This window comes from Rhododendron vialii, chromosome 1a (genome assembly GCF_030253575.1).
Source record: "Rhododendron vialii isolate Sample 1 chromosome 1a, ASM3025357v1".
NCBI classification, from domain to species: domain Eukaryota; kingdom Viridiplantae; phylum Streptophyta; class Magnoliopsida; order Ericales; family Ericaceae; genus Rhododendron; species Rhododendron vialii.
In genome coordinates this window covers 22,389,867-22,461,955 of record NC_080557.1, presented here as the reverse complement: position 1 = coordinate 22,461,955, position 72,089 = coordinate 22,389,867, and the positions used below count along the sequence as shown (strand labels likewise).

The window sequence follows — 72,089 nt, the reverse complement described above, 5'->3', positions numbered from 1 at the left end:
TCGTTGGATCTAGTACGCAAGATTCGATCCACCACAAATCTAGGCAACATCGATTCGGGAAAACAAGCACGTTCCGAATCTATAACATATATTTTAATCCGTATCTCAAACCAAAAGGAACCACTTTTTTACTATTTCGTTACCTCAAAAGCATAGTTTTAGAGTTCTTCTCACTTAGTGATCAGTAGTCTTTACATCTACTTGGAATCACTATTCTCTCTTCACATGACTAATAGTCTAAACATCAACTAACCGTCACGTGTTTCAATATTTTTTATTCACATTACTAGTAGTCTGAACACCTACGAACCGTCATATTTTTCTCATGACCAGCAGTCATACCCTAGTAGAATGTAGGAACAACTTCTTTATTTCCATCCCATCAATTAAACAAGTTTAATTTATTTCCAACCGAAGCAACACAAAAATTTCTAGATTAACAAAATTGCCCAACTTTTGAATTTAAGGCAACACTGATTAAAGGCAGCAAAATTCATTGGATCTAGTACGAAAGATTGGATCCACAACAGCTCCAAGAAACACAATTCGGGGAAACAAGCACGTTCCGAATCTAGAACATACACTTTAATCCGTAACTAAAACCTAAAGGAACCACTTTTTTTCTATTTCGTTACCTCAAAAATGCACACTTTCAGAGTCTTTATCACTTAGTGATCAGTAGTCTTTACATCTACTTGGAATCACCATATTCTTTTCACATGACTAGTAGTCTAAGCACCTACTAAATATCACGTGTTTCAGTATTTTTTATTCACATGACTGGTTGTCCAAACACCTACTAACCGTCATGTATTTTTCTCATGGCCAACAGTCATACTCTAGTAGAATGTAGGAACCACTTCTTTATTTCCTTCCCATCAATTAAACAAGTTTCTTTTGTTTCCAACCGAAGCAACACGCAAGTTTCTAGATATATAAAATTGACCAACTCTTGAATTTAGGGCGACATTGATTCGAGACAACAAAGATTCGTTTGATCTAGTACTAAAGATTTAATCCACAAAAGATCTAGGCAACATCGATTCGGGGAAAGAAGCACGTTCCGAATCTATAACATACACTTTAATCCGTATCTCAAATCAAAAGGAAACACTTTTTTTCAATTTCGTTACCTCAAATGCACACTTTAAGAGTTCTTATCACTTACTGATCAGTCGTCTTTACATCTACTTGGAGTTACTATACTCTTCTCACAGGACTGGTAGTCTCAACATCTACTAACCGTTACGTGTTTAGTATTTTTTTTATTCACATGCCTAGTAGTCTGAACACTTACTAACCGTCATGTATTTTTTAATGGCCAACAGTCATACCCTATTAGAATGTAGGAAGCATTTCTTTATTTTTATCCCATCAAGAAAACAAGATTCTTTTATTTCCAACCGAAGCAACACGCAAATTTATAGATTAAAAAATTTACCAAATTTTGAATTTAAGGCGACATTGAATAAAGGCAAAAAATACGAAAGATTCGATCCATAAAAGATCCAGACAACAATGATTCGAAAAAATAAGCACGTTCCGAATCTATAACACACACTTTAATTCGTATCTCAACCCAATAGGAACCACTTTTTTTTCGACTGTTCGCAACCACAAATGCAGACCTTCAGAGATCTTATCACTTAGTGATCAGTAATCTTTACATCTACTTGGAATCAGTATACTCTTTTCACATGACTAATAGTCTAAACACCTACTAACCGTCACATGTTTCAGTATTTTTTATTCACATGACTAGTAGTCTGAACACCTACTAACCGTCATGTATTTTTCTCATGGCCAACAGTCATACCCTAGTAGAATGTAGGAACCATTGCTTTATTTCCATCCCATAAAGATAAAAAGCTTCTTTTATTTCTAACCGAAGCAGCACGCAAGTTTCTAGATTTATAAAATTGATCAACTCTTGAATTCAGGGCGATATTGATTCCAGGCATCAAAAATTCGTTGGATATAGTACGAAATATTCGATCCACGAAAGATCTAGGCAACAACGATTCGGGAAAACAAGCACGTTACGAATCTATAACATACACTTTAATCCGTGTCTCACACCAAAAGGAACCACTTTTTTTCGATTTCATTAACTCAAATGCACACTTTCAGAGTTCTTTTTTCACTTCGTGATCAGTAGTCTTTATATCTACTAGGAATCACTATTCTCTATTCACATGACTTGTAGTCTAAACACTTACTGTCACATGTTTCAGTATTTTTTATTAACATGACTAGGAGTCGGAACACCTATTAACCGTTATGTATTTTTCTCAAGGCCAACAGTCATACCGTAGTAGAATGTAGGAACCATTACTTTATTTCCATCCCATCCAGAAAAAAGCTTCTTTTATTTCCAACCGAAGCAACATGCAAGTTTCTAGATTTATAAAATTGATCAACTCTTGAATTTAGGGCGACATTCATTCCAGGCAACAAAAATTCGTTGGATATAGTACGAAAGATTCGATCCATAACAGATTCAGGCAACAACGATTTGAAGAAACAAGCACGTTATGAATCTATAACATACACTTTAATCCGTATCTCAAACCAAAAGGAACCACTTTTTTTCAATTTCGATACCTCTAATGCATGGTTTTAAAGTTCTCATCACTTAGTGATCAATAGTTTTTAGATCTACTTGGAATCACTGTTCTCTTCACATGACTAGTAGTCTAAATACCTACTAACCGTCAAGTTTCTAGATTAATAAAATTGACCAACTTTTGAATTTTGGGCAACATTGAGTCGAGGCAACAAAAATTTGTTGGATTTAGTACGATGTGTTTCAATATTCTTTATTCACATGACTAGTAGTCCGAACAACTACTAACCGTCATGTATGTTACTCATGGCCAATAGCCATACCCTAGTAGAATGTTGGAACCATTTCTTTATTTCCATCCCATCAAGAAATCATGCTTCTTTTATTTCCAACCGAACCAACACGCAAGTTTCTAGATTAAAAAAATTGACCAACTTTTCAATTTTGGGTGACATTGATTCGAGGCAATAAAAATTCGTTGGATTTAGTATGACGTGTTTCAGTATTTTTTATTCCCATGACTAGTAGTCCGAATACCTAATATTGTATGTTTCTCATGGCGAATAGCCATACCCTAGTAGAATGTAGGAACCATTTCTTTATTTCCATCCCATAAAGAAATCAAGTTTCTTTTATTTCCAACTGCACCATCACGCAAGTTTCTAGATTAATAAAACTGACCAACTCTTGAATTTTGGGCAACATTGATTCGAGGCATTAAAAATTCGTTGGATTTAGTACGACGTGTTCCAGTATTTTTTATTCACATGACTAGTAGTCCGAACACCTACTAACCGTCATGTATGTTTCTCATGGCCAATAGCCATACCCTAGTAGAATGTAGGAACCATTACTTTATTTCCATCCCATCAAAAAATCAAGTTTCTTTTATTTCCAACCGCACCAACACGCAAGTTTCTAGATTAATAAAATTGACCAACTCTTGAATTTAGGGCGACATTGATTCGAGGCAACAAAAATTCTTTGGATATAGTAGGAAAGATTCAATCCACAACAGATCCAGGCAACATCGATTCGAGGAAACAAGCACGTTCGAAATCTACAACATGCACTTTAATCCGTATCACAAACCAAAAGGAACCATTTTTTTTCGATTTCATTACCTCAAATGCATGCTTTCAGAGTTCTCAACACTTAGTGATCCGTAGTCTTTACATCTAAATGGAATCACTATTCTCTTCACTTGACTAGTAGTCTAAACACCTACTAACCATTACACGTGTTTCAGTATTTTTTATTCACATGACTAGTAGTCCGAACACCCACCAACCGTCATGTATGTTTCTCATGGCCAACAGTCATACCCTAGTAGAATTTAGGAACCATTTCTTTATTTCCATCCCATTAAGAAATCAAGCTTCTTTTATTTGCAACCGAAGCAACACGCAAGTTTCTAGAATAATAAAATTGACTAGCTCTTGAATTTTGGGCGACATTGATTCGAGGCAACAAAAATTCCTTGGATCTAGTACGACATGTTTTAGTATTTTTTATTCGCATGACTAGTAGTCCGAACACCTACTAACCGTCACGTATGTTTCTCATGGCCAACAGTCATACCCTAGTAGAACAAAGGAACCATTTCTTTATTTCCATCCCATCAAGAAATCATGCTTCTTTTATTTCCAACCAAAGCAACACGTAAGTTTCTAGATTAATAAAATTGACAAACTCTTGAATTTAGGGCGACAATGATTGGAGGCAACGAAAATTCGTTGGATCTAGTACGAAAGATTCGATCCACAACAGATCCAAGAAACATCGGTTCCAGGAAACAAGCACATTCCAAATCTATAACAAACACTTGAATCCGTATCTCAAACCAAAAAGAACAACTTTTTTTCGATTTCGTGACCTCAAATGCACGCTTTCAGAGTTCTCATCACATAGTGATCAGTAATCTTTACATCTACTTGGAATCACTATTCTCTTCGCATGACTAGTAGCCTAAACACCTACGAACCGTCACGTGTTTCAGTATTTTTTATTCACATGATTAGTAGTCCGAACACCTACTAACCGTCATGTATTTTTCTCTTGGCCACAAGTCATACACTAGTAGAACGTAGGAACCATTTCTTTATTTCCATCCCATCAAGAAATTAAGCTTCTATTATTTCTAACCGAAGCAACACGCAAGTTTCTAGATTAAAAAATTTGACCAACATCTTAATTTTGGGCGACATTGATTCGAGTCAAAAAAAATTCTTGGGGTCTAGTTCATGTTTCAGTATTTTTTATTCACATGACTAGTAGTCCGAACATCTACTAACCGTCATGTATGTTTCTCATGGCCAAAAGTCATACCCTAGTAGAATGTTGAAACAATTTCTTTATTTCCATCCCAACAAGAAATCAAGCTTCTTTTATTTCCAACCGAAGCAACACGCAAGTTTCTGGATTAATAAAATTGACAAACTCCTGAATTTAGGACGACATTGATTCGAGGCAACAAAAAATCATTAGATCTAGTACGAAAATTCAATCCGCAACAGATCCAGGCAACAACGATTTGAAGAGACAAGCACATTCCGAATCTATAACATACACCTTAATCCGTATCTCAAACCGAAAGGAACCACTTTTTTTCGAATTCGTTACCACAAATGCACCCTTTTAGATTTCTCATCAATTAGTGATCAGTAGTCTTTACATCTACATGGAATCACTATTCTTTTTGCACATGACTAGTAGTCTAAACACCTACTAACCGTCACGTGTTTCAATATTTTTTATTCACATGACTAATAGTTCGAACAAATACTAACCATCATGTATGTTTCTCATGGTCAACAGTCATACCCTAGTAGAACGTAGGAACCATTTCTTTATTTCCATCCCATCAAGAAATCAAGCTTCTTTTATTTCCAACCGAAGCAACACGCAAATTTCTAGATTAAAAAAAATTTACCAACTGTTGAATTTAGGGCAACATTGATTCGAGGCAACAAAAATTCGTTGGATCTAGTACGACGTGTTTCAGTATTTTTTATTCGCATGACTAGTAGTTCGAATACTTACTAACCGTCATGTATGTTTCTCATGGGCAACAGTCATACCCTAGTAGAATGTTGGAACCACTTCTTTATTTTCATCCCATCAAGAAATCAAGCTTCTCTTATTTCCAACCGAAACAACACGCAAGTTTCTAGATTAATAAAATTGACCAACACTTGAATTTAGGGCGACATTGATTCGAGGCAACAAAAATTCGTTGGATCTAGTACGAAAGATTCGATCCACAACAGATCCAGGCAACATTGATTTGAGGAGACAAGCACGTTCCAAATCTATAACATAAGCTTTAATCCGTATCTCAAACCAAAAGGAACCACTTTTTTTCTATTTTATTACCTCAAATGCATGCTTTTAGAATTCTCATCACTTAGTGATCAGTAAGCTTTACATCTAATTGGAATCACTGTTCTCTTCACATGACTAGTAGCCTAAACACCTACTAACCGTCACGTTTTTCAATATTTTTTATTCACATGACTAGTAGTCCGAACATCCACTAACCGTCTTGTATGTTTCTCATGGCCAACAGTCATACCCTAGTAGAACGTAGGAACCATTGTTTTATTTCCATCCCATCAAGAAATCAAGCTTCTTTTATTTCCAACCGAAGCAACACGCAAATTTCTAGATTAAAAAAATTGACCAACTGTTGAATTTAGGGCAACAATGATTCGAGGCAACAAAAATTCGTTGGATCTAGTACGACGTGTTTCAGTATTTTTTATTCGCATGACTAGTAGTTCGAATACTTACTAACCGTCATGTATGTTTCTCATGGGCAACAGTCATACCCTAGTCGAATGTTGGAACCACTTCTTTATTTTCATCCCATCAAGAAATCAAGCTTCTCATATTTCCAACCGAAACAACACGCAAGTTTCTAGATTAATAAAATTGACCAACACTTGAATTTAGGGCGACATTGATTTGAGGCAACAAAAATTCGTTGGATCTAGTACGAAAGATTCGATCCACGACAGATCCAGGCAACATTAAGGTATGAGTTGGGCTCAGGTTGGGCTCGAGTTTGATTCGACCCTTAACAACTTGGCTCGAGTTCGGCTCATTAAAATTTTTCAAGGATCGGGTTCGGCTCGGTTGGGTTCGTTAAGATATTAGTCTGGCTCGAGTTCACCTCGAGTTAGGCTCAGATTCGGCTCGGGTTCGATTCGAACTTGAACATATTGGCTCGAGTTTGGCTCGTTAAACTCAAATGAATCGAGCCGAGCCGAATCTAAGCTCGAATTGAGCTCGTCAAGACTCAGGTTTGATTCGGCTCAGCTCATTAAACTCATGCGAACACAAACTCTCTCATTGATCGTATAAAATTTGGGGAAAAAATAAGTATTGAATTATATATACAACCTTAAACTTTTTTACATTTACAAATAGACCCCTATTGAATTATTAATTAATATTAAGTATAAGTTCGCAAACATAACTAAGCCGAATACCGTTAGGCTCAGGTTCGGCTCATTTACGGAACGAGCCAAGAATTGAGGTTCAGGTTCAATTCCTTTAGCAGACGAATGGAACTCAAACGATCTCTTACCTTACCGAACCGAGCCTCGAACAGTTCGTGAATGGCTCCGTTCATTTACAGCCCTACACATGACTAGTAGCTCAAACACCTACTAACCGTCACGTGTTTCAGTATTTTTTAATCACATGACTAGTAGTCCGATCACCTACTAACCGTCATGTATTTTTCACATGGCCACCAATCATACACTAGTAGAATGTAGGAATCATTTCTTTATTTCCACCCCATCAAGAAATTAAGCTTCTTTTATTTCCAACCAAAGCAACACCCAAGTTCCTAGATAAATAAAATTGACCAACTCTTAAATTTTGGGCGACATTGATTCGAGGCAACAAAAATTCCTTGGTTCTAGGGCGACGTGTTTCAGTATTTTTTATTCGTATGACTAGTAGACCGAACACCTAATAACCGTCATGTATGTTTCTCATGGCCAACAGTCATATCCTAGTAGAATGTAGGAACCTTTTCTTTATTTCAATCCCATCAAGAAATCAAGCTTCTTTTATTTCCAACCAAACCAACACGCAAGTTTTTAGATTAATAAAATTGACCAACTCTTCAATTTAGGGCGACATTGATTCGAGGCAACAAAAATTCGTTGGATCTAATACGAAAGATTCGATCCACAACAGATCCAGGCAACATCGATTCGCGAAAACAAGCACATTCTGAATCTATAACATACAATTTAATCCGTATCACAAACAAAAAGGAACCTCTTTTTTTTTGCGATTTTGTTACCTCAAATGCACGCTTTCAGAGTTCTCATCACTTAGTGATCAGTAGTCTTTACATCTACTTTGAATCACTATTCTCTTCACATGACTAGTAGTCTAAACACCTACTAACCGTCACACGTGTTTCAGTATTTTTTATTCACATACTGTCCGAACACCTACCAACCGTCATGTATGTTTCTCATGGCAAACACTCATACCCTAGTCTAATGTAGAAACCATTTCTTTATTTCCATCCCATCAAGAAATCAAGCCTCATTTATTTCGAACCGAAGCAACACTCAAGTTTCTATATTAATAAAATTGACCAACTCTTAAATTTTGGGCGACATTGATTCGAGGCAACAAAAATTCGTTGCATCTTGTACGATGTGTTTCAGTATTTTTTATTCGCATGACAAGTAGTCCGAACACCTACTAACCGTCATGTATGTTTCTCATGGCCAACAGTCATACCTTATTAGAACGTAGGAACCATTCCTTTGTTTCCATCGCATCAAGATATCAAGCTTCTATTATTTCCAACCGAAGCAACACGCAAGTTTCAAGATTAATAAAATTGACAAACTCTTGAATTTAGGGCAACATTGATTCGAGGCAACAAAAATTCGTTGGATTTCGTACGAAAGATTCGATCCACAAGGGATCCATGCAACATCAATTCGAGGAGACAAGCTCGTTCTGAATCTATTACATACATTTTAATCCGTATCTCAAACCACAAGGAACCTGTTTTTTTCGATTTCAATACCTCAAATGCTCACTTTCAAAGTTCTCATCACTTAGTGATCAGTAGTCTTTACATCCACTTAGAATCACTATTCTCTTTTCACATTACTAGTAGTCTAAACACCTATTAACCGTCACACGTGTTTCAGTATTTTTTATACACATGACTAGTAGTCCGAACACCGACCAACCATCATGTATGTTTTTCATGGCCAATAGTCATACCCTAGTCGAATGTAGGAACCATTTCTTTATTTCCATCCCATCAAGAATTCAAACCTCTTTTATTTCCAACAGAAGCAAAACGCAAGTTTCTACAATAATAAAATTGACCAACTCTTGAATTTTGGGAGACATTGATTCGAGGCAACAAAAATTCGTCGCATCTAGTCTGACGTGTTTCAGTATTTTTTATTCACATGGCTAGTAGTCCGAACAACTACTAACTGTCATGAATATTTCTCATGGCCAACACTCATACCCTAGTAGAATGTAGGAACCATTTCTTTATTTCCATCCCATCAAAAAATCAAGCTTATTTTATTTCTACTTGAAGCACCACGCAAGTTTCTAGATTAATAAAATTGACCAAATCTAGAACTTAGGGCAACATTGATTCGAGGCAACTAAAATTCGTTGGATCTAGTACGAAATATTCGATCCAAAATAGATCCAGGCAACATCGATTCGAGGAGAAGAGCTCGTTCCGAATCTATAACATACACTTTAATCCGTATCTGAAACCAAACTGAACCACTTTTTTTCAACTTCGTTACTTCAAATGCACGCTTTCAGAGTTCTCATCACTTAGTGATCATTAGTCTTTACATCTACTTGGAATTACTATTCTCTTTTCACATGACTAGTAGCTTAAACACCTGCTAACCGTCATGTGTTTCAGTATTTTTTATTCACTTGACTAGTAGTCTGAAGACCTACTAACCGTCATGTATGTTTCACTTGGCCAACAGTCATACCCTAGTAGATTGTAAGAACCATTTCTTTATTTTCATCCCATCAAGAAATCAAGCTTCTTTTATTTCCAACAGAAGCAACACGCAAGTTTCTAGATTAATAAAATTGACCAACTCTTGAATTTATGGCGACATTGATTCGAGGCAACAAAAATTCGTTGGATCTAGTACGAAAGATTCGATCCACAACATATCCAGGCAACAACGATTCAGGTAGGCAATCACGTTCCGAATTTATAACATACACTTTAATCCGTATCTGAAACAAAAACGAACCACTTTTTTTCGATTTCACTACCTCAAATGCATATTTTAAGAGTTCTTATCACTTAGTGATCAGTTGTTTTTACATCTACTTGGAATCACTATTCTCTTTTCACATGACTAATAGTCTAAACACCTACAAACTGTCACGTGTTTCAGTATTTTTTATTCACATGACTAGTAGTCCGACCACCTACTAACTGTCATGTATGTTTCTCATGGCCAACAGTCAAACACTAGTAGAATGTAGGAACCAATTCTTTATTTCCATCCCTTAAAGAAATCAAGCTTCTTCTATTTCCAACCGAAGCAACATGCAAGTTTCTAGATTAACAAAATTGACCAACTCTTGAATTTAGGTCGACATTGATTCGAGGCAACAAAAATTCGTTGGGTCTAGTAAGAACGATTCAATCCACAACAGATCCATGCAACATCGATTCGAGTAAACAAGCACGTTCCGAATCTATAACATACACTTTAATCCGTATCTCAAACCACGAGGAACCTGTTTTTTTCGATTTCGTTACCTCAAATGCTCACTTTCAGAGTTCTCATCACTTAGCGATCAGTAGTCTTTACATCTACTTATAATCACTATTCTCTTTTCACATTACTAATAGTCTAAACACCTACTAACCGTCACACGTGTTTCAGTATTTTTTATACACATGACTAGTAGTCCGAACACCTACCAACCGTCATGTATGTTTCGCATGGCCAATAGTCATACCCTACTTGAATGTAGGAACCATTTCTTTATTTCCATCCCATCAAGAATTCAAGCCTCTTTTATTTCCAACGTAAGCAAAACGCAAGTTTCTAGAATAATAAAATTGACCAACTCTTGAATTTTGGGAGACATTGATTCGAGGCAACAAAAATTCGTCACATCTAGTACGACGTGTTTCAGTATTTTTTATTCGCATGGCTAGTAGTCCAAACAACTACTAACCGTCATGAATATTTCTCATGGCCAACCGTCATACCCTAGTAGAATATAGGAACCATTTGTTTATTTCCATCCCATCAAGAAATCAAGCTTCTTTTATTTCCAATCGCAGCAACACGCAAGTTTCAAGATAAATAAAATTGACAAACTCTTTAATTTTGGGCGACATTGATTCGAGGGAACAAAAATTCGTTGGATCAAGTACGAATGATTCAATCCACAACAGATCTAGGCAACATCGATTCAAGTAAACAAGCACGTTCCGAATCCATAACATACACTTTAATCCGTATCTCAATCCAAAATAAACCAGTTTTTTTTTAATTTCGTTACCTCAAAAGCATAATTTCAGAGTTCTTATCACTTAGTGATCAATAGTCTTTACATCTACTAACCGTAACGTGTTTCAGTATTTTTTATTCACATGACTAGTAGTCCGAACACCTACTAACCATCATGTATTTTTCTCAAGGTCAACAGTCATACCCTAGTTGAATGTAGGAATCATTTCTTTATTTTCATCCCATCACGAAATCAAGCTTCTTTTATTTCCAACAGAAGCAACACGCAAGTTTCTAGATTAATAAAATTGACCAACACTTGAATTTAGGGCGACATTGATTCGAGGCAACAAAAATTCGTTGGATCTAATACGAAAGATTTAATTCACAACAGATCCAGGCAACATCGATTCAGGTAAACTATCACGTTCTGAACCTATAACATACACTTTAATACGTATCTCAAACCAAAAGGAACCACTTTTTTTCAATTTCGCTACTTCAAATGCACACTTTCAAAGTTCTTATCACTTAATGATCAGTAGTCATTACATCTACTTAGAATCACTATTCTCTTTTCACATGACAAGTAGTCTAAACACCTACAAACCGTCACGTGTTTCAGTATTCTTTATTCACATGACTAGTAGTATGAACGCCTACTAACCGTCATTTATGTTTCTCATGGCCAACAGTCATACCCCGGTAGAATGTAGGAACCATTTCTTTATTTCCATCCCATCAGGAAATCAAGCTTCTTTTATTTTCAACCGAAGCAACATGCAAGTCTCCAGATTAATAAAATTGACCTACTCTTGAATTTAGGGAATCATTGATTCAAGGCAACATAAATTCGTTGGGTCCAGTATTAAAGATTCGAACCACAATAGATCCAGGCAACATTGATTCGAGGAAACAAGCGCATTCCGAATCTGTAACATACACTTTAATCCGTATCTCAAACCAAAAGGAACCACTTTTTTTCGATTTCGTTACCTCAAAGGCACGCTTTCAGAGTTCTCATCACCTAGTGAACAATAGTTTTTACAGCAACTAAGAATCACTATTCTCTTTTCACATGACTAGTAGTCTAAACACCTACTAAACGTCACGTGTTTCAGTATTTTTTATTCGCATGACTAGTAGTCCGAACACTGACTAACCATCAAGTATTTTTCTCATGGCTACAAGTCATACACTAGTAGAATGTAGGAACAATTTCTTTATTTGCATCCCATCAAGAAATCAAGCTTCTTTTATTTCCAACCGAAGCAACACGCAAGTTTCTGGATAAATAAAATTGATCAACTCTTGAAATTAGCGCGACATTGATTCGAGACAACAAAAATTCGTTGGATTTAATACGATGTGTTTCAATATTTTTTATTCACAACTAGTAGTCCGACCACCTACTAACTGTCATGTATGTTTCTCATGGCCAACAATCATACCCTAGTAGAATGTAGGAACCATTTCTTTAAATCCATCCCATCAAGAAATCAAGCTTCTTTTATTTCCAACCGAAGCAACATGCAAGTTTCTAGATTAAAAAAATTGACTAACTCTTGAATTTAGGGCGACATTGATTCGAGGACACAAAAATTCGTTGGATCTAGTACGAAAGATTCGATCCACAACAGATCCAAGCAACAACGATTCGAGTAAACAAACACGTTTCGAATCTATAACATACACTTTAATCCGTATCTCAAACCAAAAGGAACCACTTTTTTTCGATTTCGTTACCTCAAATGACCGCTTTCAGAATTCTCATCACTTAGTGATTAATAGTCTTTACATCTACTTGGAATCACTATTCTCTTTTCACATAAATAGTAATCTAAACACCAACCAACCATCATGTGTTTCAGTATTTTTAATTCACATGGCTAGTAGTCCGATCACCTACTAACCGTCATGTATTTTTCTCATGGCCACCAATCATACAACAGTAGAATGTAGGAAACAATTTCTTTAATTTGATGCCATCAAGAAATCAAGATTCTTTATTTCCAACCGAAGCAACACGCAAGTTTCTAGATTAATAAAATTGACCAATTCTTGAATTTAGGGCGACATTGATTCGAGAAAACAAAAATTCGTTGGGTCTATTACGAATCACTATTCTGTTTTCATATGGCTAGTTGTCTAAACACCTACAAACCGTCACGTGTTTCAGTATTTTTTATTCGCATGACTAGTATTTCGAACACCTACTAACCGTCATGTATTTTTTTCATGGCCACCAGTCATACACTAGTGGAATGTAGAAACCATTTCCTTATTTCCATCCCATCAAGAAATCAAGCTTTTTTTATTTCCAACCGAAGCAACACGCAAATTTCTAGATTAATAAAATTGACCAACTCTTGAATTTAGGGCGACATTGATTCGAGGCAACAAAAATTCGTTGTATCTAGTACGACGTGTTTCAGTATTTTTTATTCACATGACTAGTCGTCCGAACACCTACTAACCGTCATGTATGTTTCTCATGGCAAACAGTCATACCCCAGTAGAATGTAGGAACCATTTCTTTATTTCCATCACATCAAGAAATCAAGCTTCTTTTATTTCCAATCGAAGCACCACGCAAGTTTCAAGATAAATAAAATTGACCAACTCTTGAATTTTGGGCGACATTGATTGGAGGGAACAAAATTTCGTTGGATCAAGTACGAATGATTCAATCCATAACAGATCTAGGCAACATCGATTGAAGTAAACAAGCACATTCCGAATTCATAACATACACTTTAATCCGTATCTCAATCCAAAAGAAACCAATTTTTTTCGATTTCGTTACCTAGAAAGCATAATTTCAGAGTTCTTATCACTTAGTGATCAATAGTCTTTACATCTACCAACCGTAACGTGTTTCAGTATTTTTTATTCACATGAGTAGTAGTCCGAACACCTACTAACCATCATGTATTTTTCTCAAGGTCAACAATCATACCCTAGTTGAATATAGGAATCTTTTCTTTATTTTCATCCCAAAATTGACTAACTCTTGAATTTAGGGCGACATTGATTTGAGGCAAGAAAAATTCGTTGGATCTAGTACGAAAAATTCGATACGCAACAGATCCAGGCAGCATCGATTCAAGGAAACAAGCACGTTCCGAATCCATAAAATACACTTTAATCCATATCTAAAACTAAAAGAAACCAGTTTTTTTCGATTTTGTTACCTCAAAAGCATAATTTCAGAGTTCTTATCACTAAGTGGTCAATAATCTTTACATCTAACCATCACGTGTTTCAGTATTTTTTATTCACATGACTAGTAGTCCGAACAACTACTAACTGTCATGTATTTTTCTCAAGGTCAACAGTCATGCCCTAGTTCAATGTAGGAATCATTTCTTTATTTTCATCCCATCAAGAAATCGAGCTTCTTTTATTTCCAACAGAAGCAACACGCAAGTTTCTAGATTAATAAAATTGACCAACACTAAAATTTGGGGCGACATTGATTCGAGGCAACAAAAATTCGTTGGATCTAGTACAAAAGATTTAATCCATAACAGATCCAGGCAACATCGATTCAGGTAGACTATCACGTTCCGAACCTATAACATACACTTTAATCCGTTTCTCAAGCCAAAAAGAACCACTTTTTTTCGATTTCGCTACATTAAATGCACACTTTCAGAGTTCTTATCACTTAATGATCAGTAGTCTTTACATCTACTCAGAATCACTATTCTCTTTTCACTTGAGAAGTAGTCTAAACACCTACTAACCGTCACGTGTTTCAGTATTCTTTATTCAAATGACTAGTAGCTAAACACCTACTAACCGTCATTTATGTTTCTCATGGCCAACAGCCATACCCTAGTAGAATGTAGGAACCATTTCTTTATTTCCATCCCATCAGGAAATCAAGCTTCTTTTATTTCCAACCGAAGCAACATGCAAGTCTCTAGATTAATAAAATTGACCTACTCTTGAATTTAGGGCAACATTGATTCGAGGCAACATAAATTCGTTCGGTCTAGTATTAAAGATTCGATCCACAACAGATCCAAGCAACATTGATTCGAGGAAACAAGCACGTTCCGAATCTGTAACATACACTTTAATCCGTATCTCAAACCAAAAGGAACTACTTTTTTTCGATTTCATTACCTCAATGGCACGCTTTCAGAGTTCTCATCACTTAGTGAACAATAGTTTTTACATCTACTAAGAATCACTATTCTCTTTTCACATGACTAGTAGTCTAAACACCAATAACCGTCACGTGTTTCAGTATTTTTTATTCGCATGACTACTAGTCCGAACACCTACTAACCATCGTGTATTTTTCTCATGGCTACCAATCATACACTAGTAGAATTTAGGAACAATTTCTTTATTTCCATCCATCAAGAAATCTATCTTCTTTTATTTCCAAGCGGAGCAACACGCAAGTTTCTAGATTAATAAAATTGATCAACTCTTGAATTTAGCGCGACATTGATTCGAGACAACAAAAATTCGTTAGATTTAATACGACGTGTTTCACTATTTTTTATTTACATGACTAGTAGTCCGAACACCTACTAACTGTCATGTATGTTTCTCATGGCCAACAGTCATACCCTATTAGAATCTAGGAACCATTCCTTTATTTCCATCCCATCAAGAAAATCAAGCTTCTTTTATTTCCAATCGAAGGAACACGCAAGTTTCTAGATTAATAAAATTGATCAAATCTTGAATTTAGGACAACATTGATTCGAGACACCAAAAATTCGTTGGATCTAGTATGAAGGATTTGATCCACAATAGATCCAGGCAACAACAATCCGAGTAAACAAACACGTTCCGAATCTATAACATACAATTTAATCCGTATCTCAAACCTAAAGGAACCTCTCTTTTTCGATTTCGTTGCCTAAAATGCACGCTTTCAAAGTTCTTATCACTTAGTGATCAGTAGTCTTTACACCTACTTGCAATCACTATTCTCTTTTCACATGACTAGTAGTCTAAACACCTACTAACCGTCACGTGTTTCATTATTTTTTATTCACATGACTAGTAGTCCGAACACCTACTAACCGTGATGTATGTTTCTCATGGCCAACAGTCATACACCAGTAGAATGTAGGAAACAATTTCTTTATTTCCATCCCATCAAGAAATCAAGCATCTTTATTTCCAACTGAAGCAACACGCAAGTTTCTAGATTAATAAAATTGACCAATTCTTGAATTTAGGGTGACATTGATTCGAGATAGCAAAAATTCGTTGGGTCTATTACGAATCACTATTCTCTTTTCACATGACTAGTAGTCTAAACACCTACTAACTGTCACGTGTTTCAGTATTTTTTATTCGCATGACTAGCAGTCCGAACACCTACTAACCATCTTGTATTTTTCTCATGGCCACCAGTCATACACTAGTGGAATGTAGAAACCATTTCCTTATTTCCATCCCATCAAGAAATCAAGCTTTTTTTATTTCCAACCGAAGCAACACGCAAATTTCTAGATTAATAAAATTGACCAACTCTTGAATTTAGGGCGACATTGATTCGAGGCAACAAAAAATCGTTGTATCTCGTACGACGTGTTTCAGTATTTTTTTATTCACATGACTAGTCTTCCGAACGCCTACCAACCGTCATGTATGTTTCTCATGGCAAACAGTCATACCCCAGTAGAATGTAGGAACCATTTCTTTATTTCCATCACATCAAGAAATCAAGCTTCTTTTATTTCCAATCGAAGCACCACACAAGTTTCAAGATAAATAAAATTGACCAACTCTTGAATTTCGGGCGACATTTATTCGAGGGAATAAAATTTCGTTGGATCAAGTACGAATGATTCAATCCACAACAGATCTAGGCAACATTGATTGAAGTAAACAAGCACATTCCGAATTCATAACATACACTTTAATCCGTATCTCAATCCAAAAGAAACCAGTTTATTTCGATTTCGTTACCTCAAAAGCATAATTTCAGAGTTCTTATCACTTAGTGATCAATAGTCTTTACATCTACTAACCGTAACGTGTTTCAGTATTTTTTATTCAAATGACTAGTAGTCCGAACACTTACTAACCATCATGTATTTTTCTCAAGGTCAACAATCATAACCTAGTTGAATATAGGTATCTTTTCTTTATTTTCATCCCAAAATTGACTAACTCTTGAATTTAGGGCGACATTAAATCGAGGCAACAAAAATTCGTTGGATCTAGTACGAAAAATTCGATACACAACAGATCCAGGCAACATCGATTCAAGGAAACAAGCACGTTCCGAATCCATAAAATACACTTTAATCCATATCTAAAACTAAAAGAAACCAATTTTTTTCAATTTCGTTACCTCAAAAGCATAATTTCAAAGTTCTGATCACTTAGTGATCAATAGTCTTTACATCTAACCGTCACGTGTTTCAGTATTTTTTATTCACATGACTAGTAGTCCGAACAACTACTAACCGTCATGTATTTTTCTCAAGGTCAACGGTCATGCCCTAGTTGAATGTAGGAATCATTTCTTTATTTTCATCCCATCAAGAAATCAAGCTTCTTTTATTTCCAACAGAAGCAACACACAAGTTTCTAGATTAATAAAATTGACCAACACTTGAATTTGGGGCGACATTGATTCGAGGCAACAAAAATTCGTTGGATCTAGTACGAAATATTTAATCCACAACAGATCCAGGAAACATCGATTTAGGTAGACTATCACGTTCCGAACCTATAACATACACTTTAATCCGTATCTCAAACAAAAAGGAACCACTTTTTTTCGATTTCGCTACTTCAAATGCACACTTTCAGAGTTCTTATCACTTAATGATCAGTAGTCTTTACATCTACTTAGAATCACTATTCTCTTTTCACTTGACAAGTAGTCTAAACACCTACTAACCGTCACGTGTTTCAGTATTCTTTATTCAAATGACTAGTAGCTGAACACCTACTAACCGTCATTTATGTTTCTCATGGCCAACAGCCATACCCTAGTAGAATGTAGGAACCATTTCTTTTCTTCCATCCCATCAGGAAATCAAGCTTCTTTTATTTCCAACCGAAGGAAAATGCAAGTCTCTAGATTAATAAAATTGACCCACTCTTGAATTTAGGGCAACATTGATTCGAGGCAACATAAATTCGTTCGGTCTAGAATTAAAGATTCGATCCACAACAGATCAAGGCAACATTAATTCGAGGAAACAAGCACGTTCCGAATCTGTAACATACACTTTAATCCGTATCTTAAACCAAAAGGAACTACTTTTTTTCGATTTCGCTACCTCAATGGCACGCTTTCAGAGTTCTCATCACTTAGTGAACAATAGTTTTTACATCTACTAGGAATCACTATTCTCTTTTCACATGACTAGTAGTCTAAACACCTACTAACCGTTACGTGTTTCTGTATTTTTTAATCGCATGACTAGTAGTCCGAACACCGACTAACTATCATGTAATTTTTCTCATGGCTACCGGTCATACTCTAGTAGAATGTAGGAACAATTTCTTTATTTCCATCCCAACAAGAAATCAAGCTTCTTTTATTTCCAACCGGAGCAACACGCAAGTTTCTAGATTAATAAAAATTATCAACTCTTGAATTTAGCGCGACATTGATTCGAGAAAACAAAAATTCGTTGGATTTAATATGACGTGTTTCAATATTTTTTATTCACATGACTAGTAGTCCGAACACCTATTAACTGTCATGTATGTATCTCATGGCCAACAGTCATACCCTAGTAGAATATAGGAACCATTTCTTTATTTCCATCCCATCAAGAAATCAAGCTTCTTTTATTTCCAACCGAAGCAACATGCAAGTCTCTAGATTAATAAAATTGACCTACTCTTGAATTTAGGGCGACATTGATTCGAGGCAACAAAAATTCGTTGGGTCTAGTATTAAAGATTCGATCCACAACAGATCCAGGCAACAACAATTCGTGGAAACAAGCAAGTTCCGAATCTGTAACATACACTTTAATCCGTATCTCAAACCAAAAGGAACTACTTTATTTCGATTTTGTTACCTCAAATGCACGCTTTCAGAGTTCTCATCACTTAGTGAACAGTAGTCTTTACATCTAATTAGAATCACTATTCTCTTTTCACATGACTAGTAGTCTAAACACCTACTAACCGTCACATGTTTCAGTATTTTTTATTCGCATGACTAGTAGTCCGAACACCTACTAACCGTCATGTATTTTTCTCATGGCTACCAGTCATACACTAGTAGAATGTAGGAACAATTTCTTTATTTCCATCCCATCAAGAAATCAAGCTTCTTTTATTTCCAACCGAAGCAACACGCAAGTTTCTAGATTAATAAAATTAATCAACTCTTGAATTTAGCGCGACATTGATTCGAGACAACAAAAATTCGTTGGATTTAATACGACGTGTTTCAATATTTTTTATTTACATGACTAGTAGTCCGAACACCTACTAACTGTCATGTATGTATCTCATGGCCAACAGTCATACCCTAGTAGAATGTAGGAACCATTTCTTTATTTCCATCCCATCAAGAAATCAAGCTTCTTTCATTTCCAATCGAAGCAACACGCAAGTTTCTAGATTAATTAAATTGACCAACTCTTGAATTTAGGGCAACATTGATTCAAGGCAACAAAAATTCGTTGGATCTAGTACGAAAGATTCGATCCACAACAGATCCAGGCAACAACGATTCGAGTAAACAAACACGTTCCGAAACACTTTAATCCGTATCTCAAACCAAAAAGAACCACTTTTTTTCGATTTCGTTGCCTCAAATGCACGCTTTCACAGTTCTTATCACTTAGTGATCAGTAGTCTTTACATCTACTTGGAATCACTATTCTCTTTTCACATGACTAGTAGTCTAAACACCTACTAACCGTCATGTGTTTCATTATTTTTTATTCACATGACTAGTAGTCCGAACACCTACTAACCGTGATGTATGTTCTCATGGCCAACAATCATACACCAGTAGAATGTAGGAACCATTTCTTTATTTCCATCCCATCAAGAAATCAAGCTTCTTTTATTTCCAACCAAAGCAACATGCAAAGTCTCTAGATTAATAAAATTGACCAACTGTTGAATTTAGGGCGACATTTATTCGAGGCAACAAAAATTCGTTGGGTCTCTAGTATGAAAGATTCGATCCACAACAGATCCAGGCAACATCGATTCGAGGAAACAAGCACGTTCCAAATCTGCTACACACTTTAATTCGTATCTCAAACCAAAAGGAACCATTTCTTTTCGATTTCGTTACCTCAAATGCACGCTTTCAGAGTTCTCATCACTTAGTAATCAGTAGTCTTTACATCTACTTGGAATCACTATTCTCTTTTCACATGACTAGTAGTCTAAACACCTACTAACCGTCACATGTTTCAGTATTTTTTATTCACATGACTTGTAGTCCGAATACCTACTAACCGTCATTTTTGTTTCTCATGGCCAACATTCATACCCTTGTAGAATGTATGAACCATTTCTTTATTTCCATCCCATCAAAAAAATAAGCTTTTTTTATTTCCAACCGAAGCAACATGCAAGTTTCTAGATTAATAAAATTGACCAACTCTTAAATTTAGGGCAACATTGATTCAAATATATATTTAATCAAGTACGTAAGACTTGATTCATAGCAGACCCAGGCAACATCGATTCGAGGTAAGAGGCACGTTTCGGATCTATTACGTACACTTAAATTGTTATTAAACCAATAGGAACCACTATTTTTTCAATTTCATTATCATAAATTCAAACTTTTAGGGTTCTTACTACTTTTTCTCATCACTTAGTGATCAATAGTTTTTACGTCTCTTAGAAATCATTATTCTCTGTTAGCGAGTATGAAAGAACTAACAATTATGAAGTGTATATAAGGGAAGAGCCATTGCATCGCACTTTCTCCCTTGACAAGCACCACAACAAAACAAGTTTCACACATTTAATGTCAAGGAGGGATGCAAGGATATCCCACTTTCTCATTTAGTGAGTATAAAAAAGAAATAACTAAAAGTAATTAACCAATACAATTGAAAGGGGGGGAGCCATTGCATCGCACTTCTCCCTTGACAAGCACCACAACAAAACAAGTTTCAAAGCTTTGTTCTCTTTGCAACTTAAAAAGAATTTTTCAAAAAATTCCCCCTAGATTCCTCATACTCTCAACATTTCTCTCTCTATCTCTCTCCACTTATTATCCCTACTATTTTTCAAAAAAAATTTCAAATTCCAATCCAAACAAAGCAAATTAATGTCAAGGAGGGCTGCAATGGTATCCCACTTTCTCCCTTAGCGAGTATAAAAAATAAATAACCAAAAGTAAAAAACCAATATAATTAAAATGGGGGGAGCCATTGCATCGCACTTTCTCCCTTGATAAGCACCACAACAAAACAAATTTCACACATTTAATATCAAGGAGGGATGCAAGGGTATCCCACTTTCTCCCTAGAGAGTATAAAAAAAGATTGAGTATTACCTCAGTGACCGATGAGAATGAGCAAAGGAACAATTCCCAAAATCGGCGTGAATCAATCTGTGAATAAACAAAATAGATTGGTTGTCAACTCTAAACAAAGACTCAAAGCCACGTATAAGATCGGGATCAGAGTCGCACCACTAAATCCAGAATAAAAAATGATTATCGAAATAAACTATAGGATAGGAGTGGTCAATGGTGGGTCATCAATACAAGTTATGCTTCTACTGAAAAAACAAAACAAGATTGTTGGTACTTCCCATATTGTTTAGAATTCCATCACATTGTTGATTCGGTGGAAGAGAATAAGCAATACTAATTAGTAAACAATACACGTTAGGAATTAAGTAAGATATTTAGTTGCTATAGCGTATAGATGTAATACAAGTGATCTAGATTGTGTGGGTTTCAAATTCCCAAACTGTATATTACGTAGCCTAAATTAACATTACACCTAAAAATGAGAGAAGTTTGGTGGTAAATAGTCTTAGTTGATGAGAATCGAACAATAGTGTTCAACAGAGAAATCAAAGTTTAGAGAATCGTACAAATCAGACTAAAAATCAAGCAGTAGCGTATACACAACTTTATGTTTCTACTTTCTACAACTGGGATGGCCTCCGACGACAGCGTAGGGAATGGCATGTTCGAACGGCGACGTTGTAGACAACGGCGAGTTTGAGCTGAGACGATAGTCTAAGAAGGGCTTTAGCGTTTTGAGGTTTGGAAAGTTCAAATAAGAAGAATAGGATTTTTTATTTATTTTTCTTAACCGACCAAGAGGTGGCACGTGCCACCTCCCCCAAAATGTTTTTTGAGTTCTCAAAGAACTTGTTGCGACTTATTTTAGTACCATTCAAAAAGTAAATGGACTTGTGAGTAAACACATTCATGAACACACATGCTCAATGGAGTGCACAAAGAAAGGACAAGAAATCAAAATTAATGTCAACCTCATTCATTATAGGAAAAACCCAAACAATATAAAAGAATAAATCTGAACCAAAAAAAATCTGTGTACCTCAATGTTCCGATGAACCTTTTATGTAATGACCTACGACAAGAAAAAATCAAACATCAAAAATGACATTAGGATAGTTTGTGAGACTTGAAATTTTATTATTCCTCCCTCCCTTGTTATATAGATAGCAGAGTTGTAGTTCAAGCTACTCATAGGTGAAAGGACTATCCTAAGCAAGGCTTTTAAGTCATGCTAGAACTAACTTGTATTTTTCTCTCTTTTAAGTCATGCTAGAAAAATGAATGTTAAATACTCCCTTCGTCCCTAAATGTTTGGTACTTTTGGAAGTTCTCACTTTTAAGGAAGAAATATTATTGTATTGTGCAAAAATCAAGTGTCCAATCTTACCCTTCTAGTGTACTTTGAATAGTACTTAAAATTTTGAATTTGAAATTTTGTGCCCAAAAGAAAATGGTAACATAGGAAGTTTACTATATTTTGCTTTTGACTTTTCAAAATGGACAAATTATATGGGACAATAAAAAGCATGAAAGTGTCAAACATTTAGGGACGGAGGGAGTATTGAACTTTGCTCCATGATTCATTGAATGTGGTGGTAGTGTCATGAAGTTTGAACATCAAACATTGAACTTTGAACTTTGTCTTTGTTGTTATACTAGTTTGAACATATGATTTTGGGGATGGTTCTTGAAAGTTGAAGGGCAGTGGCCTCGTTTGCTTTTAACTACATGATGTAACAGAGATATTGCCTTAAAAAAAAATTGGTCGCGCCCAGGCGGGCTTGCCAGTGGATTGCCGCCCGACTAGCGCCACACGCCATTAGAACACATGAAGACATGAACAAAAACATGTATCCTTACTTTATCATAAGCTCGTATCCTTGACTACTATTCCAAATACTTGGTCAATCAATACAGAGATACAATAAGTGCAATGCTTCACCATACAAAAATGATCTTATTATGACTCAAAATCATCACATGACAACCAAGTTCAACTCTGCATCTAATCAAATTCTCTTGTTCTGTCTAAATGTTCAAAACTAAGAAGAACTTCAATTCACTACCAATCTTTCTCCTTCATAATTCAAAATAAAGAAGGGGCCCTAAACCAATAATTTATCCAACTCCATATCAATAAAATAGAATGTCTGTGTATGCGCTTAGAGGCTAACAACGCAGCTAGTGACTTGACACCCTTTGTTGAGGCATTTCTTGGGGTTACTGTCGTTCTTCTTGCATTTAAGGAAGGCAAATTTTAAAATATGATTGGGTTTGGGGCTCGAGAGGTCGACGACGGGGATGGTGTGGGGAGTCATGTGGGTGGTGGAAGATGCCGGGGTTGGAGGAGGTGAGGCCAGAGTAAAGGAGGCCTTTGACTCCTTTGAGTCGATAGTATTTTTTATGTTGTTCGTTATTGTTGAGTGTCAGAGATGACGATGGATCGAAGAATGAACAGAAGCGATAGGGTTTACCTAGTGTGCCGTGGGAGAAGATGAGCAGCAGCCATGAAGGTTCTGGAGAGGTCATGAACACCAGTGACAGAGAACAGGAAACAAAAGTTAGAACCGATTTAATCCAAATCAAATTTAGAGGAGGAACTCAGAGATTTGGAGAAGATGTTGATTGTTTCCGGGGGGAGAGAGGGAGAGAGATGTACCAGGTTAAGGTTGCAATGGCTGTCAATCGAGTAGAAGCAAACCAGAAAGGCGCAGGACGAACTGAAAAGCACGGGGTCGCATATGGTTGAAAACCGAGGGAGATGGCTTGATGGTGACACTGCTGTAGGACGAAGAGACGGAGCTTCTGTGAGATGGAGATGAGGAGAGGAGGAGAGAACTATGATTGTGCCAGTGTGGGAGAGAACAAGACATAAAAGTTATACTCCCTCCGTCCCTTTTTTAGAGTCCAGTATTCCATTTTGGGTTGTCCCTTAATAAGTGTCCATTTTGTAAAGTTAGTGGGTAAAAGTTGATGTATTGTCTATTTTGTCCCTAAAAGTAGATTCCTTTTTGAAAAGTAAGTGAGTAAAAGTGTAATGATAATGGGTAAGTTAAGAAAGTTGAGAAAAAAGTTGATGTGAAAAGTATAATGATGATGTCTTTTTAATAAGTTGGAGTTACGAAGCAGGACACTTAAAAAGGGACGGAGGGAGTACTTTGTTTGGAACTTGGGGAAAGTGATGTAAAGTGAGAGAAGGAAATTGGAGAAAAATGAGAAGGAAATTTCACTCTATTCATAAAACCTGAATTTTTTTTCTCTCCAATCCTAACAATTCGAGGGAAATTTTTTTAACTTTTCTTTCTTCTCCCTCACTTTTCCTGAGTTCCAAACAAAGCCTTAGGGTTCATTCAGGGGAAATGGATAATAGCACGAAATCAAAATATTTGGGCAAAAATATTGGGCGGGTTATATTTGTTGGACCTAAAGGGAAGGGCCTGTACTAACAATTTATTTTGGGCCGTTACCAAAAATTGGTAATCCAGTAACAGTTCAACAAAAAGCACCACTAAAGTCCCATTTCTAGTGTGTGTGTGTGTGTGTGTGTGTATATATATATATATATATATATATATATATACGGAGCGATTCCGGAGACACCTAAAAAAACCTCATAATTCCCGATCAAACTTTGATGATTTGAGCCGCTCAATGTGATCAGAACGTGATTTTAAGAGTACCCACGAGAAATCAACAAAAAAAATGACCGGGAAGGGCTTGATCCGAACAGTTTCGAACAGTTTTTTATTGAACGATTTAAATAAAAACTGCTCAAATCAAGCCTTTCCCAGTCTTTTTTTTGGCTAATTTCTCGCGGGCACCCTTAAAATCACATTCTGCACACATTGAACGGTTCGGATTATAAAAATTTGATCAGGAACTATGAGATTGAAATTTGGAGTGCTTTTTTGAGTGTCTCTGAAACCGCCCGATATATATATATTTATATATATATATATATATATATATATATATATATATATATATATATATATATATATATATATATATATATATATATATATATATATATAATCATTTTCAAATGAGGAGGTCCTTATTTTAGTTAAAATAAAGACCTCCCCATTTCTCCAATTCTCTGTTCGAATTTTGATGATCCAAGTCGTTCAATGTGTTCAGAACATGATTTTAAGGATACTTGCTAGGAATCGGCAAAAGAAAGACTAGAAAGGGCTTCTTCCGAGCAGTTAATATTTGAACCATTTGATAAAAAACAAACAAAAACTGCTCAGATGAAGCCCTTCCCGGTCTTTTTTTTTTTGCTAATTTCTTGTAGGTAATCTTAAAATCACGTTCTGAACATATTGAGCGGCTCGGATAATTGAAATTCGACCGGGAAAGGAAGGTCTTTATTTTATTAAGTTAAGGTGGTCTTTAGGAGAAGGGACTATATATATATAAAGAGGCCAAACTGCTTGGCGGGTGCCTAAGCGGTTTGGCGCTTGGCTATGGGTCGCCACTCAACTAGCGTCAAGCGTCATTTAGAACACTGCCAACGGTTTTTTCAACCGTTTCTAAAAAAAACTAGTGGAAGATCACAAATTTCTTGAAGTGAGAGCAGCATGGTATGAACTAAGAAAACCAAAATCATAAAAAGTAGGGGCTGCTAGAGTGTTTCCTTATTCATTATATATGTACATATAATTTTTCAGCGTTAAGTAATATTCAGCACTTGGCATGTATGTATATGGTTTAAACATCTTTGACAACAAAAAGAATACAGTTTCAAGCTTCCAATCCATAGGTTCAGCATTTGAAGACATGGTTCAGGCTCTGAAGTATAAGTTTCAGCAATTTTCAGCAGCCAGACATCAAAAATAGCTCTTGGAGAAGCTACTTCAGCTTCTCACTAAAAACAAAAATCACATTCTATAGAGTGCCAAAAACGCTATCGAAAGGTATACATAGTGTTCCAAGAAACGTTGTATTAGCCAATGCTATTTAAAGCCTCAGACATTCGATACTGGAATTTACATTGGTGTTAAATTGGTTACCTGAACAAATCCCCATATCTATGTGATTTGTCCAACCAGTCACCAAGATGTAAATCCACCTGCAAGATGAAGGAAGAGTATTAACAATCAGAGAGGAATGTAACCTCAATGTGGAACTTGTACTTTATACCAAAAGGGTTTGAATATCTTGAATAATCGATAAATTGCATCACAAACATAGAACACAAATGTAAAACAGGTAACCATAAGGAATCCAGACAAGAATTGGCCAAAGAAAGAACCAAACAAGTACATTGAAACTTGTTCTGCAAAAATTGTTGTCATTCAATTATTTATAAAGATAAAAAAATTAGCTGAGTTAGAATTTAACAGCTAAGCATATACTAACAAAGGATTTAGAGAAATGGGACTTGTGGGAAGAAAGGCCGGTGAGTATCATAACAACAAATAATTTCCAAAGCAGATTTTTAGTGATGAAAATCATGAAACTGTCTGATTAGCTTAATAGATGATCCACCACCAGAATGGGAAAAGCAAAATAAAGTATCTAGTTCATGTTATTTGAGTCTAAGGAATAGAAAAATTTTGTAACTAGAACAAAGAACAAGAATTCAAATAAAGAGAGAAAAATATTGCCTTCGAAATGCCGAGTGTGGTAGATGATAAGGTTTTGATAAGACCCTAAATCTTTTGGACTATCATCCCAATCTCTAGCATAGAGAGCTATAACATACCAAAGACAGAAGATCAACGATCTACGATGCAGTTGTGAACAATCTCTAATACACCTAAAGTTGAAATCTAACAGAGTTGGAACTTGGAACTAAAGTGTGAAGAATGCATTCTTTCTCCTTCCCTATGAAAAACAAAGTAAAGAGCTGGAACTTCAACCACACACCCAAAACTACCAACCGAGCCACTTAGCTAGCAATGAGCTCATACAAAGATAAGCATACAGGTTTGTTGAACACTTTTCAATTTAAAAAAGAGAGTACATAATCAATTCAGAAGGAAAATAAGAGAACACATAATTGAATTGGAATGACATCTTATATGGGCGAATGAAAATATTTGACAAAGCATGGGAAATTAAACCAAGCAAGAGGGAAATCCTATGCTACCTGGACAAAACAAAGTAGCAGGATCACCCTATGTGAAAGCCCTCCTTGCCATTTGAACATTGCACATTGTCACCTACACACAACAACCAATTCAAAGCAGCACTTGTGACAGGAAAATCAAAGACAATAATCGAGAAAAAGTGCAGATAATCATTTAAGACATACAATGACTTAGTACATACAAGCACGTGCAGATAATCATTTAAGACATACAATGACTTAGTACATACAAGCACGTTTTGGTCATCAACAAGCATTAAGAGATTTGCATATAATACGAATAAGGTAACTTTTTTATTGCATCTTATTACCTTAGCACGATATACATCCGATGGTGACCTTGAATAAATATCCTTACCCAAAACCTGAGTTAGGAACTTCAGACATGGATAGTCGAACAGATGCAGTGTTAATCTTTCTAAACTACAAGAAACAAAAGAAAAGGCCTCTAGTACCTCTAGCTATAAATAAATTAACACGTACTGCTACTAGGTGTATCATAGCAAAGAAATCAAAACCCATACAAAGTTTCTCTGAGTTTAATTGTTTAAATCAAATACTTTATGATGCTTAACCCCTCGTCTTCCTCAATTGAGCGGTGTTGTCGGACGCAACAACAAAGTGGTCCCACACAAATCTCTCTTCTTCTTTTTTGGCCAAAAGATAAAAGGGATATAATTAAGTTCAATAACCATTTCAAGCATATGTTAATTTTACACAAGTGACCATCAAACAACATAATTCATACAAGAGACCATCAAACGGTATTTCCCTTATGCTATAATGGATCAAATGACCAGCAATCACTCCAAATCTGCAGTTTTCTGCCATGATGTTCAACACTAAACAGTCCATGATAGAAAAAACACAAATTCCGGTTTGAAAAGTAAAAGAAACAACAATCTCATGTTTGCTAAGCAAAAATCAGCGGACCTATATGGAATCCCCAAAGCTCCCAACGTAAAAGTAGAAGGAGATGACCATCAAGCAACATTGAATCAGAGAGTAAGAAGAAATTGGATACCTCGCTTCAACAGCCCAAAACCACCACGCAGTGGGATATATCGAACGCTGACAAAAGAACAATCAAGAAGCTGGCGAATCACGGAGAAGAGAACAGATCGGGTCGCTTCCGCTACCAACCCAACCACACATCTCCAACCCGCAAAGCAAGGATACTTGAAGCAAGCTGTGATATCGCAAGATCTGTTGCAAAGAAATCTGCCGGAGACATCTCGTACACCACTGGGAAAACAAATGGACTCCATTACTACAAGAAATTATACTTTTGGTGGCTAAGATTTTAGTCACTAAATGTCCATATTTAGTCACCAAAACCATTTGGTGACCATGAAACGTTGGCCGTTGAACCTCGGATACTGAAAGGTTTCAGTGACCAAAAAACATACCGAATGTCTACAATTGGTGACTACATTTTGGTCGCCATTGAAGTCTTTTGGCAAGCAACTACTTTCATCACAAGAAGTTGTTAGTCACCAATGATTAATCTTTGGCGACCAAAGGTACCAGTCACCGAGAATAGTTAGTCACAGAAAGAATATTTTGGCGACCAAACATGTTAGCCACCAACAGTTACCAACATTTTAAAAAAAATAAAAAAATCTGGGCTAGGATAGTTTTTAACCCATTTGTATTATATCCATTCACCATTGGAAGCGTATCCAAAACTTGGAGCAAACTAATTAGATACAACCATCAAAAGAGTAAAAATTCATCCAAAATATTCTTCACGAAACATGATCTAAGTTGTGCAAACATACATCACTCACATCTAAATTTTTACAAGATCTGTCTCTCATCCTCATGACTGAGCACCTGATGTAAGAGAAGGAGAACGAAGTTTGAGACTCCAAATCCTGTAGTGTATTTACCAAATAGACAAATATTAAAGTTAGACGACAAAGATATTATGACTACAATCCTTTAAGAATGTATACTTAATCTAAAACTTCATGACAGAATCGAAGATAACAATTTATACAGGCACTAATTCTCAAATACTACTAAACAATACAGGTTATCAAATTATCATACGGTCAACTTTCTCAGAATATAGTTGAATGTCAACTTCACAAGTAACACCACATTTGGTTATGCATATATGATATATCATAAAGGAATGAAATATAATACTATGTAACACCACATTTGCGGTAAGACTTGGTTGAATGTTGAGACAGAAAAATTAATCATGCATTAATGAGATTTACCTACGTGTGTCATGATACGTTATGCTCTGCACTAGATGACTTCAAGAGTGAGTATAAATGAGCTAAGTTCAACAAGTAAAAGAAAGTGATAATAACCTATATTAAAGTTATCTTCTTCCAATGTATTCATGTTTAGCAAAGTGGAAATCCCTGACAAAGTGCAAGCCGTTTAAAGGGATGGCAAACGCAGATTTTAAAATTTAAGTCTTTTACTAGCTCACAGATTTCCTAAAATGAATACCACTAATGTCCGGATTCTAAATTTTTCTATGAAAGAAGGTGCATTTTCATCACCTCCTTCCCTATCCTCCAACTAAACAACGAAAGCTCCAACTAGAGATTGACAATAGACTACTCCACTAAGTAATGCTGATTATTTATTCAACTGTATCCCTACAGCTATATGGATTACCCTTCGTCTACTATCTACAAGAACTAAAACTTAATTCCAAAAATGGACGGAAATGATAGCACTACACACCTTAGTTGCAGGAAACACCTACCTTGGGGGCGCTCCCGCGCAAGAAACGCGAATCCCCGCTTCTGGGTCAAAAACACGATGGGAGCGCACTGCCCTTGAGACAGGATCGCGCACCTAAGGGAGATGGGAGCAGGACGAAGATGGAGAGAGATCACAGATCTGCCATTACCATTTCATGTGCTTCCCCTGTTTTTTCTATTTTGCAGAGAGAGAGAGAGAGAGAGGAATACGATGACTTTGTATGGAGTATGTTTCTTCTACACATGCATTCATCTTCTTGATTGATCTTTCATCTTCTTACCGTTTCATCTTCTTACCCTGTTTTTTTCTATTTTAGAGAGAGAGAGAGAGAGAGAGAGAGAGAGAAGGGGGGGAAGACGAAGAGATATACTCCACTTTGTATATGTTTCTCGACACTTGTAGGGCCAATGACAGTGTATTGTTTTTTTTTTAAACCAATTACTCCTTTACTCAGATGGTACATCTGTACAGTTGGAAAGTGGAAAAGTAATAAATTGGTACATCTTTATAGTTGGAAGGTGGGAAAGTAAATTGGAAAGTGGGAAAGTGGGAAAGTGAAATCTTTTTTACTGCTCACTTCCCCTCCTTTTTATGGGTAGTGAATGAAAAATTAGCCAAAATCAAATTTTTGTATGTAGATTCCGTGCATTTGTATGTATATGGATGTTATTTAATTGTATTTTTTTTTATCAGCATATTTAATTGTACATATACCAACTGTCTATTTAAAGTTTATCAAGTTAAGGTATTTTTAGTATTCTTCTAAAAATAAAATCATAGACTAATTTTACATTTGGAAGGAATTGAGAGGAATATTCATACAGCAAATAAATTCAAGTTATTCAACTAATTACAAGCTATCGTTTCCATTTTCAATTTCAGGGGAGGTTCTAATTTACGGTAATAGTAAAATACTAAAACAAGCAGGGAATTGATTTCCATGCTCCCCTTTTAGCCATTCACTCTCTTTTTCTGTCTTTATCCACTTGAATTTACTATTTTGCCCTTTTATCAATACACTTCTTCACACATTCAAGGATAATATCATATATTCATGTAAATAAGACCCAAAAAAAATGACTGTAGATGGCTAAAAGAGGTGTAGATATCATTTTCCAACATGAACTAGAAAAAGTAAATGGCTCCTCAGAATTTAGAGACATTGCATCATAAAAATTAAATTGGCTTGCTAAAAAACCTGGGCAATAATTGAAAAACAATAATTTACTTTACTAGAATTTTTATAAAATAAAAATTATTCAGTAAGAATTCTTATAACATAAATTGTCGTATCATTTTCAAATAATTAAAGCCTTGATGAGATGATTTGAAATCAAAATACTAGGAGTCTAGAAAATATGATTTCAAGTGACGGTATTTCTCAAAATAAGGACACGGATCATTCTCTCACAATACATAGCCTTAAATTCAAAAAATAAGGATCGGGGCCTAATCCTATTCTCCTACAAATTCAAATTGTAATCTCCCAACTCCGATTTTTTCTCAATTCAATGATTCACGATCACAAATAATAATTTTTGTTTGTCATCCTCCAACTAAGAGAAGTTCAATCTAACAAAACACATATAATAATCTCCATTTGTCATGCTCTAACCATGCTAAGTTCAACCTGTAATGCCCATACTAGTCATGAACTCAGATAATGATCTCCCTTTGTCACACTCTAACAAAACACAATACAACTAACTAATCAGTATCACATTAAGTCTTACTCTATCTTAATCCTATGATTTCACGATCCACATCAATAATCTCGGTTTGTCATACTAGTCATGATCATAGATAATGATCTCCCTTTGCCATACTCTGGCACCACTAACTAATAAGCATTACAATGAATTTCACTCTATGTATAAATCCTATGATTTCATGATCACACAAAATAATCTCCATTTTCAACCTGTAATGTATGTACTAATCATGATCTCAGATAACAAAAAGAGTACAACTAACTAATCAGCATCACATTGAATCTTACAATATCTCAATCCTATGATTACGCGATCACAAATAATAATCTCCATCATACTCAAACCTAGCAAAGTTCAACCCTTTAATTTCACGATCACAAATAATAACTCCGTATATCACAAATAATGAAATCAACTAATTGGTATATTTTTTTTGTCTTTCTTATCAAAATTGACTTAATTGACATAATTTTCCTTTTAAAAAAATTAAGTTAAGCAAACGGGCACTTAGAATTTCTCCACTAAGTCATAATGAGATGTTGGTTATCTACACAAGTGTCAATTAGTGAAGTAGATGGTAAGTGCAAGTGTTCAACAGCTCTTCTCGTAAAAGATTAAAATCATTAAATATTTAGCCACCAAGAATTGTGCATACCACTGCTCTGAACGATCAATGAAGGAAGCATGATAATGTGCACATAAATTGAATTGGGTCTCTAGGCATGCCCGCTCTAATCCCATTCGGCTTTGATTTGGGGGCATGATTCCACAACAAAATAGGTATAGGGGGGCCACTGTTTCAGTGGTATTTTGAGAGCAGTCACTTTGTGCATATTGCCAAAGGTTAGGTCTTGTCTCTAATTCTCCCCCGCCCATACTCCCAATGATTGGGGACTACATGGATTTTGTTTTTGTTGTATTTAGCCACCAAGAAATTCTCTCCACAGTCCACACTCCTCTTTATAAATTCATCACTAGATATTGCAGGAGAGTATCACCATCCCCACGTTTCTATATTAGCCTCTTAGGTATGTTGAGTTCCAATTTCTTCTCAAATCTGAAACTTAAATTTGTAGTTTTATTTTATCTTCTATAAACTTTTGTGATATAGACCATAAATCTACTTTCTAATTTGTGTTATCATTACTTTCTAATTTGTCTTTTCATTTTTATCTCTTTTCAGAATCGCTATGGATCTTGACTAAAGCATCCATTCTGAGGGAGAAGATGATATTCAAGAGGATGATATTGAAGAGCCATCAGCTACTCCACTTTGAAAATATGTTACAAAAGTTCCTGTTGAAAAAGGATCCAAAGGTGGAGGTGGATCAGCAAAGTTTACATGCAACTTTGGCTGCCAAGTTAAGCCTTACACCGGATCTTATTCGCGAGTTCGGGCACACTTGATAGGCGTACTACCTGGACAGAAGAAACAAGGCATGCAAGTGTGTCCAAGCCTGACCCACGACGATATTGAATTGCTAAAGAAAGAGGAATCAGATGCTAAACGGATGTTCGGAAATTCCAACGCCAAAAAAAAAACTCCCCATTGATTCAGTGTTCTAAAAATCGCGTTTAATCGCCGATTAATGGGCGATTAATCGGTTTTATGGCCTCTCCGATCAGATTAATGCTTGGGCGTTTGAATTAGGTGGTCTGGAGATTAATCGGGATTTGGCAGCGATTTATCGCCCATAAATTAATCGCCCGTTAATCGGCAATTAATCGGCAATTAAACGGTGATTAATCGGTTAATCGATTAAACGGCGATTTTGAGTGTGAGTCCGATGGAGACGAAGTTATGGATGGATATGGAGAAGAAGAGGAGTAATTGACTAATAATTCCGTACTTGGTTTCATTTGGTTTGAACGTTGCACTTTGTAATTGACTTGTAATTTCGTACTTGGTTAGTTATTTGGTAGTACCAAGTTTCTATGTCTCTATATTTGAATTGTAGAGAATTGTTAACATTTAGAAGTGTTAACATTGAGTATCCAATAGCCAAAGAGAACTAGGAAATTTTTTGGGAGAGAAGATATATCACATCAACTAGGAAATCTGTGATTATTAGTGGTAGGGAGGTTGCAGAATATTTAAAAAAAAAAAAAACCCAACTAATTGCTAAAAGGCGATTAATGGCCGATTAAAAGGTCTCGAAGCTTGAAGGTGGTTGGCCGCCCGCCTAGCGCCGAGCGCTTTTTAGAACATTGCCATTGAATAGCAGGTAAAGAGTTTATAGTTCATACAAATATGCAAAGAGACTGGTCTATAGTCTATACATTAATTTAAGGACAATAGTCACAATACATATACATACATTTAACATCTTAAATCATATTTCATGATATAGGTATGTGATCAAGCTACTGTCCAGGGAACAGTTGATAACGGGCCTGTTCGTTTTGGAATTTTAGTTTTGGGATTTTGGTTTTGAGTGGAGAGAGATAGATAGTGAAATGAGAGTAATAATTGAGAGAATTTATTGGGGACCGTGTGCAAAGAGAGAATCCCAAATCCAAAATCCCAAAACGAACAAGGTCAACATGTTCCATATTACTAGAAGAGAAGAAGCTGATCAGAAGATTGCAAGCTGCCTTTATCAAAAAGGCGTACCCTTTAATATTGTGAGGTCTCCGTCGTGGGCAGACTTGGTTCATGCAATAAACACCGCACCTAAAGGGTACAAATCCCCTAATTATGAAAAGGTCAGGACTTCCTTGTTGGACAAAGAGCAAATCAAGGTGCAGCAAGCCCTCACCCCTTTGATGCAAGATTGGAGCACACATGGAGTATCCATTATTTCTGACGGCTGGTCTAATTTGAGGAATGAAGCCTTGGTTAACGTCATAGCTGTCTCAGGTGGTAGAGCCATTTTTATTAGTGCGTATGAAGTTTTGCTGTGGAGAAAAACACACCAAATATTGCTGAGTTGCTCTTGAAAGCCATTGATTATGTTGGCCCCTCAAATGTGGTGCAAGTTGTAACAGATAACGCTGCGAATTGCAAGGCAGCAGGAGGAATTATTCAACGGAAACATCCCCACGTATTCTGGTACGGCTGCTTAGCTCACACTCTGAATTTGCTGATGCAAGATATAGCAAAGTCCAAAGATCCGGCTCTGTCTTTTGTTGATGATACCTATAAAAAAGGCAAAGCAGTGGTGAAGTACATCAAAAACCACAGCTCTTCTCAGGCCCTATTCAAGTCTTTCTCTCAGCTACAACTTCTTAAGGCAAAGAAGACAAGATTTGGTCACCACTACATTGTGATGCATCGACTTGTGAAAGTGAGATCAGCTTTGGTTTCTATGGTTCTAAGCAGCCAATGGGAAAACTTGAGGAGTTCATCAGCCCCGGAATAGCATGACAATGTCCAAGAAATGATAATGAATGATGATTTTTGGAGAAAAGCAAAGAGAATCCTCCGAACCACAAAGCCAATTTACAGAATGCTAAGGTTTTCAGACACAGACAAGGCTGTTATTGGTGAAGTACTGAAGTTTATGAACAAATGGATACTATGTTGGGGCAAATCAAGGATATTCTTTCAAATGATCTAGTGGTTTATAACTTGATTCATACTCTGGTGGTGGAAAGATGGGACAGGATGAACATTCCCTTGCATTGCCTAGCATATGTTCTCGTTCCAAGATACTACACAAATGCTTGGCTTTTAAAGCCCGCTCCAGGTGGTGGGAGGAGGAAAAAACCTCATACCGATTCTGAGGTGCAAAGGGGTTATCTTGAAGCGATTGAGAAAATCATCCAGGATCCTATTGAAGCTGGTTTGATTAGGCAACAAATAAGTGATTTTGTGAGTAACAAAGGTGTTTTTGCACAACCACAAGTGGTGCACAACAGAGCAACCATGACTGAACTATCATGGTGGCATTTATACGGCGGGGTAGCACCTGCATTGCTCTCCCTAGCTCTCAAAGTCTTGTCTCAAAGTGTAAACACTTCGTGTGCTGAGAGGTGCTAGAGTATGTACTCTTACATTCACAGCGTCAAGAGGAATAGGTTGAACAATGATAGAGCTGAAAAGTTGGTATTTGTGCACTACAATCAGAGGTTGTTGTCAAGGTATAGAAATGATTATGAAAAGTATAAGAACTGGGATGTGTTTGGTGATCATGCCAATATTGAGGAGGATCTCTTGGCAATGGAAGCAAGAGAAAATGTATCGCTTTCTGAAAGTGAAGATGAAGCTGTCCCCGGTAACAACTCCATTCCTACACCACAACGTCTTCATCGTGTCCATCTCCAAGCCTCCCAAGTCCTTTGCCTATGCAAACAGTAGCACAAAGGCGACTTGAAAGAGCACGTGGCAAAAAGCAAAAGAAATGAGGATTCTACTGATGACAAATGAGATCAGAGTGTGCCTTTTTTTGTGGCTCAGTTCTCATGTTTTGTTTTTTCTTTTGTTGGGTCAGTTGTTATTTTACTGTTTTTCTTTTGTTAGTTCAGTTTTCATATGCTCTCTTTTGGCTTCCCTTTGAGGATTGAATTATGATGGTGATTTGGCTAGATGTAATCCTTGTATGAGCATTATGTTTGCAATGGGAATTCTCAGATTTAAAGTTTTCGAAGTTGACCACAATTTCAATTTTTTTTTTATATACTCATGTTTTAATATATAAAAATATATATAGCCGCTCCCAAACTAAGGAGCTTCTAAGTACCTCCGCTCCCCCGCCCCCGCTTCATGCAACTAAGCTACACACACAGATATCATTCTACACACACACATCTTTACTTGTGAATTGTGTTCCACCTGCACTACTACACTACACTTCCCAAACACACACACACACACACACACACACATCTTTACAGCAACAGCAGCATAATCATAGCTTTCTCGTATGTACAGAACCCATAAACAGGCTGGTGAAGGCGTGCATATAGATTTCTAAGCTAATCGAAGATTACCTGCATTAAGGCTCTATATCTGGATCTATATCAGTGTCGGTGCTAATCATAGCTTCCTCTTCGTCACTTTGCTCATCCATGGACTCATCACCTTCATCACAAATGAAGTCATCATCGTTGTTGCCCCCAGCTTGATCTCGGCCACGAGACTGCAAAACCACCTCCTGTGGAATAATTTCAGTGTCAAGACTCAAGATCCAGTCAACAAGAACTCAAAAAGGGCTTTAGACTCCAATGCTAAAGCAGCATATGCCATCTGAGTTTCTCCCATATACCCTTCCGTCAACATAAACCTTTGAAACAAAAACACATGGCAGCATTAGTTATTTAGCCACTACCAAATAGTTAGCAAAGAATTGGAATCCCTGTATTACATGCATGATCAAATCTGTATGAAAAATAGATCATATTCCATCAAATTAAGTTTGATATATTAACTCAGTCCACAATCAATAGAAATACAAATAAAAGTATCCATTTGTTATTTTCCATTGGTTATAGGAATTACACCCTCAGTTAATAAGATTCTAATATCCAATTGTAGTCTAGCCATCCAATAAACATTAGTTCTTCCATAGCAATCCAGAGATTGAAATGAACAAACAATTATATATCTTGCTAGCAACTTCAAGTATCACACCACCAGCAACACATTAGCTTGAATAACAGCATTATCAAACCAGCAGAGCAGCAATGTTTTCAACCAAACAAGAATGTTTCTTTAAAATGTCTATAGATCTATACTTGCATTTTAAAAGAGAGATCAAATGATATCAGCATCCTAGCAGTCAACAGGGCACATAATGACTTGTACACTATATACAACGAGCAGGAAGTAAACACCACTTGAATAAGTCTTAAATAAAACATTAATCCAACTTGAAAGCATGATTATGCCAATAATAATTTGGCAAATGATTTCTATTCGAGAGTCTGTGAGGGGACAGTTATCTAATAAACGCGAAACGATTTGGGGTTTCCGATCTGGGTGTCCGTACGCGAACGATTTAGGGTCTACAAATTTGATTCATCCTACTACGCCGAAACCAAAACCCAGTTTCAGGACCAAATCCAGTTTCAAACCCACAAAACCCTCAACCAAATCGAAGGGAAACCTCGTTCGAGGTTGTACGTCCAAATCAAAGCGAAGTTATGTGTGTGTGACTGTGCGTGTTCGAGAGAGGCATTGACAGAAAAAGAGTTAGATATCTTACCAAAAAATGAGGAAGATCGACGTGGTCAAAGCGTCAGATTAGGTGTAGGCAACAGCTTGATTAGGGGTGGCCTGAGAGTGACGAACGACGCCGGAAGTGGATGAACGACGATAGGAGGTGGTCGGAGAGTAAGACCGGAGACCGGCGGCTTGAGAGTGAGGTCGCCTCTCTCTCTCTCTCTCTCTCTCTAAAACGGTAGAATGGGCGGGAAGGAAAACAAAGAAGGCTGGATAACCCTAGAAGTACATATATATCGTATTATCGTATATACTTTTCGTGTGAAACGGTGCCGTTTTTGTTCATTTCATATTTTTTCCAGATTTTATGGCGGCCAGAACATTTGCAGAAAGATAGATGCTCTACAATCGAATACTAAAAAGCATGTAGTTCGAGACATCCCGCTTTTTACTTAATTATATCCAAATTATTTATCTTGTAGAACTCGTCAGATTGAATCTCTATGCAAAAGTTTAAATTGATCGGACACCTGCAGTTACCTCGTCGAAACACTTTCAATAAAAAAATAGAAGAGTCTAATCATTTTTTGTTTGCATAACTAAACTATTCTGATGAGGTGGTTATGGGTATTCAATTTTACTTTATTTTGGGCGTGAATGATCTACTCTATTATATTTAAAAGATATACGGTTCCGATCGCGAAGAAGTACCTCAAGCAGTGTTCGAGTGGTGTTAGACATTAATTCCAATAGATGTATTAAATGTTTCCCGACCATGTGGTTTCTGATATTTGATGATCTCTGATTTGGGTGACACTGGTGGAATTGGTAAGATGTGAAATCCTAACGGTTCAAATCGATTATTACAATAATAGACTTGTTAATTACCTTTAGAATTTATATGTTCAACTTACTTAGTAACTTAGTCGTGTGCTGTAGTTGAACTTGAACGTATGATAGCCACACAATCATGACGGTCGAGACCTTTGATTTCGTTGTGCTTGTTGATCAAATCACTTACGCAAATTTTTAGCTCAATTCGGTTTAAAAAATCCTACTTGATAATAAACTAAGTCCCATGATGTAATTGAATTAATGTATAATAGCCACACGAGTGCGACACAAACTTGACGATCGAGGCCGTTAATTTTGTTCTACTTATTCATTAAATCATTTACGTGAATTTTTCAGGCAAAACACGACACGAAGCACGTTACGTACAAAAATAAATAGGTCAAGCAAGCATGACACGGTCTATTTGACACCATAAGTCTAGACGGAGCCTAAACGGCAGTCATCGTATATCATCCGGCTGAAGTAATAGCAAACAGACACGGTCCATGCAAAGGAAAGAACTATAGCAAGGGCTTTTTCAACTGTTTTTATGAAACCATACTGTATTAGACATCATTGCATCAATTTCGAGAAGTATGAAAGGGCAACTAGTTCAGATAATTAGTCCAATTGAAATTACCAAACGAGTCGTCAGATTGTTCTATGAGAACCATAAAAATCGCGTAATGTGATAAAAACTCAAAATCCTCATAATCTAATAGCTAAGAAAGCTGAACTCACTCATTTTAGGTGCTACAAGAGAAAGGATGGGCTGAATTTGCTACAATGTAAAAATCTACAATAGCAAATTCATCCTCCGCGAAAAATCATATTGTCCCTTGATACATCCGAGGAACAAACAGTTTTCAAGCATTTTCATGTTAAGAAATGTAAAGACCAAGCAGAACAGAAGCAGGTGGAACACGAGATTAATTTCCATTGGAGACTAGTTTCCCCATTTTCCTACAACCCCAAGAATGATGATTTGTAGAATAATGTGGACCGTATGGATAACCATTGCTCTCCCAAGAAGCCAAGTTTGTTCTGTGCGGGTATATGGGACAGCCGTAAAAGGACACATAAACCATCCTTCCGATCTGCTTCCTGAAGCGCCAAAGACAGCTCCATTATGTACTTTTGGGGTATCTGCAGTTTGGTTCAGAATACAAACTATGAAGAAACAGATATTGAAATGCAGTATAAGTAATATCCGTAGATGACAAATACTAAGAATCCAAATGCGCATACGAGAGAGAAAGGGAGAGCTTCATTCACGTACCTAAGATAGTAAGGCTAACCTGTTAATGTTCACAAAAAAGCATATACAAACCCATGATAACCATCATCTAAATTCTAATGCCATCAAGGGAGAGTTCCTTTTCTGACAGCAACTTCAGTTTCTGCGGAGTACAAAAACCCAAAAAAAGAAATTGCAGTTAATAATGGCCAGTATTCCTTTTACTGTAGTGCATAACCTATTCTCATAACTTTACACATTTTAAATTACAAAAACTACAAGAAAGACCCTAAAGTTCAGTGCCTCTTAGGAAAGCAAATATCGGGTTAACTGAGCTTGGTACCTTCCTAAACCTGAGGTGCAAGTCTCATGTGTATGGGTGCAATATTAAGAGAGCTTTTTTCCCCTTTTTATTGAGTTGAAATCTGTAACAACAAAGAAGCTTTAAAAGCTTTTTTTGTGAACCAAAATGAAGTAATTTTGTCGATGTCTGAACAGTGCATAAAGCCTTTCAAGCTTTGGACATTTGCACCAGTAAGATTCGGAAAAAAAGATACCGACAGAGAAGCTTCTTTTGATGATTAAAGAGAAGTCACAGTTTTGAAAAAACAGAACACCACGGAGCTGCCACCTCTATATAAAATGCATGAAGGGGAAGATTGCCCGTAGATATCATCTCTACATCAAAATTCCCCGTGACATATATCTTACGCATGATTTCGCACTATTTTCCTTGGGCAATTGCAATAAGATACTCCATTGCGCACAAAAACTACAAGAAAGTTGGAAGGTAATAAGAAATGGGAAATGTACCGTAATATACTGAGGTGGATCATCAATACTAGATGAACCTAAGACAACTTCCCTCCTCAACTTTGTCGTAAGCTTGTGACAAACCCGTAGCTGGGCACAACAACAAAGAATATAATCTGCAAAGTTCTATGCAACAACAGACCACAAAACCTGAATCTAAAAGAGGGAAACCTTTGGAATTTTACCTCAGATCGAGTGGCCCCACCGATAATGAATATGAAAATGCGCTGCCCCATCTTCTTGAAATCACTAGCAGCATTCTTCAAAACCGAATCACTACAAAACATTGCAAGCATTCATAAGGACTTGAAAGTTGAGCGTTGTGTACTCTTAGACTCCATTCGGTTGTCAACAATTCAGTGAAGAATAAATATTCCCGGGACAAGATTAGCAAGGTGAAGTAAAGGACAAGGAAACATTTTCTCCTGCATGTTCATTTGATAAAAGAATTTCACCCGAAAATTAAGATGCAATATTTATAATTAGGTAGGGCACTAGTTTAAAAATAAGATTCCTACAATCTTGTTTTTTTGATCCAATTTTTTGTGAGAAATTTGCTGATGGTAAGACTTCATATGGATTTGATGTACTTTTTTCTTCAATGAGTGGACAATGTGGGCCCAAGCAAATGGTTGACCAGTAGGTTAAATGATGTTAATGAGAATAGTGTTCACTATTCTCAACAAAAGGTCTGGGAGACTTTTTAGTACATCATGCTATGCCTCTGGGTTTACGTTTCCTGCTAACCAAACAAATAAAAATATATATATGAAAGTTAGATATTCTCATATTCCCATACTTTATGAAGGTAACTTCATAAGACCACATGATGCAAATTCCTTCATGGCATGAAGGGAATATTTATAGTAAATGAGAAAAGGAGTTGTTGGAGCACCTTGAATATCCATCATCGGAATGACGAGGCTTTGCCCAAGTTGCGGTCCTTCTTGATCTCATGGAATGTGGAGCAGCTGAAGGTTGATTTGCCATTGCTGATACACTCTGGGAACCCCTTTTGCCCTCATTGGCCATTGGACTTGGCTCATTCATACATTGATACTCATCCTTTGGTAGTTCTGCTTTGCTAAGCTTTTCAATCAACTCCTGAGCGATGCCATAGACATTAGTAAGGCATCCATTCCAAGCATTAAGCTTGTGCTGAAACAGCTTTTTTGCAATTACTAAAACAACCGAACTGTAGTTTTCTTCAGCCAAGATATTCTTATCTTCTGTTAGTTTGATTCCTGATTTTTCTGTAACGAAGTTATTCCAACTGTCCCACACAACTGAAGGCGACCCCATTCCAACATTAGAATAGTCGGTCCATAAGGGACATGCTTTTTTCAGAAATTCCAGTTCCAGTAGTTATCTCACCTCAGAGATTGAAATACTAGGATAATGACGAAGAGACACATATCCCGAGAGAGCATCAATTGAACTGGTATGAATGGCAGGGGGTGGAAGACTATACCTCTAGCACGGGATAAAATCGAAAAAGCTGCCATGTTTCCTCTTCTCCTGTCCGATCTTTTCTTGCTGCATGCTTCCTCTAATAATTAAAAAATAAAATTTAGCTAACTGTCAAATGTTTGGTTTGAAACTATATGCAGGCTGTTGGTGTTCTCAAACAATCATCTCATTTGTGTGTATATTTACCTTATGTGCGTCAAATTTGAGAGAGAAACCCCCAGTTGATGTCTTTCTGGCATTTTCTCCCTCAAGCGTTCTCATATTTTGGACAGCCTTCATATCTTCACATGATAATTTTGCCAACTGTAACGGAAGAAGCAGAAATATTAACTACCAACCTAACGAAAATTTTACCACAAACGGAACCTCAATATAAGTTCACGTGTGAATCTAACAAATCATAGAGCTTTATACACTATTCAAAACTTTAGTCTTGATGAGTCTAAATCGGATTTATATTTCTAATCGTAGCTTCTCAAATTTACAAAAAATAGTTCTGCCCTATCTCTATACGTTCAATTTCACTTCTTATGCTTGTTCTTCTTGTAGACAACGGAGTTCTAGTTGGCCCAGTCACTCAACCCCCCACTTGGATAGATTGAAAGAATGGAAGACATGGAATGAGAATGAAGATATCAAGATTGTTGGAATATTTGAGTAGTTGTTATGAGTCTTGTCCCACATTGGTTAAACAAGTCTTGTATCAAGTTATCTCTTAATATAAATAATGAATCTTTGTGTTAGGGTTAATTAACACCCTATACACTTTCTCTCATCTCTGACAACATGGTATCAGAGCCTAACCCTAACCTACCACCATAGCCACCCCTAACCTACCACCATAGCCACTGCCGCGCACCACCACCGCTACCTCCGCCATCATCTTGACCCAAATCCGTAACTCCAGTAATCCAAGTCTTCAACCAGCCACCCAAAAAAAAAACCTAAAATGACCTACCCACACTCATCAAAAACCTAAAATGACACTATTCAAACAGTTCATCGCAGCACTATTCACGTCACTGTTCATCGTAACACTGTCCACGCGACTGTTCATCAGGTACTGTTCACACGCTGTTCATTGGGTACTGTTCATGAAACACTGTTCATCGCGGCATCTGTTGGCGTCAATCTTGCCATCTTCGATCTGTAACCCCTATTCAATCTACTTGTCTCTTGGCGATATGATTTAAGGTGATTTTCTGTGATACCAATCTATTCCTCCTTCGTCCTTGGTGATGCCAGGTTGTTCTCAATGCGGTTTGGTGTTCTTGGATGGTCTATGGTGCCGTTTAGTTATGTTGATTTAGTGTTTGTTTGGTGTTGCTGTTGATATTAGCCTTGAGTTTTGCATTGGCAGCATAGTAGTTATTGTTGTGGTCTTTTTTGAGTTGATGATTATTTCGTTCATATTGGAGGTTGGTTACTGATTAGTTGTTGGGTTGTTGTTTCTCTCGACTTTGATGCTATCGGATCCTGTTTCTTTGGGCCGTCATCTTGTCATGTGACTTGATGATGTTCATTGCTTGGTGATCTATTTTATTGCTTATTAGTTGTTCGGTGGTTCTTCGTCGGTTGCTAGATTGGTGGGTTGATCATTTATTGGTCGGTAGTTGGTGACATATTCGATTGGTTGATCTATCGGTAGTTGACTAGTTGCCTCTCATTGTACGGGATATGTTTGCAATGAAATCTGATACTACTTCCTCTGGTGCTTTTAGCTCTTCATTGCGTCGTGGCCGTGGTCGCCGTCGTGATTCTAGGTACAGTGGTCGGGTGTTTGACCATGTTTTTGGTGGTCGTGATTCTAGTCATGGTGGTTGTGGCTTTCGTTCTGGGGGCCACATGTCAGGGGGAGGTGGCCATAGTCGAGGCCGTGTACTCATTGTGGGGGAACAAATCATACGATGGCTACATGGTTTTCCTCAGGCTCATCGGGTTACTCCTTTCAAAGATGTTCGGCAGGTTACTCATTCTATTGCTATGGTGACTATTTCAGTGGAGTAGTACCAACGCCATGCGTCACTTTAGACAAGTTCCTCCATTGCTACGCTATCTCAGACAGGTTCTTCTAGTGCTGGTATTGCATCTTCTTGTTCTTGTATTCCTTGGGTTATTGATTCTGGTGCATCTGATTATGACTTATGACTGGTACTTCTACTATTTTTTCTGACCATCAGTCAATTGATAAACCATCTCATGTTACCTTAGCCGATGGGTCTACCACTGATATTATTGGTTTGGGTTCTGTTTCTGTTACTTCCTCTTTGACTTTGAATTTCATTTTGCATGTTCCTCGTTTTCCATTAAATCTTATGTCAGTTAGTAAACTTACCAAATCTTTAAATTGCTCTGTCACATTCCTTCTCGATGGTTGTTTGTTTCAGGATCTCAAGACGGGGTTGAAAATTGGTAGCGATACTGAACGTGGTGGCCTATATTACTTTACCGATGATGTTCACCCTAGCTCTGTTGCCCTTCAGTCTTCGGTGTCACCCTATCAACATCACTGTTGTCTTGGTCATCCATCCCTTCAGAACCTTAAACGGTTAGTACCTTCATGTACCCTATGAAGTCTATGAGTTTAGTAAACATCATAGAGTGTCTTTTTATTCTAGGGTTGAGAGTCGTGTGTCCCATCCTTTTCAATTAGTTCATTATGATTTTTTGGCTTCCAATACTATGTTATCTTTGTCGATGATTACTATTGTGTCACGTATCTTTATCTCATGAAAGAGAGGTCAGAGTTCTCTTCTATTTTTAAGTCATTTTACATGGAGATCAAAACTCAGTTTGATACTTACATTCGTATATTTCGTTCTGACAATGCAGGTGAATATTTTCATAGTTCTCTTTCTATGTTTTTTGATGATCATGGTATAATTCACCAATCTTCTTATGCTCGGACTCCACAACAAAATGGAGTTGCCGAACGCAAGATTAGGCAGGTTATGTGTGCTCTGTTATTCCAAATGCAAGTTCCTAAGTCTTACTAGAGTTATGTTATTCTTATAGCATGTTATTTGATCAATCGTATGCCATCTAGAGTCCTAGGCGCTCAGATACCCCATACGGTTTTATTTCCTGGTCGGCCTCTCCACTCATTACCCCTATGAGTGTTCGGGTGCACCTGTTATGTTCATGCTCTTGATCCTGACCGTGACAAACTTGATCCACGGTCAATTCAGTGTATTTTCCTAGGATACTCGCAAACTCAGAAAGGGTATAAGTGTTACTCACCGTCTCTACGTCATCATTTTGTTTGTGCTGATGTCACGTTTAATGAGTCATTACCTTTTTACTTGGGTCACCGTACTTCAGTTGACCTTCTTGAGACTGAGTCTGTGTTTCCTGTTTGTGTACCATCTATGCCACCCTTGCAGGTGTATGTTCATCGACAGAAAGTATTAACAGCCCCACCAGTGCCTTCCGCCGCGCCTCCTCTGTCTCAAGATCTAGTTCCACAACCACCGCCACCACTGCCTCCACCACCACCACCACCACCACCTCCACCTCTATCATCACTTGGTCTTCCTATAGCTCTTCGTAAAGGTATTCGGACTTGCACTTCTCACCCTATTGATCTGTTTGTTTCCTATGCTCATCTGCCTCCGTCCCTTCGTGCTTTTACTACTTCTATTTCGTTTATTTTTGTTCCTAACACTGTTTAGGAGGCCTTATCTGTTTCTGAGTGGCGGACAGCTATGGAGGCTGAGATGTTTGCTCTTTATGATAATGGCACTTGGGAGTTAGTTCCTTTTCCGCCAGGAAAGTCTACTGTTGGTTGTCAGTGGGTCTTTACAGTCAAATATCATCCTGATGGGCCTGTTAAGCGTTACAAAGCTCGTCTTGTTGCTAAGGGATATACTCAGACTTATGGTGTTGATTATGTTGAGACTTTCTCGGGTTGCCAAGCTTGGTTCTGCCCGCTTTCTTATCTCCCTTGCAGCCAATCTTGGTTGGCCTTTATTCCAATTGGATGTTAAAAATGTCTTTCTTCATGGGGATCTCCAGGAGGAAGTTTATATGGAGCAACCACCTGGGCTTGTTGCTCAGGGGGAGCATAATCAAGTATGTCGTCTTCGCAAAGCACTATATGGTCTTAAGCAGTCTCCTCGGGCCTGATTTGGCAAGTTCAGTGATATAGTTTTGAAATTTGGGATGAGTCGCTGTCAGTCTGATCATTCGATTTTCTCTCACATCTGATCGAGGGAAAGTATTATTCATTGTTTATGTAGATGATATTATTATTACGGGCGATGATCAAGAAGGTACTGATGAGTTGAAGGTATTTCTGCAGAGTCAGTTTCATACCAAAGATCTGGGAAGGTTGCGATATTTTTTGGGTATTGAGGTTGCACGATCTAAAGATGGCATTAGTTTATCGCAGAGAAAATATGTGCTAGATATTCTAGATGAGACTGGTTTATTGGGGTTGAAGCTTGTCGATACTCCTATGGATCCTAATGTCAAACTGTGTGTTGATCAGGGGGAGCTACTTTCTAGCCCTAACCAACATCATCTCTTGGTTGGTAAAAATTGAACTATCTTACTATTACACGTCCAGATATCTCGTTCGCAGTTAGTATTGTCAGTCAGTTTATGTCTGCTCCTCGTCTTCCACATTGGGAGGTTGTTCTTAGAATTGTAAAGTATCTCAAGGCTCATCCAGGACGTGGTTTGTTTTATCGAGCTAATAGTCACTTATGTATTGAGGCTTTTACTGACTCTGATTGGGCAGGAGGACCTTCTGATAGGAGATCCACTATCCACTACAGGATATTGTGTTTTTCTCGGTGGAAACCTTGTCAACTGGAAGAGTAAGAAACAAACTGTGGTTGCACGGTTTAGTGCAGAGGCAGAATGTAGAGCCATGGCCCACTCGACATGTGAGATTGTATGGGTGCGATCTTTTCTTGAGGAGATAGGATTTAGTGTGCAATTGTCAATGAATTTTTATTGTGATAATCAGGCAGTAATTCACATTGCATCCAATCTAGTATTTCATGAGAGGACTAAGCATATTGAAGTTGATTGTCATCTGGAGCGTGAGAAGTTAGTTGGTGGTGTGATAGCTACTCCCTTTGTGTCTACAAGCCCCAGTTAAAGTTGTTATGTAACAAGCTGGGGCTTTGTGATATCTATTCTCTGGCTTGAGGGGGAGTGTTGGAATATTTGAGTAGTTGTTATGAGTCTTGTCCCGCATTGGTTAAACAAGTCTTGTGTCAAGTTATCTATTAATATAAATAATGAATCTTGGTGTTAGGGTTAATTAACACCCTACACACTTTCTCTCATCTCTGACAACAAAGATCACCTCACTAGTAATGAGCTACATCAATGATCCATGCTATTCAAGTTTTTCAATTATTCGCAGAGTGGGAGAGTTTCAAATTTTTGAGCCCGCCTTGATTTTTGTTCATAACAAGTTCAGGAATGTTAGAATTAGATTCCCACTTGGATTGGTCATCTTAGTTGAATTTGATCACCTAACCTTTAATAAGTTTATGTCTCCTTTTAGCAAGACGATGAAATGAAGAAAAATATTCCTCCTCCTACTCTTCAATCCAGCCATTTAAACAAATGGAAAAGGACTGTGGGACATAGATCCATCATTGAAAATAAAAAGTAACAAGAGGACCCAGCAGCTACCTGCATAAGCTTTAAAGCTTTGTCACCCTCAAACTTCTCGGGATAAACAGATGCATAAATCATCAGCAAGCGCAACTTATTTTCAACATTTGCATCCTGCATGACTATAAGTTCATTAGCAGACAATGGACATATGGTTCATTGATTGATAAGAATTTTTTTCCCAAACACTACCTGCTTCGTCCTGAAAAAGTTGATGATTTCTTTTGTTCCTGCATCACCGAAGACAATATCCTGCTCAAGTTGCCCAAGCTCCCTAAGTCCCATTTCTCTGATGATTTTGTTAATTTTTCCAGCTATCTGTATTGGAATAACAGGTTAAAAATTATCACGGTACATTCTTCCCTCCCCTCATATTTCCTTTCTTTCGAATCCTCATAAACATGATCCATTCATTAATACCGCCCAAATTGGATGTACTGAACTAAGGAAGATACAAACCTACCTCCACATGAAGAGAAAGCTTTTCCATTTGTTCATTGTATTGAGGCAGAGCCTGAACCATCTTCTGCAAGTCTCTTGTGGATATTTCACTACCATCCCTGCATAAGGTCAAAGTTCAATATGAAAAGTGTATAGTCAATGGGCAACAAATAAAAAGATGAAGACTTGAACTTATGGAGGCATAACGAGTTAACCAAATGGTTGAACTAAAGGCAATACATTGACACGTCTTCTATAATAAGATAGACCTTGAGTCCTCTTAAGGAAACATTTTTTTGTAAAACTAATGGTGGATCCCAAAACAAACCTTATCTCAGTGTTTTTTATCTGAACCACCTGAACATACCAAAAAATTCATGCTGAAAAAAACTAAGTTTCAACAAACTACTTCCGTTCAACTGCAAGAAAATCAGCAGAAGCACATTCACAAACACCAACAGTAAGACAAAAATCTTCAGCGGCAGACAATATGATGATGGTGTTTATACAAAACTTCTTCAGAGCAAAATAAAACATGGAACATGCACACCCAAGGTAATGTGGTTACACAGACGGAAGACAATCTATTTTTGGCATCTCCAAGTCATAACTCTCATTGACACATCGTCTCTAACAAATCTTGGACTCTTATGAACCCTGCTAACCACACATACATCTGTGCACAGATTGTGCATAGATTTTGTTGTGGGACCCACCACGGGTCCCACACAAATGATCCGAGCCGTTTATTAAATATTTTTTCAATAGTCCTCGTAAAAAATCAGCTCAATCTAATACCTATAAGTGCTCGATTCAATCATCTAAATTTTCATTCAAATTTTCGGGGAATGAAAAGTTAGATGATTAGATCAAGCACCTATAGGTATTGGATTGAGCTGATTTTTTACGGGAACCCTTGAAAAAATGTTTTACATTTAATGAACGGCTTGGATCATTTTTATGGGACCCGTGGTGGACCCCACAATAAAATCTGTGCACAGATTGTCTGTGTGGACAGATTTATCGTAAATTTATATCCCACACTTGGGAGGACATAATTAGCTGTTCAATACTAAAAGATTGCAGTGTCTATTTTAATTACCACCTACTAAACCAGAAAAACATGAGCAACAATATGCACAATACATCTCCTCGGGCCTGAAAATTCAATTCAATACTTCATTCCGTATCTCTACTAGACAATTACTGGCTAGAAAAGCAAAATTTTCCTATCCAGCCAAAAGGGACATTATAATATTTGAATGGTTCTTTCTCAAAAATCTGATTCAGATTTTTATAGAGCTTCAGATCCTAAAAGAACAAGTAACATTACGATTCTCAAAAAAGAGAGAAAACGGTCAGTAACCAATTTGGAAAATAAAATTACAAACATGTGTCATTATGATTTCAGGAGGAAAAGAGAAAGCAAAAAGATCAGAGGTAGTGCATTCACACACCTCTGTTGAAGTTGCGCAGCTTTGTTTTTGGATACGAAACTTGTCATCTTCTCATGCAACCGCTCACTAGCCTGATATGCCAGTTAGTAGGGGTAAAGCACCGACCATATGTAGAAGAAAAAACAAAAGCTAAATTCATGACATTTACATCTGCTATATGTGCATGACGGAGCTCGAGCCACACAGGATCATGATCTTCCAAGAGGACCTCCTTTTTCTCAGGCTGACCACCTGTTTTGCTAGGAATCTGACAAAGCGCATGTTAACTATGTTAACTTCCATAACAACAATCCTAGCAAAAGCAGAACACAAAACCAAAAGGATGTACCTCGTGCACATATTTATTTCCATCCATGTCCAGTAGGTCATGGCACATGGCATCATAAGTCCATTCATGAATGACGGGAGCAATCTAAACATGCAAGTTCGTCATATTCAGAGAGATTCAACCAATAAAGGAAGCAATAAGCATGTCCATAAGAAAACCACTGTAACCTGGTCAACTGATCTGTCTAGGATAAGCAACTCGCAAGTTTCAGTCTGGGGAAAGTTAGGAATGGAAGATTTATACGTTGAAATAAAGTTCCAAACAGCCGCTGCGAGCTTTGTAGGAACTAAGTCACGGAATGTTGTCATTGTAGATGAATCAAGAGACTTTGCAGCACGATACCGCACAGAGGGGAACTCCTGATCAGATGTGAAGAGTTACATTATTTAAAATGACAAAAGCAACATTGAAACCTAATATCACATATCTCAAGACTCAAATGGTGCTAATGTAATCTATCAGGAAAAAACCTTGCACTTATTGAAGCTAAAAATCTGCCTGAACCAAACATTTAGTAATGGGTTTTTCCCTTTCTTCTATGGTGACATATTTTGTACCTGTTTTGCCTTATTAATTGCTCTCCTCAAGCTTATTACTTTCTTTACTCAAGCTTTAGATCTATAATGCCATAATCCATTATATAGTTTTATTAAGAAATTACTTTATACAAAAAATAAAGTGCAGAATCCCTTAAACCGCTTGACACAATACTTATAGGCACCACAAGAATATCTACAACCAATTGAAGAAGTTAATAAAGCACAAAACAACCATCTAAAAGAGAAATAACACTTAAGGATGACATTCATCAAAATCCCAATTGAATTGCAAAACAACCATCTAAAAGAGAAATAGCACTTAAGGATGGCATTCATCAAAATCTCAATTGAATTGCAGACATAGAGCTAAATGTTACCATATCCAGGTGGTTTAATAGATTGACAGTTGAATTTCTCTGTTGGAATGAAAGGGAGAAGTCGGTTTCTTTAGATACATTTATCTAGATTTTGTAAAGTTAGATTAACGAAGCATAGAATAACAAATCAAAGATTACTAATCCATGAGGATGAAAGATTTAGTAGAATAAACACACATGCCAGAAGTATTTGGCTTAGTTACAATGGATAAACAAAGAACGATTACACATGCTGATAAATCAGGCCTACGATTAAAAAAAGGGGTGCAACAAGCCAACAACCATCAAGCATCATAGAGCTTAAGGTTCCATTTGAAAACAAAAGAAACTCAAATTAAGATACCAAGATCCTGTGAGACAGAACTACCCAACATGATATGGATCAAGTTTTGGTAACTAAAAATAGGACACCAACATAGAAGCTTCTAATAAGTATTCTCATAATGAACATTTTCATAGAGTCACTTATTCTAGCAGGGCAAGAATTACAATTCCTGCTTAGATGCCAATAATGATACAACCACAACTAACACAATAAATATGACTTAAAAAAAGACTGGAGTTATGATCCATTTTTACCCAGCTTAGGCAACTGGAGCTCTAAGTAGGACATACACACTTAAATTTCAAAAGAAGCTAAGAACAGATCAATATTGTGAGATACATAAGTTGATACCTTCAATGAAGCAAATACAGTAGCAATTCGAGTAGCCATTACATTTAAGCAAGTTTCGAATTTGCGAGAATTCTCAACATCTTCACCAAAGAGGTCCTCCAAAGCTCTTTCCTGGTCAGTAACATATCCCTGTGGAAAACATTCCCATTGGACATTGGCACATGCTATAGGAGAAAATAATTAAAAAGACGCAGAACAAGATAGTAAATAAAAACCAGCATGGTTAGAGAGATACACAACTTCCGTGAATAAATTGAAGTTTTTCCTTCTTTGAAGCACCAAAAGGGTATAAAACTGTAGGTATGGATATCCAAAAAATACTTAGCCAAAAGAGGCAAAGGCTTGTTTGTCATTGTCAACCATGTAACCTCCAGTTTTATTGGTTAGGTTAAGGAGACTATATATTGAGTCTGCTGAATGGAGGAATGTGACTTACGCTGCCATACTTGTCCTAGTGCAACCTGAAGATTAGAAAACTTCTGTGCATCACATCATTTCAGGAAGAGGTGCCTTGTAATGGCATAGAGCTTCTTAAGGGTCATCACAACTAAGGAAAATAAATTATGTAGTTCTTTAGTAAAAACATTTGCATTGGGTCTGAACTAACAAGAAAAATGAAAAAGAAAAAGCACCTATCAATCAGTACTTCAACACTAAGAATGCTAGAGGGTTATTGTCTAGTACTTTGGGACTCCATTTGAGGTCTCTCTCACATTATCCCATTTTATGCATCCGGGGAGTTTTGAAGCAAGAGGAGGACAACAATAAGGTTATTAAAAAAAATGTGATGCAGGACATAATGCTGTGATTACAATCACAAGAAATGTGTGATTGATTGGTGATTGATTAGAACCTTATCTTTCTTTCCCAGCCCCTCCCAAGCCCAGATAAAGGAGGAGGGTTGTGCATTAGGTAGCTGACAGCCAGCACGTAAAAAGCCCGTCAGATCTTTATGACATGAAATTTTCATAGACTTAGAAAAGGATTATGATAGGGTGCCTAGAGACATCATATGGTGGGTTTTGGAGAGAAATGGAGTGACCAAAGGGTATATCAAGGTGATTAGAGACATGTATGAAGGTGCCTTCACTACCATTAGATCACCAATAGGGGAAATGAGTGAATTTCCAATCACTGTAGGATTGCATCAAGGGTCAACCTTGAGCCTGTACCTTTTTCCCTTAGTTATGGATGAATTGACTAGACAATTTCAAGAGGATATCCCATGGTGTATGATGTTTGCAGATGACATTGCCCTCGTAGATGAAACCGCTAGAGGTGTTAATACGAAACTAGAAATTTGGAGGGAAGCATTAGAGTCAAAGGGTTTTTGAATAAGTAGGAGTAAAACTGAGTATATGGTGTGCAAGTTTAGTTGTACCAGGAGTGCGCATGAAGAAAAAGTGATGATCCAAGACCAGGAGATACCAAAGAGCGATCCTTTTAGGTATTTAGGCTCAATTATTAGTAGAGATGGAGAGATTGCCGATGATGTGACCCATTGGATCCAAGTGGGGTGGCTCAAGTGGAGGAGCGCTACTGTGTACTATGTGACAAGAGGGTACCTACAAAATTGAAGGAAATTTTTTATGAAAACTGCCATAAGACCAGCAATGCTTTACGGGACAGAATGTTGGCTTATTAAGAAACAACAGGTGAGCAAGATGAGTGTAGCGGAAATGAGAATGTTGAGGTGGATGTGGGGTAAGACTAGACAAGAGAGGATTAGAAATGAAACGGTTCGTGAGATGATAGGTGTAGCACCTATAGAGGAGAAGTTGAAGAAATATAGGCTAAGGTGGTTTGGGCATGACTACTGTAGACTAGGAGATGCAGTGGTTAAGAGAGCTGATAAGATAGTTTTGGGTAGCAATGCTATGGGGAGGGGTAGACCTAAATTGACATTAGATGCTATTGTGCGCAAAGATATGGGTATAATGGGTTTGTGTGAACAAGTGGCCCTTGACAGAGCTCAATGGAGGAAAATGATTCATGTAGCCAACCCTAAGTGATTGGGACATGAGGCTCAGTTTGGTTTGGTTTATTTTAGTAGCATGTTCTGGCATAATCTTAGGAAGATTTGGACTTTTGATTATTTTCCTTTTTGGTTAAGATCCTAGTAGTTTAAGTATTCTTGTAAAGCATAAGGCCAAGGACTTCTTTTTTTTCCATCTTCAGTTATCTCTCCTGTTGGTGGATTCTAGAATTAAAATCTCACTTCCGTTCTACGTCAAAATGCCAACAAGTAGGGAAGCGATAAGCGTTTGCAACGACACAGTTTGTAGTTGGCCCAAAATAATTCCAATTCATGGAGTTATACAGAAACACTTTTCCTTCAAAAAGTAAATAAACACAATTTACATGCAATTTCATACATAAGAGAAACAGTCATCGTTTTCTAAGACATTTCGTAAGAAGCACAGTAATGAATTATACGAAGGCATCAGAAAAAACAGAATACGAGATGATATCGACTATTACCTGACTGTCCATAGAGAAGTATTCCAAATTCATCTGCATATTATCAAGTGAAAGAAGAACGTCACAGGTAGAACAAAAGTTCAAAAAGAATATCCATTTGCCAGATTTATTAAATGGAAAAAAAAGAACAATTTCAACCTCTCTCAATGCACCTATACGGGGAAGCACACTTGTGTCATTTTTTATACGACTAACCAATTCCTTAGGGATTGGAGAACTGAAATATACGAATGCCCTGCAGAAAAGGAAGGGGACAACGATCATGAGCTTGCTAGTACCTGATAAAAGTTTGAGATCACAAGAAAGTAGATTTTGTAAAGTTTGGAATTTATTACATACTTCTTGTATAAAGGTTCTCTTCCTGACATGTCAGACAAAAACATGACTATGCTGCAATACAGCAAAAGGCAAATAGTCAAAATAGTTCCGGACTTCTTATGCATTTCTGCATGGAATGTAGAACGTTCTAAAAGGATATCAGATAAAAACAACCCGTAAACATATCTAAAAAGGTAACAGAAGTTAAAGACAATGAAGTCAAACATGAAAATAAGGTACAGAAAAATCAACTTCTGAAAATATCTCAAAATGTATGTGCTCAAAAAATACTTGCACTTCCAAGACACTCAGAAAGTTATTTAAAAGAAAAAAAGAAGCAAGCAAGCAACTTGCCAGCTTCCTGTATGCATGTCAATTGTATTCTCCAAAGTTCATATCTACAAAATACATAGACAATCCTGTATCTGAGTTGACAATGTATAGTCAATCTTCTCCAAAATGAAGAAAACACAATGTATAGTCATAGATCATACAGCTAAATCTAATTAATATGAGAAAACCACAAGTTCGTGGGTTTAACAATTTGAAAGTTTCAAATCCAGAAGGGGAACATCTACACAAAATGTAAAATCATTCACACCGTGCTGGCGAATGAAAACAACAAATATCAATAGCCTGTCCATTTCTGTATACAGTATAAAACCTTAATATCAGCTATTCACTTGAAAATATCCATTGTAGAAGATCCAAGTGACCGCAAATCGGTAATTTTTTTTGCCAAAACTAAGCACAGAGAAATTGCGTTTTTGGGGTTTGTTGGCCACACAAGTTTGAGAATAAACAACCAAAGGTGTGCACTACCTCACTAATTTCAGAAAGTAAGACACAGCCATACATGTATTCTATCACCCAAACCTGGCTTCCCATTACAGGTTTCACTTGAAACGTGTCCAGTGAAAATTAAATAATATACAATGACATGGAAAAGGGACTAATCAAGGAAAACATCACCCATTTCAAGATATGAAACCGTAGATAATGAGCCGTGGCAGTGGAAACAGTTGTATTGAGAAACATCCAGCCATATGGGAAAGCTAATACTCTTCCTCCTAAAGTTTGTTGATCTTCTTTCTACTCATTAGTCAGCCAGTAAGAGACTGTTGAAAATGAAACATTAGCGTACTCGTCTGGTCCATCATCTCGCTAACGTCTTATCAAACTAATCGAATGATGTCAGCTAGACAATATTACTATAGTTAAACCGGAGCAGTTTTTTGAAAAAAAAAATCCGAGCAAAAACAAAATTACTGGAGTTGAAAGAATCATAGATAAGATAGGCGCGGAACATGGTGAAAAGGACAAAAGCAACCACACTAAGCAAGGGCATTGTACTTCAGTCAATCAACTACACAGCGGTCACATTAATGAAGTGCATTTTTTCACATTTCTAAGTGGAAATTCAAATTTTCTCTTTCTTTTTTTTACCTTGACAAAATCCATGTTACACGTAGAACACGATAAAGAAATACTCAATTTTGGCACTTAATAATCTGTAATATCATAGACAAAGCACAGCAAATATAGAGAAAGAGGAGAGCATCAAGAGTGGCCCAGGTTAAGAATCTTCATTTTGTGCACCTTCTCTCCAAATTCCAAACTATTAACAAAAAATGCATGAAGTACATATGGAAGTTAGTTATACTTCTCTTTTGAAGGTTGAATGAAATATATAGCATCCATAGAAGGCAAAGGTTGCCTTCTCCTGAAAAGGTCTTCCACCACTGCAGGAAATGTGAAATTCCATAAGTTGCAATTTTTCAAACCAGGATACGAAAATGAACCAACTTATTCTGCACAGTTATTGGCTTAACTATGAAACAAATTATGTGTGTGACAACTAACACGGGATTCTAGCGTATGTCTGCATAGGGAGAATGGCATTATAACCATCAAAACTAGGCCTAATCAATTGAGAGGGGCTGCATATTTCCATGATCCCAGACAAAGAAGGAACTCAAAAAAGCTGTAGAACAAAATGAAGGATTGAACATTCATGTATGTTGCATGCATACATGGAAACACATGCACTAACTTGACACTACCTTTTGATTCAAAATTAATGTCTTTAGATACGTACATGAAACTCCTTCATCTGTAATATCTGCCATCTTGCACGAGCAAGACATAACTTTCACGGTAACTTTATCCATGATGAGTACCTGTAGATAATGACTTAAGGTTGATCACTTTGACAAAATGATAGCCGACTTTTTCTACAACTAAACAGCTAAAGTAGACAACAACTATATAGCAAGAAATATGTGGTTGTCCATCTCAAGCGAGCCTGCTTCTAGTTGTTGAATCACAAGTTTTTTGGATCTCACAACTGTAGATCTATTCATATAGAAAGAAATTTACCTTCCAAGATGATCTTGAATCTCCTGTCTTGGATGATCGAACCATTTCGTACAATAACCCTAAAAATAGCCAACCCACCAGTATGTGGTGAAAGAGAGCATATGAAAATTAGAAACAAGATAACACATGCATAGCATGTCTATTGTACCATATTTCTCGTGCGAGAAATATATACAATATTTAACTGCAGACTCATTATTCCAATTTTTTAGTCACCCACGTTAAATGGATATATCTATTTCCGAGATACCGAATAATCAAGGTTTGTTTTTCTCTTTTCGGTTGCTAATTATAAACATTGTTAGATCTCCCAAAACTGTGGCACATGTAAACACCAATATAGCTAGTCTCCATTAATCAACTGTCAATCTATAACCCAAATCTTTTGAATGTGGAACAATGTGGTCCAATTTTTTTTAAAAAATATTATGATTGTCGTGGTCCAATTTATCATGATGATTGCGAAACCAATATTCATCCACTCTGCATTTGGTTTCTCAAATCAAAAACTGAATAGAAGCATAGCCATTTTTACGAGCATACATTAATATGAAGAAGATGGGTAAAGATATATGAATGCTTTGTGATAATAGATGTGGGATGCGGTAGGAGTTAGGCTTCCCACCATTTACCACCTTCGACCTCAACTTAGGATCATCCCTGAGATCTCTTCCTCACACAAAAAGAACAAGCACATGTACATTTAACCTAGATGAGCGAAGAAACAGTCATATCAATTTACCAAGCCATTAGGCCATCAAATTGTTTATTAGGTTCTTGATTACAGTTTAAGGTAAAAGCCAAGACAACATAATAAGGAAAATAAAAGCAAAGGGCAATATCTCCTGCTACTGTGTTCTTCGGTAACAGCGAACTCCTTGACAGCATGAAACTTTGTACCCACCTCTGCAGGGTAAAAACTAAACCTGCAACCACTCACAAGCCACAGATAGGACAAGGGGCCACAAGTTGAGTTGAACCCAAGACCTGGATTTATGATTGGTCATGCTCACAAGTCACAACCTTAACAAGGATTTAGGATTGGCATTGTAAAACTTCCTCTTTTTCCCTTTCGCTCTTTGCTTCCTCATGATCTTTCCAACACAACCAACCAAGACTAGAACAAATTACTCGAGTACTTATTTTCCTTTTCCCCTACCATACAATCAAAACTCCAAAACACAAGCAAAACTTGTTCAAAAAAATAAGAGTAATAAATTAACAAGAGAAATCAGATTTCAGTAAAAAATTTGCTTCAAATAAGCTTCCAATCAAACATCATTATGGTCAATACGTAATCCTCATTTTGCTAACAAAACCAGTTTAACCATTAAAATGGTCTAATCAAAATTCTTTGTTGATTGAAGCATTAATCCCAAGAGTGTCATCCTAGTGGTGTTGTGGCTGCTTCCCTATCAGGGAAGTGTGTGCTCTTTCAAGTTGAAGGAGTGGTTTGGAAAGGCAGTTGTGGAAGACCCTCCTCCAAAGGGAGGAGTAGCAGAGCCCTCCTCCCTTCCCTTGGTTGAGGTCGAAGGTGGTAAATGGTGGGAAGCCTAACTCCTACCACATCCAGGGATGATCCCAAGTTTCTTATCCGTTGGCTCTACACACCCATATAGGGCCCCAAGACCATTTTGAATGGAGATTTCTTCTATAGTTGGGAACTGAAAAAGGTTTTAAAAGAAAACTTGGAATCTGAACCTTGTACAACTAACCTCTGTGTCAAACCTAAGAAGGCTAGCCTCAATACTTCAAGGAGTGGAAGGTGGTATGTGCTTGTATCCCAGCTTCTCGAGTTTGTTTTATTTGTTCTGTTATCGTAGCCTCTCGGACTTTATGAGGGTTTTCTGTTTCTTTTAGGCTTTAAGGTGATTGTTTGTTTTGGACGGATTACTCTACCATCATCTGTTTTACCCCTTGGAGCGCATATAGAGCTCATCGACTCATTTTATTATATTTGTGGTTCCAAAAATAAATATGGAGCCAAGTAAACCAAACCATGAGAACACAATATTTAACAAGGTTTGGTCAAATTTGGTTTTGCCAAATATGCCCACGTCCAAGGCAGTCACATCCATGATCTTTTAAAAACTAATGACTCTTGCTTCCACTAATACCAAGGAGATCATAGTACAACATTATCCGTATAAATGGATTCACAGAACATCAGAATGTGGCATGAAAAATTGCTTTCTTAAAGGAGATCAAGCCGTCTACAGTCGGTAACGCTTGAACACCGATGCAGCATAATTTCCCACATGGCTTGTCCCTCAAAGATACAACAACATGACCATAAGTCGTGGTAGCTCAGACTACCCTGCATAAGTAATTTGAACCCAAAGCTCCACTACAAAAACCCTGAATAATTTGCATGGTAATTTCTCTATTAACTAAATCAAATACCGAAATAGACAAAGCCAAGAATATAGAAGGAGAGACTTGCTATTTTGATCGCCATGCTTCTGGTTTTCATAGTATCGACTCAATGCAGTATGTATAAAGCAGTAGGAGTGACCTGAATGATTCGACAACAATAATTGAATACGATGATCACTTCATTTATTTTTTGCCAACATGCCATATCTCATTATCTCCAACATCATCTGGAAATACATATATTGTCATTTGGTCTTGTTTCCTTTTCTATCCATTCACAGTTGATTGATATGGCTGACACTATCAATTAAGGTCAAGGTGTTGGCCTAGTGGTCAGGACCTGGGACTCGGGGGTTCGCTCCCTCCTAAGGTTTCAGGTTCGAAACCTCTCATGTGCTATCAACTCCTTTGGGGCCAGTCTGTACGGAGCATTGCTCTAGCTTCAATTGAGCTCCCCACAAATGAGCAATGGGATTGAGCCCCTAGGATTAGTCGAGGTGCACGTAAGCTGGCCCAGACACCTGAATTATCAAAAAAAAGATATGGCTGACACTATACCCATCGGAGTTCACCTTTTGCTATTAATCCATGCAATGTTTGCAAGAATACGATAGATGCTAGAAGATTAGCCTTCCTCCTCTGTTTTCTTGTAAATCCATATATCGTGCATTGTATTTAAATATTCATATGTTTGAAACATACTTTTTGTTAATAAGCAGCTTTAATTAATTGCTAGGTCCTGAGATTGGAAAAAATTAGTACCGCATGAGTATTCTTTCTCGCTGTCTCATGTATATACATATGTATACCTGTTTTCGGCTTAATTTTACCAATGGTCCCCAAAGTATTAACAAACTGTCAATTTGGTCCCCAACATGCAAATCGCGTCTATTGCATCCCCAACGTTTAAAATATACGTTTAAATGGTCCCCGGAGCTCCCTCCATCCACATTTACCATCAACTACAAAGGCATTATCACCAAACCCCTCATTTTTATTTTTACCAATGATCCGCAAAGTGTTAGCAAAATGTCAATTTGGTCTCCAACATACAAATTGCGCCTTTTATAAATCAAAAAACTACCAAATGCCACTTATCTTCTCCATCTGCAAAACCCCTAGGATCCAAATCAAAACTCTAACCCAATCTTGGCCACCATTACCAACAACCATTGCACTCCACCGCATTCTCCACCTTCAGTATCAGGACATCACACCAGTCATCGCTCCCCATTTGCACCAGCCACCACGCCCGTTCCCCTTGCCTTCTGATGCTGCCACCCACACATCACACACACACATACAAGCGAAACGCGATTGTACAGACAAAAATGGTGGTCGTCGAAACAGCAATGGCGAATCGACAGTGCAAGAATGAGTAGATATGGCAACTTTCTATGTTTCGGAGGGTGTTGCATGAATCTAAAAAATTTCTGAGTAGAGCTTTAGACATCGGGGTTAGGTGACGACTATGGTATTTGTCGGTTGGGAGGTGACGGGGAAAATTGGGTATGGCGGTTGAGGTGGATGGCCGGCAATGGTTATGGTTGTGATTGCCTAGGTAGAGGATTATTTGCCCATAACCATTCTTGCAGCAACCCATCCTGTTCAATGATCTGGGTTATTTTTTTGGTCAAAACTTGGGACACAATTTATATATTGGGGACCAATTTGACATCTCGCTAATACTTTGGGGATCAATTGGTAAAAATTAGCCGAAGTTTAAAGACAAAGTTTCAAAAATACCCAGTGAACACGGATGGAGTTAGTCTCATGGATCATATGTGCATTGTAAAAGTGGAGATGCAATAGAGCCAATTTGTCTATTGGGGACCAAATTGACAATTCACCAATACATTCATGTTCACGCATCGTTATACGTACATAGAGATCAATTTCCCTACGAATCATATCTCGAAATAACGACACAACACACACTACATATAAACACACAACAGACAAACAGAGAGAGAGAGAGAGAGAGAGAGAGAGTACGTTCGCGGCTGACTTGGCGGAAGGTCTTGTACTCTCCGCCAGCGCCATGGGAGGAGCCTTCGGAATCGGAAAATGACATCGACGGCGTGTATACAAAGCTCTATTTGCCGTTACGGCGGCGATTGAGAAGATCAGAAAGGAAGAGTTCGGAAGAATTGGAATTTTGGAGAGAGAGAGAGAGAGAGAGGGGATGGGGGAGAGGAGAGAAAGGGGGGATTAGGAAGAGTTCGTTATGTTTATGTAGGGACGTGTTTAGCGCTCCAACGGTGTCTCCCACTTAAATTTCGGTTCACTCCTCGCCGCTTCTAAATTTCAGATTTATACCTCTAGTTAAAAGCAGGAAAAAAAATTCAATAAATGATTCAGAAAAACTCTTTTTTTTAATGAAAAAAGCTAAAAACGGTCCATTTTGCTTTTGTATATTGCATATTAGCCTTCCAATCTTCATCTATAAATAAGGGCCTAGTTCTTAGTTTTATTCATTTAGAAATTCAGAGAAATACTATTGCAAAATAGTGAAAGTAAGATTGTGAGGAATACTTCAATAATAGTTCGTTAGTCTTGAAGACTAATCCCTCTCTGTTGATAGTATCTGAAGTAACTATCATTTATTTATTTATATATACATATTGATATATTGTGTTCCCTTGTTCTCTATTTTTCACTTTTTATTTTTATTTTCTTAGTTTATTGCTCAGTATCTGTGAATAGAAAAACCCTTACAACATTACAAGAGATTGGGCCTATTTTATTAACATGCTATAAACTATAGTCCCTCATTTTCATATTGCTTGTCAACTACGAAAAGTTATGCAATTTTTTGAAAAGAATAAAGTTAATTTGTGCTTGATTTTTTGAATTTTTTCACACCAAATTAAAGTACATTAGCTTACTTTTTAGCTTTTTATTTTCAACTTTTTGATTTTTTGGCTTTTTGAATTATGGTTAGAATGTATTTTGAATCTGGTAGAGTGTTTGAATGATATGTGCAGAATGTATTTTGTAACATGATTAGTGTTTAGGAAATATGTGCAGAATGTATTCTGTAGGTCTTTTTGTTAACTAAAATGAAAAATGAGAAAAATGAGAAGTCGAAAAGCTCCTCCTACCCTCTTTCTCACTTCTCTTCTATAAACCAAAATTTGGAGAAATCATTCTAGAAAATGTGTTTTGGTTGACCCTTGTCAAACACTCAAAATTTGAAAATGCAATAAGTAGGGTGCAAACACCCCCTAAGAGTTCTTCAAACTGGTAAAAAGAATTCAAAATAATATGCACGTAAGTATTTTTATTTTTTATTCATAAATTGCACAACTTTTCTCAAAAGATAAACAATTTGGAACGGGTGATATATTATTTCGTAAATTAAAATTAAATTGAATTGAGTCTTAATTCTTAATTAATTGGTGTTGACCGATTAATTTATTATTTCATTGAGCTTTTCACTATCCAAATGAAAGACGATCGATTATCTATCCAAGAAGATAGAGAGTCCAACATACGAAAAAAGGTCACAAATAGAGTTAAACCAAGTAACATTGCAAAAGCATAATGATATTAGGGTCGGGATATCCCCGTCCTTCGAACCAGACGTGAAGGTCTCCCCTCATCCGACTTTGTTAAGGATACTGCGATCCTTCATATTCAACAAAATTAGAACCTTTTGAAACTTCCTGTGGGAGTTTGGGGATTTTGGATTATGGATAGCCTCTAAAATCTTCTATGGATTAACCTACTAACACTGCGCTAAAACCCCCACTGATTGTATACAATAACAGCACACACACACACACACAAAAAGAACTGCGTAGGTAACGATTGGCCAAAAAAAAAAAGAAGTTCCACATGGAAGATGAGGGGTTTATTCTCGCCAGGAGCGCGAGTGCTTGGTGTAACGACCCGGATTTTTGCCCTATTTTTTTTAATACAAATTTTTAATGTTAAATATTAATTCAATAATTAGTTAAATTAATTAAGTAAAATACATAATGAAGTTGTATAATTGATACTACTCATTTAAATGTATATATGATACTTATTCTTTAGATATACATACATTTATATCCATCCTTTATCTTTTCTAACTACACCCTACAAATCCTAACTAAACCTTATCTAAACAAAACCCTGTAACGACCCTGAATTGTGGTCAGTAAAAATTCCGTTAAATATTTGAATTTTATTTAAATTACTTATTTTCTCTTGAGTGTTATATGATTTCTTGTTAATATTCGTCGTAGTTAGATTTTGGTCCTTGGTTAAACTCTTGATTGGAAAAACCTACGTGACCAATTTAGTTAGTTTCCAACCGACTACTTGGAGGAACCAAGCAACCAACTTACCTAGTTACTAGATGAACCTTTTGAACCCTTTGGACCTTTTGAACCTTTGCCTTTACCCATTGGTCCATAATGGTTAGGGTAATTTTTATCCATTGGACAATAGGCTTTTCTATTTTGATAAGTACAAGGATATAGTATTTTAATGGGTTTATAAATACATGTGCAAAGTACATTTATTCTTTGTTTATTGGGGATTCTCCCACCCCTCCATTATCCATTGGTTAATAACCATAAGGGTAATTTTTGTCCATTGGATAATAAACTTTTATTATAAAAGTACATGTAGTCTTTTAAAAAGACTTAAATTATGATTTAAAGTACTCGTACCTTATTATCCATTGGACGATAACCGTTAGGGGAATTATTATCCATTGGGTAATAGCCCAAATCTTCCTACCAAGTACAAAGTTTCATTTTAAATAATCAAGATTTGGATTCCCATGTACTTTTGTGCATTAAACTATTGGGGTATATCTAAACCCTAGATTTTCTAGTACTTGTACTCTATTATAAACTAATGGGGAGAATCCTAGCCTTTTTATTTAATTGGGGTACTTGGTACCACACCTATATTTAAATATAGGGCTTTTGTCACATGCTTTAAAGGACTTTGATTATTTTAATTTAAAGTTCCCTAGTAACTATTGTCCATTGGACAATAAAAGTTAGGAGATTTATTGTACATTGGGTAATAGGTCCATCTTTCAAAACCAAGTACATGGGTTCATTAAAATATTATTTTCTTAAACCTCATGTGATAGAGTACATATTATTTTATTATTAAAAGTACTTAGTAGCCTTGTAGCCTTTAAGGCCTAATATTCTCCTAAGTACCTTTTTATTATTTTGTATTGGGGTTTTGTACCCAATTGGATTTGTTTAATGGGAGGTGTGATCTACCTAGATTTACAAAGTACCCTAGTTTATTTATTAAATCAACATCTGCCTAATTGTATTTCTTTAATAGGATTTTGAATTTGGAAAATCTTGTACTTAGTGCTTTGTATTTATTCTTTCTTGTTTATATGCATATATATATATATATATATATATATATATATATATATATATATATATATATATATATATATATATATGTAGTACTAGGAGAGAGAGAGAGAGAGAGAGTGAGAGAGAGAGAGAGAGGAGGAAGGAGAGAAGAAGATGGGATTGTACTTTCTTGATCTTTCATATCTTCCTACATCTTTCACGTCCATGGGAGAATCTTTCCCCTAACCAAACATAACTCCCCCATTGTACATCTTTCAATTGTTTAGGACCCAAATCTTGTACCATTGTCCCCTTTCTTCCAACAAATCTCCCAAGGATCAAATCCAAGGACTAAACCTAGCCTTGCAAGCTACCATATTAGGCCTAAGTCTGTTTTGCCTAATGACAACCTATGATGGACCTTTATGACACAATCCTAGCCTTTATTAGCCTTAGACCTTGACTACAAGCTAAACCTAGATTATAATTACCTAGATTCACCTAAAAAGCCTAAGATCTTAGTTGATTACATAGCCTTACACCTAAGATTTGGATTGGACAAAGCATGGCTTGACATGTGAAGTGATTTGATGACTTAATGGAGCAATCCATGGAGGATTTAGAGAGAGAGAGGGCCGGCCTTGTGAGAGGGGAGAGAGCCAAGAGTTTTGCCTATAAATAGCACCCCATGCTTCTCATTCAACTCACACCTTCACCTAGCAACTTCTCTCTCTAGAAAAATTATGTTTTTTCTTTGTTCTTTCTTTTGTTCTTCATGATCTTGAGTAGTTCTTGAGTTCTTCAAGAAACTCAGCCTAGGCCACCACTAAACCGCCACTCGACCACCCCCTCGATCCAAAAGTAGTAGTAGTAATAGTCAAGAAGAAGTTTCGAGAGAAACCTTTCTCTTTCGAAGCTACCGGAGACCACCGTAGGAAGTTACTCCATCCGACCACCGACGTACTTTCCATAGCCGACTAACCTTCCGTAGCCGACTACCGCCAAGAAGTAAGGTAGAGTCCCTCGTCCACTAACTCAACGTATAACCTAGAACTGTATGTTGGAAAGTATAATGTAGAAACCCTTGTCCTCTATCTCTAAGTATATGTAAGGAAATCCTTACTTACTTCCCATTTACTTACTTCCTATTTACTTACTCAAATATAAAGTAGGTTATCTTTATTTACGTACTTATCGTTTGTTTAGAAATATTGTATTTTGATCTTTAAGATGATTATGAGTATGCGTATATGAGTTGCTTGTATTACTTGTGGTGTGATAAAGCATAAGTGATTTCACTCCAAAGACGTCCGTACATGTGGCGTTGTGCTTTGAATAAAGCATAAGTGATACACTCCAAGGGCGTCCGTACATGTGGCGTTATGCTATAAGTAGTAATTGAGCGTGATAAGTAATATAGAATTGGATGATCTTGTTAGGATGATTCTTGCTTATTGTTGTCCTACCGCGGAGTCTTTGCATGTAACGAGACACGAGAATCGAGAAAGTAGAAACATGGCACCTAGGGTGTGAGTAATGAAAGGAAATGTTTTTCGAGGAAGGAAATATTTTGAAACAACATAATGACCGGTTTCCGGGTGGCATTATGTGAGTTGTGTGTGTGCGTGTGTAAAAGATGTGTTTTGAAAAGGTTTTGAATTTTTGAAAACCGCAATGTGGCTGGACGTGGTAGCCCGTTGTGTGGTGTGTGTTGAAAAACCCAATGAGAACCCGGAGCGGCGGAATCATTGTGGGGATACTCGGGAACCCGGAGCGGCGGAACCGAGGTTTTTAGATTTCGAAAACCCCAATTGGGAACCCGGAGCGGCGGAACCATTATGGGATACTCGGGAACCCGGAGCGGCGGAACTGAGGGTTTTGAAATGTGTGCGTTCCCATGGGAACCCAGAGCGGCGGAACCATGGTGAGGTATAGCTTGGTTATCCGCGGTACGGAGCCAATGCAAATGTTTTTGTGTGCCAATGGGAACCCGGCGCGGCGGAACCATTGTGAGGATACTTGGGAACCCGGCGCGGCGGAACCAAGGTTGGGTGTGTAGCTTGGTTATCCGCAGTACGAAGCCAATGCAAATATTTTTGTGTGCCAATGGGAACCCGGCGCGGCGGAACCATTGTGAGGATACTTGGGAACTCGGCGCGTCGGAACCAAGGTTGGTTGTGTAGCTTGGTTATCCGCGGTACGGAGCCAATGCAAACGATTTTAAAAAGATTGGGTGTGTAGCTTGGTTATCCGCGGTACGGAGCCAATGCAAATGATTTTAAAAGATTGGGTGTGTAAACAAATGATTTTGAAAGATTGTTTTGTAAATGAAACAGTTGACACAGTCTACGATGAGTCACATAGGAGAAACACGAAACTCTTGGACACCAACGATAGATGATTAATGAATGTGGATGTGTCATTGATTAAACTGTGTATATACTTATCATGTGGAAATTGATGTTGTATTATAGTTTTGTTTATAAGTTATGGGTTAGCGGGTATGGGATTACTCTGCTGAGCTTTGTAGCTCACGGTGTTGCCTTTTGGTGACCCTGACATATTATATCGGTGGCGACGCTGGTATAATGTGTTAGACTTTGTAGATGATCAGGGTAAGCAGATCACCGTGGAGGCTTTGGAGCTGAGGAGCTGGCAAGAATGGAGGAGCTAAGGAGCTTGTAGACACCCCAATTTGACTTCCCGATCGTTTTACTTTGTTCTTCGGTTTCTTGATTCCCCGATGATGAATCAGGTCGAAACAGTCTCGAGAACTTGGAATGGCTTGAGTTTGGCATGTGAGGAACCCATTCTTAGCCCTTAAACCCTTGAATCAGAACCTGGACCATGGGTTTGAATGTCGCGCGACACACTAGGACCCTCACGCGATGGTCCATTTGCCAGGTGGTGGTCAAAGTCAAAGCTTTGACCATTGACCCTCGCGGGGTTGGCTGGACCCTCGCGCGATGCTCTCACTTAATCGCGCGATGGTCAACACCTGTCATTTTCACCCAGATTGCGTGGTGGTTAGGGGGCTACAGGCCTATGTGACCCCGTTTTCTCGGCTGAACAGCGTTCTGGGGGGGCTCCCCTTGCACCACCTCACCCCCCATTCTCCCATCACCTTTGCCACCCCACTCCTCCACCAAGCAATTGTAACCAGCATTGTTGGCTGGTTACAAGGCCTTGGTTAGCCACCCACTAACCCCTTTTTCTATAAATACCCCCCCATGCTTCCTTGCAAAGGGTTACCAATCTCTCTCCAAGAAAGAAGAAGGCAAACTCAAGCACAAACATCTCACACCCCACTCACTCCCACATAATCACCCTCCAAATCTCACCATCTCATCATTCAAGCCATCTCTAAGACACTCAAGCAAAGGTATAATATCTTTCTGCTCACTGTTCGAACCCCTGAGGGGGGCTGGCAGGGTCAAGGCTGGTAATCGATACCAGTTCTGGCCCTAAAGCTAGCAGGGTTTCAAGAGCTGTTACCTGGGAAACCCTCGCGCGATGGTCCCATATACTCGCACGACAATTCGGTCTGCGTGAGATTGGACCACGTGGGGAAGGGACCCGGGACTTTAAGTTTATTATTGTGTTTGTAGTCTTTTAAAAGTCTTTTAAGGAGCTTTAGCTCACTGCTTTGCTGTTTTGCATGTTGAAAATCATTGTTTAGCTTAGTTTATAACACCTCTTAGTTTGGAATGCTCTTGGGATGCTCCTGAACATGTCTCAGAGCCCTAAGTATGCAAAGCAGTTCCTGGAAGTCCAGTCTGAACAATCGCGCGCCTGTGTCAGCCTGTCGCGCGATGGTTTTCTGTCTTCCAGGGACTGCCTTTGCATGAGCAGTTTGGCCTTGGCCTCTGTTTAGACACCCCCACTGTTTAGGGGTTGCGTTTTTATAATATTTCCATCTGTTTGTTGTAATATTGTTTACTTTCAAGTACCTAAACTGCTTGGTTTGCACCTGGGTGAGCACTGGTCCTTCCAGAGCCCAGAAGGGGGTGAAATTCAAACCATTGGTGAAGCGTCAACACTCGCGCGAGTATATGGTTATGTCGCGCGATGGTTTGCTTGCATGCAGATGAACTCGCGCATGCAAGCTGGCTGTTTGTTTGCGCCAAAATCATACACAGTGTTGTCTTGATGTATGATCGACGTTTTGAACTTCATTCCATTTATTACTTGTCATCTCACTCATCCATGCTATCTATCACATCTTGCAAACTGTTACAGTTTTAATCCCTTAAACTGTTCCCCCGCCCTAAATGGCTAAAGAATTGACTAATCAAAACAGAATCGCAAACAAACATTTTTCGCAAATGCCTAAGTAGAGACCGATCTCCGGATTGGGCGAGAGGGGTGCCATAAAACCCTTCCCCTCTCGTAACCTGGCTCCCGAACCCAGATATGGTTATGACGGACTAGTTCCTTAACTTTTTCAAATCAATCAGCGCGGCAAGTGCTTCGAAATACGGTTCTTTGGGTGTCGAACCTTCAAACCCGAGTGGCGACTCTGTATTTTGCGAGCGCTTGCTTTCCCCGCACGCGCTCCCTCGACCCGGGCCCCTTGCCTCGCGTCTCGGAATCCGGAAATTCCGAAAACGGGCACGCATGCCCACAGAGCTGTAGTTAGGAACCCTAGAATCCCCCTCCGTTTATGTAAATATTGAACTCTTGAGAGAGTTTTGTTGTAATAACGAGCCAGACTCCATTTGATTTTATGAATAAAATGTCCTTTTAACGTACCCAAAATTCGGGGCGTTACAAACCCAAACTCCTATCTCTACCATTTCAGCTGAAAATTAGGGCCTCCTTTCATCCCTCTTTTACTTCCCATCCTCCCACGTACCTACCCATACTTCCCATTACTCCTCCATCACCTCACATCCCCTTAATCATCTCCACCTTTCCCCCTTTTTCTTATAAAGTCAACACCCACTTCTTTTCCATTTAATTTGGCAGAGAGAGAGAGAGAGTGTGTGCTAGGCAGTAATGGACGAGGAGAAGAAAAGAAGAAAGAGGGAGGAGAAGAAAAATAAAAAAGAGCAAAGGAAGAAGGGACCACCACAAATTTTATTTTCGTTCATTCCACGTACCTGTTTTTATGGCCATTCTCCTCCAAGTTAAATTCATTTTTAGGCTGTGTTTTCTTAATGAAACTTGTGGAGGGTGTCAAGAGCTTCGATTTCGACCCAAGAATCACCCAAAACGGTCAATAATTGATAGAGTTATCGCCATTCAAAGTTAGATAAAATTCTCGGATTCTGATTTCCAGGCAGATTCAGCGACCCTTCTAATTTTCCATTTTTCTCATATTTAGAGTGGTATTCGGGCTTAGACTTCTTCAAAAAAGTTGTAGAGCATTTCAAAAGCTTCGCGTTAGACACAAGAATCATCTAAAACGGAAGAGGTTTGGTCAAGTTATCCCAATCCAAAGTTGCCGCTGGAATACCGATCTTTTGCCGCCAAACGAAAATCCACCGGACTCCACAGTTGAACTTTTTGTCCGACAGAGGTAGAATAATTGCTTTCCTACTTCCTCCTAAGTATATTATATGATTACATATTGATTTTTATGTTCCGGTATAAAATCACACTTTGGCCCCCCTAATTACTCTAGTGTACTATTTTGGCCTAAATAAATATATTGAGTTACAATTAGCACCAATTTCGGCCCAATAACATTTTCTTTATATTACCACTAGGGTGTAATATTAGCAACTGAAAATGATAAATATGTTATGATAATATTGTCCTTGCTAATATTAGTATAATATTTAAGAATCTAATTATAAAAGAACATGAGGATATCTTTAGAGATAACCAATAAATTCTTAAAGGCATCGGCCTAATTATAATTAAAATATTATGTGTTTACTTACTCGCACAATATTATTTGATATGTACGTTTTATCTCATTGAAATGTATCATATTATGAATTGAGCTGTTATTGATTGTATCATGTTGTACGTGCTAGAATGGACTTAGATTCCTGGGTGGTTACGAGTAGTGACTCACTAGACGATGTTAAGTAAATGGAAATTGGTAAAGTATTAGAAGTGTGATTGTGTGGATTTGGATTTGAGCCATGGTGATGGCAAGGGTAACCAATGGGGCCCTGTGTTGAAATGGGTTACCTGCGGGGCCCAGTGTTGAGAAATGTTGTGACGCTGACGTATGATACGTCATGGGAAGTTTTCCTTCTAGGAAGGGAATGGGTCCCATAAGACGGTTATAGTTTGTGAGACGTTAATGTATGATACGTCATGGGAAGTTTCTCTTTGAGGAAGGGAATGGGTTCCATGAGACGGTTATAGTTAGCGTGGGGTAGTGGATGTCCGACCCTAATGTACGATACGTCATGGGATGACTCGATCTTCCTGTTATGGTCTTAAGTGAGAACATGCGAGGTACATAACTTAGATGCGCTCACCTAGGACCTTGGTACAGGATAAGCAAGAGGAAGGGTGGACCCATGAGACGGTTGTAGTCAATGGATGTGGGAGGAAAAGATCTCGTGGAGAGAATCCTTAGATTTCATGTAAGATGATGAATAGTAAAGAAAAAGATGATGTGCTATTATTCTGTACCATCTGTATATTATCAATTGTTATATTGTTGAACTGCTAATTGTAAAGTAAGGGTTGGTAGGGTCAGGATTATTTTACTAGGTGAATTATCACTCACGGATACGTTTGTATCCTGGTAAATCGGTTGCTTTGGCGATCAATTTGCCAAAGGGTGCAGGATATCAGGAGACCGAAGAACAGGATGCTCTGCAAGTTGATTAGTACCGGGGTGAGGACCTCCCAGCTGGGGAAGAGGAGTTTGTCGAGTCTTGGATCTCTTACCCTTAGAAGCTCTGTTAATTTGAAATACTATTATTTAAATTTCCAAAAGTGTTATCACATTAGTCAAATTTTGTTTTATTTTTGGAGTTGTAAGAAAATTAAGAAATTTTGAATTTAGTATTTGAAATTTCCACTGCTAAACTCTATTAAATAAAATTTCATTTCTTAAATCAGTCATATGAATTATTAAATTCATTAAAAATGATTTAATTAACGTGTCCGAAAATCGAGGTGTTACACTTGGTGTGGTGGTTGATGTCCTTTGGGCTTACCTCACCCGTATGCTACTTAGCGGTATCCTTTTCTCATCTCCTTAGGAGTAGACTAGACATCTATCGAGTGACAA

The 72,089-nt window shown here is 37.4% G+C and overlaps 1 protein-coding gene, 1 long non-coding RNA gene and 1 other non-coding gene across 9 annotated transcripts; 1 reads left to right on the top strand and 2 right to left on the bottom strand.

The window, feature by feature from the left end:
• Positions 1–17,208: 17,208 nt before the first annotated feature.
• LOC131324868 (uncharacterized) lies at positions 17,209–38,473 on the bottom strand. Of its 2 annotated transcripts, XR_009199472.1 has the most exons (8): positions 38,242–38,469; positions 37,028–37,191; positions 29,441–29,527; positions 28,675–28,895; positions 27,651–27,723; positions 26,569–26,627; positions 22,593–22,625; positions 17,209–21,628 (listed from the first exon to the last, which is right to left on the bottom strand). It is a non-coding gene; the product is annotated as an uncharacterized LOC131324868 (long non-coding RNA). The 2 variants fall into 2 exon arrangements; XR_009199471.1 differs by lacking the exons at positions 17,209–21,628; positions 22,593–22,625 and having other exon boundaries at positions 26,255–26,627; positions 37,028–37,320; positions 38,242–38,473.
• On the top strand, positions 32,767–32,874 carry LOC131308682 (small nucleolar RNA snoR100). Its single transcript, XR_009194527.1, has one exon. It is a non-coding gene; the product is annotated as a small nucleolar RNA snoR100 (small nucleolar RNA).
• A 1,664-nt stretch (positions 38,474–40,137) lies between the features above and the next one.
• Positions 40,138–61,799, bottom strand: LOC131324841 (SNARE-interacting protein KEULE-like). 6 transcript variants are annotated; one of them, XR_009199465.1, is made up of 22 exons: positions 61,554–61,795; positions 57,183–57,241; positions 56,902–56,983; positions 56,467–56,545; positions 54,825–54,875; positions 54,624–54,720; positions 54,486–54,518; positions 52,005–52,133; positions 50,580–50,771; positions 50,413–50,496; positions 50,233–50,331; positions 50,085–50,155; positions 48,650–48,746; positions 48,379–48,504; positions 48,205–48,300; positions 42,739–42,855; positions 42,554–42,631; positions 41,978–42,186; positions 41,268–41,358; positions 41,083–41,172; positions 40,312–40,432; positions 40,138–40,178 (listed from the first exon to the last, which is right to left on the bottom strand). XR_009199465.1 is itself a non-coding variant. In XM_058357010.1 (22 exons), exons 1-21 carry the CDS (start codon positions 61,630–61,632, stop codon positions 40,379–40,381), a joined length of 2,013 nt encoding a protein of 670 aa, XP_058212993.1. In that variant the 5' UTR covers positions 61,633–61,796; the 3' UTR covers positions 40,138–40,178; positions 40,331–40,378. The 6 variants fall into 6 exon arrangements, 2 of the variants coding, with proteins under 2 accessions (XP_058212993.1, XP_058212982.1); XM_058357010.1 differs by having other exon boundaries at positions 40,331–40,432; positions 61,554–61,796; XR_009199464.1 differs by having other exon boundaries at positions 54,486–54,720; positions 61,554–61,798.
• Between the last annotated feature and the right edge of the window lie 10,290 nt (positions 61,800–72,089).

What these genes read in the sequence shown, in the direction of transcription:
- LOC131324841 (XM_058356999.1), bottom strand. Translation starts at nt 61,632, where the DNA reads ATGTCATTTTCCGATTCCGAAGGCTCCTCCCATGGCGCTGGCGGAGAG. An exon ending in AGAGAACCTTTATACAAGAA is followed by an intron (nt 54,721 to 54,824) that starts GTATGTAATAAA and finishes CCTTTTCTGCAG; the next exon opens with GGCATTCGTATATTTCAGTT. An exon ending in GTGGGGCCACTCGATCTGAG is followed by an intron (nt 41,173 to 41,267) that starts GTAAAATTCCAA and finishes TGTTGTGCCCAG; the next exon opens with CTACGGGTTTGTCACAAGCT.